The sequence below is a fragment of the Mercurialis annua genome, linkage group LG3 (assembly GCF_937616625.2).
Source record: "Mercurialis annua linkage group LG3, ddMerAnnu1.2, whole genome shotgun sequence".
Taxonomy (NCBI): Eukaryota; Viridiplantae; Streptophyta; class Magnoliopsida; order Malpighiales; family Euphorbiaceae; genus Mercurialis; species Mercurialis annua.
The window spans coordinates 10,399,493-10,460,440 of NC_065572.1; the positions used below are offsets into that span (position 1 = coordinate 10,399,493).

At 31.0% G+C, this 60,948-nt stretch overlaps 4 protein-coding genes and 1 long non-coding RNA gene across 7 annotated transcripts in view; 2 read left to right on the forward strand and 3 right to left on the reverse strand.

Annotated features, from left to right (window-relative positions):
* LOC126672095 (uncharacterized) overlaps window positions 1–3,044 on the forward strand; it is a 4,452-nt gene extending 1,408 nt beyond the window's left edge. Inside the window, exons 5-10 of one of the 2 annotated variants that reach the window (XM_050366005.2) lie at window positions 70–174; window positions 305–447; window positions 1,755–1,866; window positions 1,956–2,012; window positions 2,508–2,759; window positions 2,866–3,044. In XM_050366005.2, the coding sequence (XP_050221962.1) occupies window positions 70–174; window positions 305–447; window positions 1,755–1,866; window positions 1,956–2,012; window positions 2,508–2,594 (504 nt within the window). In that variant the 3' untranslated portion in view covers window positions 2,595–2,759; window positions 2,866–3,044. Of the gene's footprint in view, window positions 1–69; window positions 175–304; window positions 448–1,754; window positions 1,867–1,940; window positions 2,013–2,507; window positions 2,760–2,865 lie in introns of those variants that run through there. The other variant, XM_050366006.2, reaches the window with a different exon arrangement.
* An 11,894-nt stretch (window positions 3,045–14,938) lies between these two features.
* On the reverse strand, window positions 14,939–17,028 carry LOC126674393 (inactive LRR receptor-like serine/threonine-protein kinase BIR2). Its single transcript, XM_050368839.2, has one exon. It carries the CDS (start codon window positions 16,844–16,846, stop codon window positions 15,038–15,040), a length of 1,809 nt encoding a protein of 602 aa, XP_050224796.1. The 5' UTR covers window positions 16,847–17,028; the 3' UTR covers window positions 14,939–15,037.
* A 5,973-nt stretch (window positions 17,029–23,001) lies between these two features.
* On the reverse strand, window positions 23,002–30,629 carry LOC126673586 (uncharacterized). The gene is made up of 14 exons (XM_050367787.2): window positions 30,290–30,629; window positions 30,061–30,195; window positions 29,518–29,668; window positions 28,739–28,812; window positions 28,456–28,515; window positions 28,155–28,367; window positions 27,741–27,872; window positions 26,846–27,520; window positions 26,321–26,513; window positions 26,027–26,220; window positions 25,505–25,609; window positions 24,746–24,885; window positions 23,656–23,934; window positions 23,002–23,559 (listed from the first exon to the last, which is right to left on the reverse strand). The coding sequence occupies exons 1-14, from the start codon at window positions 30,503–30,505 to the stop codon at window positions 23,295–23,297; spliced, it is 2,832 nt and encodes a 943-aa protein (XP_050223744.1). The 5' UTR covers window positions 30,506–30,629; the 3' UTR covers window positions 23,002–23,294.
* Window positions 30,630–40,919: 10,290 nt separating this feature from the next.
* On the forward strand, window positions 40,920–41,587 carry LOC126671968 (uncharacterized). Its single transcript, XM_050365816.2, has one exon. It carries the CDS (start codon window positions 41,000–41,002, stop codon window positions 41,525–41,527), a length of 528 nt encoding a protein of 175 aa, XP_050221773.1. The 5' UTR covers window positions 40,920–40,999; the 3' UTR covers window positions 41,528–41,587.
* Window positions 41,588–44,936: 3,349 nt separating this feature from the next.
* Window positions 44,937–46,378, reverse strand: LOC126671969 (uncharacterized). Of its 2 annotated transcripts, XR_007639201.2 has the most exons (3): window positions 46,113–46,378; window positions 45,670–45,730; window positions 44,937–45,438 (listed from the first exon to the last, which is right to left on the reverse strand). It is a non-coding gene; the product is annotated as an uncharacterized LOC126671969 (long non-coding RNA). The 2 variants fall into 2 exon arrangements; XR_008790458.1 differs by lacking the exon at window positions 46,113–46,378 and having other exon boundaries at window positions 45,670–46,105.
* Window positions 46,379–60,948: the final 14,570 nt, after the last annotated feature.

The following is a 60,948-nucleotide window of genomic DNA, read 5'->3' on the forward strand; positions in this document are numbered from 1 at the left end:
TCTTCTTTCTTTTTTATTCTTCGTTTTAGATGGTCTGTTGCTAACAGTGAGTTATTTGACTTTACATAGGCAGCTGGTGGCTGTCCTGCATCTTTAAGGCCAGGTTGCTGGTTGGATTTGTATAGTGGTACAGGATCTGTTGGCATTGAAGCTATCAGCCGAGGTTGTTCAGAGGTATTCTTATTGGTTTGTTAGATTTTTCTTGATATATCATATAATATAAGTGAGCGCCGAAGCTTTTGAATTTATTTTGCTACCTTGCGTTTTGTTCTTTCATTTAGCTTTCTTCTACGTCTATTATCAGGTGCATTTTGTCGAGATGGATCCTTGGGTAATTTCAAACGTTCTGCAACCAAACTTGGAATCAACTGGGTTTCTGGATGTTTCAGTTATTCATACAGTTTCTGTCGAAAACTTTCTAGAACGAGCAGAGCAATTTGCAGGCATGTGCCTTTTCTTTCTCTCTCTCTCCCTGGTGGTTGAGTAGGAGTGGAGTTTGATTCTTATCCTCGCCTTATCTAATAAACACTTAACGAGTCTTCGTTGTAAGTGAAGATTAGAAAGGTTATTGAGTCGCAAAAGTGGTCTATGTCATTTCATCTGGTACAAAAGTCTAGGTTGAGTGTCAATTCAAATAACGATTCTTGATAAGATGTGGTCAGCAAATATGAGTTGAACTGTAAATTTAAAATCTGCTTTAATTTATAGAAGCCCTGTCATCTATTAGAATTCTGAAATCAATCTAAACATTAAAAACAAAAAGAATCAGTGTCCGCAGTTTCATGATAAATAAGGGACTCATTTAGAACGAAAGGCAGATCACGTCCTAGTTGGAGATATTCAACTTGTCTGCAAGTTTGTGATAAACTTTTCAAGGAAGAAATGAGTTTTCTTTTTTCAGTTATATCATAGCTTAGTTACATAAGACTGTCATGGCAGTAAAGTTAGTGTGGTTTCCACAAGCTTATTACTTGCATTGGACTAAACATAGTGCTGGTTTCTTTCACAAACATGTTGTATCTCTAAGTTAACTTTTGTAGGTGGGTTTAGATGCTTGTGAGAAGATGAACTGGTGGCATGCTCTCCATATTAAGTTCTTATTTCACTAGTCATTATTCATTGAAGATTAGATATTAATCATGAACTGAAATTTTATTTATCAAAAGCCTAAATAAACAAAACTACATAAGTATGTATACGAAAATGATAATGCATTATCCTATTAGGGTTAGTATATACTCAAATTTAGCAGGGTAAGGTCAACACTCAATATGAAGAAACCACAGGCAAATCCATGAATAAGAAAATTATGTGCCTTATAGTGAACCGTCTAAAATGGGAAATAATTTTAGGGAAAACCTTAGATGAGTTTTTGGGCTATTGAGAACTTTGCTTTTAATCAAAATCCTTCCGGCAGAGAGTTAAGGGTTTCAAATCTAGGTTCTAAATTGGATTTTCCCTATCTGACCAAACAATTGATTTATCATCCTGTCATAGTCAAGTCTAATTATAGTGATCTGTTGTTATTAATTTCAGATTGCATTATGTAACAGTAAATTTTAATGACGAAAAAAAAGTGTTTTCTAAATGGTCCTACACTTGCACTGTTATAATTGTCCAGGAAGCAATTAACAACAGCTTTGCCAAAACCTTTGTGCTGTTTAAATCTTTTTAATGTCAGCTGGAATATAAAAATTAGTGATCTCTCTCTATATACCGTGGTCATAAATCAAACATTTGCTATTTGTAGGTAGGGATAAGACATTTGATTTCATTAGTGTCACACCTCCATATATGGAAGTCAATTACGGGACACTGATGGATCAGATTTCAAAATCAGCCCTAGTCGGAGAAAATACATTCATTGTAAGTGGCCATCTCTTTAATGTTTGCTTTTTTAACTCGATGTTATATCTTCGCCAAAGTTTATAATCTTCCAGACTTTGATTATTTAGGTGGTGGAATATCCTATAAGAACTGACATGTTGGATGCATGTGGATGCCTTGTGAAGGTATGTCTGACAACCATATATCTTCATGCATTGAAATTCACTAGCATATTTTCTAATGTAAACCTTACACCCTGCCTACTCTCTAATCTCCTTTTTATTCCATCATGTCATTGTTAAGGATGAAGCATACTGTCGTGTCCCACCCAAATGCTTCTAGTCCAAGCTTTGTTTGGCATACTATAGTGAAATAGGTGGGATGAATAGTAAATATTATGTTCAGACTAGGAGGCTCGTTTGTAACATGGTTAGGGTATGGGTTATTTTTCTATGCTAGATTGGCTCTATTTTTGAGTCAAATTTGTAGTTTTTTTTATCGCCGGTAGCTAGCGTGTTGGATAAATAAAAAATATCTGAAATCATTAATTATTAGTCAATCTAGTTAGACACATGGTGTTTTAGTGTGGTCAAAAATTTAATTTTTACACTTGCATGGCATCATTCAGTTATTGTTTTTTCTTATGGTTTTGTTGATTTGTTGTTATGATGAAAGAGCAGATAGCTGATCGAAGATTTGGACGGACACATTTAGCAATTTATGGACCCTTGTGGGCGCAGAAGAAAAGAGCCAGAAAACAACTTTAATACATAAGCAGACACAAGAGCAAGTATTTACAGGCTGAAAATGAATAGTGCATCCGTTGCTTAAAATGCTATTGCGTTTTACATCTGTATCTGCTATCTATAGATTCTGCATTATTCATCCTTGTCAAATACAGAGAACACAAAACAGATCTAGTGGATCATTAGGTAATTTCCTATTTACGGTATCATTTTGCTTTTTGCTTTTTTCTCTTTTCCGTTTTTGTTTGTACCCAGTTTACTTTCTAAAATTACATTTTTCTCTATTTCCCAGGTTCATAGTATTTACTGGGCTGCCTAATTTTTTTTATAATATAGAGAAAGCCTCGGTGTACCAAGCTGCTTTTTCATAATTGTAAGGACCTGAATTAATTTTGTATTTCATACAGAGATGATATTTACAATCTTAACACTGCCAGTTGCTGAAGTCAAATATTAATATTGGTATGCATAGTCTATATCTCTTGCTAATTCTAGCTGTTAAGGAGGCTAACTTGTTTTTTTTTTTTTATTATGCATTAGGATACTGTTTGTGATGCATATCTCAGTTAATTCCCCTATACTTTCATGTTACCCACTTGTTTTCTTGTTAACCACTTCCAAATTTCTTGTCTATCATCTAACCATAAGTTTCTAGAAATGTTTAGTAGCAAATTAGCAATATGTTCATTTTTGTCAAACTAGACCAGGCAAGTTGGTTCAAGCAGACTAGTAGAGAGAACTTGAATAGAACATCATCATAGACCGGTTAAGTTTAGGCGACTTGATTGTAAATCCGCAAACCCAGTCAAACAAGTCACAAGCAGGCCTTAGCATTAGTATATGTCTTACTGATGCTCATTCATGCTAATCAAAAAATACGTTGTGTTGTCAAGTTCTTAGAATTTTGTTTATTGCTTTACATTATGAAAAAATTAGTTGAAACAAAATTCATATATTATTTGATTTTCTGATTTCTTCAAATTAGTCAACAAGGTGCTCATGAACCATGCAGGGCTTGACTCAAAAAAGCTCGTTTATTAAGCTAAATGAGCAAACTCAAGCTCAATGATACTTGTCTCAATTAAAAAAAAAATAGTTGAAACAAAATTCATATATTATTTGATTTTCTGATTTCTTCAAATTAGTCAACAAGGTGCTCATGAACCATGCAGGGCTTGACTCAAAAAAGCTCGTTTATTAAGCTAAATGAGCAAACTCAAGCTCAATGATACTTGTCTCAATTAAGCTTCTGAGCTAGCTTGTTTTTTTTAGAGAGGATTAAAAGATTTCACTCCTATCCCCATGGTGACCCGAACCTAAGATCTATTGCCATGGGGCGCTCTTACCACTTGAGCGAACCTATCTCGTCCTGAGCTTGCTTGTTGAGATGGTCATAAGCTTTCTTATTGCTTGTTTAAAGGAGAGGAAAAGAATGATAAGTGTAATTTACTCTTATTAGAAAATGAATACTTTTTTCCTATATTCAATTGTCATGAGCTCTTTCAAGCGTGTTACTATCATGAGGTTTTGTGGGTCGTACATTTTATTACAAAATATGGTTTTACTTTGTTTTTGATAATGACTTCATTTGGCTTAAAGGTCTCAGCTTAAGTTTAGCTCACTTTTTATGGTAAAGGATCTATATATGACCCTAGATCAGTTATTATAGTACCTGAGCTAATACAAGAATTTTCCTTCCATGTCTAGACTCTAGATGATTGGCTTGATTTGAAAAGACTGCTAATTCTTAAAGTCCATGTTGGAAAGTGTTTTCTTTTTTCCCCCAGGGAAAATCTTTCTACTTGTATAGGTTCCCTCATTGACCAAGGACATTCTCATGGGAAACGCAGAAAATGGAACTGACATTGTCTGCTTGGCAGGAATAAATCTCAGGTTATGATTTTTTTTTTAATATAACTGCCTTGTACTTATGTATAAGGAGATGCTTGATGGGGCATTTTCCAGAGAAACCACTTAAAAGGAATCCTAATTAACGTACCTTGCTGTACTCTCTGATCATTGAACCTTGAACCACCAATCTGTTTGTTCATATAGCATAGAAAAGTAAACATCAGTACGTGGACAAAATTGTATATGTTTCTTATCATCATTTTGCCTGTTCTTTAATTGGAAAAGCAGCATTCCTAAGGTGAATGCCCATAAACACAGATTCCATCAACCGTGATGGTTCTCATTTGCCTCCATAAGATAGGTCATAGGCACACCCATGGCTCTCTTGAGCCTTTGAGGAATTCGGTTACCCTTTAACAGGGATGATAGTCATTACACACATACATTCCCTAATTACCAAACTGATTAAAAAATTAAATAGTTGGAGTTCCAACTTATTTCATGCTGTCAATACATATTACTCGCATCATGGTTGTCATTTATCACATTGTTATTATTGCTGTAAGTAGTAGTAGTAGTTGATAAAACAAAGAAATGGTCCATTTCTTATATTGTTCTATGAGTAGCAAAGGAAAAGAGTAGATGTAGATTAAAATAATTATTCTGAAAAGCAAAAGAAAAATTCTGTTGGAGTAAGAAGAGTATTTATAAAAAAGCCCATGGTTATTTCTATGAACTTGTATTTTATCTGCTTTGATAGTTTGATTGTCATTTTTTTTTTCAATATTTCTTAGTATTTTAGCATACTGTACATAGTCTCACATCTTTCCACATCACTAAGAATCACCATACTCTTTCAAACAATTTTTTCTGATACCAATATTTTAGTACTCTACTTGTTAAAGTGATTGACTTTATGTATGTATACACACACATAGCATGTCTCATGTTCTTATTTCGTAAGAAGTGTTGTGTCCTTGCCTTGTTGCATCACGTGTCTGTGTTTTGGTACATGTTGGTTTATAGAAGAATAGCATGTTGCACTCTTATTCTTTTAGGATGAGAAACAAGGGTTGCTATTAAACCAGAAGACCTATGAAGGACATCATCAAGAATACAATTGAAACATTAAAGTTCTTATTATTTATTCGACAGATTTATATATATTATATGTGCGAGCGCACCCGCATGTCGTTTATTGGAAGAGAGGAATAAATGACGGATGGAGCACTTGGTCTGAGATTAAAACTGCCAACTGTGAGTAAATCTTTTTACTCGTGGTTGTTTCTCTTTATCTTCGGGAACTTTTGAGTCTGCTGTGATGTTAGCAGGTCTTTGGCTTTAATGTGTGTGTATATTCTTTTGTTTCTTTTCTTCTTCTATAGTGTCCCTTTCTCGTTTTAGCATTCTTGTTAGTGGGTCCTCTTGTGCTGCATGCATTTTGAGTATATTACTTTCCTTGTTTAGATGCTATTTATTTCTTATCAACTAAGTAATACTAAAGGAAACATGTTATTGCATGTTTCATTGAGAATATACACTTGTTGAGGCCCCAAGTACTTTCTCAAAATTAAGTCAGTTTCATGTGGTTGGCGGCAGTATAAAACTCTTATATTAGCAGCAGGAAAACTCTTTTGGAAAGTAATGACGTTTAACTCCAAAATTTTGGTTAGGTCGGGTATAATTCTGACCGAGTATCCTTAATTACCATTTTTCAAATGCCGGTTTGATGTTAATCTATATTTCCTTCTATGTATTTTTAAATGTTTTGTTGCAGTTGGGTTGCCTCACATTATTCGATGCGCTTCAGATTTTATCAGTATTCTTCATGGCTGCATGTCCTCTTTTGTGAATGCATGAGTAACTTATTAATGGAAAAAGGAGAAATTCATTATTGGGATATAATTGTTTGGAACACAATTGCACCCTTTAGTGGATGTTACGTTTTCCTTATGATTGAAAGAGTTGCCCCACAAGAATCATCAAACAACGGATCTTTAAATAGAATCTTGAATAAAAGATCATGTTTTTGGACATTGAAAAACATTTATACTTTGAAAGTGATAGTGTTTGATGCTGTCCCTCTGGAGACTATGACAAATAGACTTTTGAGAAATCAGATTCTCAAGATATATTTAAGGAAAGGGAGGAATATGTGCTGATGGAATTACTTATGATTTTTGTCATTTAATATGAGTTCTTTTATTTATGCATATATGACCATGTCTAGGCAATAACTTCTGTTAAAAATTATGGCAGGTAACCTGCAGTGTCTTTTGTAGATTTACCAAAACATTACTGATAATGTGGACAACTTGTTTATGTTTGTTCTGCTTTTAAATCTAATTACTTTGGTCCACCACTAGGAATTTGCAGGAGTCATCTCCTATGACTCATACTCAGGATGCTTCCTTGCATTAATTAGGTTTATATTGCTAATTGTAGAGCAAGTTGTAAAACTAGTCAGTTTAATAATTAATTTTAGAAATTTTATATGCTTTCTCCCCATGATGTCAATCCTTTGGTGCTCTGAAACTTTATCGAGTTGTCATCTAATTGCTATGAACTTATTAGCATTCATGTCCGTCTTCTCTGTTATGCTAGATGTGGGTTGTTGGTCATGATGCTTTTAAATAGCCATATTATTATTCTCATTCCAAAATTGGCCTTCAAGATTTCCAAGATTCATCGAGTTAGAATGAATTTATTCTGTGATAATGTCTTCTTTTCCAAAAGAAGTAATATACTCGCTTTTGTGCTGAATGGTCTATTCTATTCTTGTGTTGTGGGGGTGGGTAACTAGAGATAGATGATTGTACAAGCAAGATGACTTTAAAGTTGAGGAACACTATTTTGTTTTTCTTCTAGATGCATTCATCAATCAAAGCTAAATTCCATATTAGCGTTTTATAGTTGTAGAAAACAAAGATTTGGTTGAAGATACTCGATGAGAAATCGAAGCTCCGGAACAAACAATTATTTCTTTATATGGATTTTCTGTCTTTGTTACTTTTTTTAAGGGGGTCATGTGTCTCTCTATGTCTCACACATTAACATTATGATATGCATGTGTATGTATTTTTTGGCAAGATGCTTTTTTTTTCTTTCTCTATGTGGTAATTATGTGGCTCACTTTTTTATTGTTATAATAGCATTTCATCTCGAGAGATAGAGAGGTATGCTAATTGCTAGCTTTTTGTCAAGTAATTGAACTCATCATATGCATTAGAACAAGTTTAGGTACTTCTTCATTCGTCATACTTATTGTTATGGTGGGCACAATACCCTATATATATCTCTTTACAAGCTTAGGAAACATTAGAGTGAGGCCCCCTTTGGTCGCTGCATGAAAAACTGCACAAACCAAAGCAAAGGGAGAGAGAGGGAGCTTGCTAGGCCCCATTAAACATATAAAGAAATAACTGTAATAAATCTATTCTATTTTTTCTATATCACTCACTCACTCTCACAAAGATACACAGAGCAGAGTTTTGTTCCGATCTTTTAGTTTTAAATAGAACTGCTCACTTCTTACCCGCCAATTTGAAAACTGCTTAAATACTTGTGTTGCCTATGTTGCTTCCCCTTCCTTCTCAAGACCTTCATTCTTCTGTTCAAAACCAACATGGTTTTCTTGACTTCTTTAGTAGTCTTCATTTTGAATGTTAAGCAGTTCTTCTGTGTCGAGAAGTAGTCGGTGGTGCAAAGACGGGATAAAAGTATGGGGAGTGGCTGCAGGGTTTTAAGAGCTCTCGTAGGAGCATTTGTGTTTGGAGGGGTAGTTTGGTTTTTATCTATCGGTATTTTATCGAATCATGCAGCAAGAATGAGAACATCAAGTACATTTCTATCAACTGGAGCTTTTGACCATTGGAGATTGATTGGAAGAGGAAGTCCTCCGGACTTGCATCTCCATTATGTAAGTAAGCGAAGAGTGCCTAATGGACCTGATCCTATTCACAACAGGTATATATTTTCCCCTTCTCGTCTAGACATAAATTGTACTTCACCTTCTGCTTTGAATTGAAGCCAATTATGTTGAATTTTTACCTTAATGGCATACGTAAGTATACATTAAGAATAACTGAGACAGTAATAATGTTCATATACTAGGCTCAGTTTCTAATTCCTATCATGTTTATCAAAACAAGAGTTCATATCCTTTTCTCTTTACATTTCTGTTTTTTTTTTTTTTTTTTTATAGATTGTTGCGAGTCACTTGAAAGGAATATATGTTTGTTTTTATATATTATATAAATATGCTCCCCTTTAATGTAATGAGATTAATGAATTTGTTGCTCTTTAATAAAAGCTTCTTTATATATCAATCTTTCTCTTATTTTTATGAGGAAAGTAATAAAGACACTGGGAGAAGAACTTGGTCACTTTTGATTTGTGAGAGAACCTTCTAAAATATTGAATAAAATGCTCTCACTGTACCCAATAAAATTTTTAATCTGTAACATGGGGTGAAGATCAATTTGGAACACATAAATAGGTCTCTAATGCAATTAAACACTATTATAATAATTATTTTTAGATAAACTTAACATGAAGGTCTTTAGAACTGCAATTCTGCTGCAACTTGATCATAAATTTGTTTACGGACAATCTGAGGGATGCATAAACTTTAGTAATTTAGGTGCATGATTACATTTCATTGTTTCTTGCTTAAGTTATTACTTGCTCGAGATTCATTTAGGATATTTATCTTTCTTATTCTTGTGTATTTTTGGGTTTAGGAGAGCTTCCAAGGCAAGGCAACCTCCAGGCAGATTCTGAATAACACTTTAGTACTGAGATTCTATGAGTTCTTCATGGATGACCGTATAAATATTCGATATCTGTGGATTGGTGACACTAAACCATCCAGGTTCAGATTCTTGGCAGAAATACCTTCAATAAAATGTCGTGAAATGTTGTCATGTGCATGGCTAAAGGGTTGAGTGATCGAGTGCAGTTATATTCTACGATTTATATTTCTCTTTCTTGCGGTTTGCTTAGTTATGTTGACGTTTACGGAATGCTTAATTTTGTATAAATTTTAAATGTCATCTTCCAATTCTTAACTAAACATGCTCATGCCTCATGATTGCTTAGTCTTTGTGCCTTGTAAATCTGTTTTAGGAAGGGGAAAATTATTGTCTAAAAATGTAGACCTTGGACCCTTTTTTACATTATTGCCATTTCCTTTTGGGTCCATGTAGACTCGGATTAGACAAAAAAATCCTGAAAAAAGGAAGTTAAAGAGAGAATCATGGATAGGTTCTATTCTTCCAGGCAATGCTTTAAGAACCGAATAAGACCGGTCGGTTCAATTGTGAATTGGAGGTCAGTCCGGTTCAGTTTTCTCTAAAAACTGAATTTCCGATTCAATATCTGTATAGAGAAAAACCACAAAAAATTAAATCGTACAAATTGTTCTTTGTTTACTTAGTTGAAGTGTAATTTTCTTATTAATTTTTCAATTTATTTGCCAGGTATAAATGTTTTGTATGCATTTGAAATTTAAAGGCCTAATTACTTAAAAACCACCCACCTTGTAACTTTTTTTCATTTAAATACTCATATATACACAATGATGGAGCTAGGGGGCTGGGGTGGCTTTAGCCCCCAACTTATAAAAAAAATTAAAATTAGTACTGAAATTTACTGCATAGTACAATTTGCCCCCCTCAAGTGTCAAAAATTGCCTCTAATATGATAATCCTGGCTCCATTACTATTATATATAGTGTAAATATCTTTAAATTTTATTTAATTGATTGAACTACTGGTTGAACCTGTTGAATAAAGAACCGATGGTTGGATCTGTTGAATCATGGCCGTAAGAATAAAGGTTATTGTTTCCGTACGTGATGAACAGAGTTTGTGACATTAGACTGTTATTTTATCTGTCTTTTATGTTTGATGGATTGGTTTTTTGCTTTTATTAAAGTTTACTTTATGGTCTCTGTGGTTAAATTAAAGTATTTGCACATTAGCCAAAGTTGCTGTTCAAATAGATAAGTTATCAATTATGCAAAGCTTAATGCTTTCAATTCCCATTTTCCAAGATTAGGATACCAAATTAAGTGGGTCTAATCCTCATATTGTTGTTGGAAATTATCAAGACAATCAAAAATTATGCTTTCAAAAAAAAAAAGCTATTCGTATATCCATACGGTAGCACAGAAATTATTAAGTTTGGTTGGGTTAATAACTTAAATTAGTATTTAGACATCAGAAATTTGAACCTTAAGATAAACATTAGTGGCATAAAAAAGAATAATTATTGGGTACAACCGTTGCGCCATGTCATTCGTGCAACAAACCAATCATGCGCTAGCCATGTGGAAAAATTAATGATAAAAAAAATAAGTGATAATTAAAAGATTCCCTATCGCAAACTCTTATTGGCTTGTTGTAAAAATGACGTGGCGCAACGGTTGTGTGGGATAAACACTCCATAAAAAAAACCTTTACTTAGGTGTACCGGCCATGTCATCCATGTCATCAGTCCACGTAGGAAAGAGATAACAGAAAATTTGCATTATTTAATCCCGTCAAAAATATGCCATAAATAGGACAGTTTTGCAAACGTTAGGGGTGTATTTAAGCTAGAATCAAACGTAGGGGTCAATCCGGGTCTTGAGGTAAACATTAGGGGGAATGTAAACTTTTTCTATAGAATTTTTTTTATCAGAATTTTTTTGGGAGATTTGACCTATTTTTAATATCATATTAGGATATTAAAATAAAATTATTAATATTTCTTGAATGTGTGTAGAAAATATTTTGGTGAATAAAGGAACTAAAAGATATCGGCTTATATATTATCATTAAAGTACTTTATCCTAATATCTTTTTATTACAATGAAGAGAGGAGAAATCGAACTTAAAACTTCCAGATCGGATTATAATATTCCTACCACTAAACTATATACGCACGTAAGAATAATATTTTTATTTTAGTGCTGGCTTGGTTAAAATTGGTTTATTTTTTAGAAAGTTAATTACTTATAATATTATTATTTGTTTGTTTTTAGTTTCTCGTAAAAAATAAAAAAATATTTTTAATTAATTAATTAATATTAAAGACAGCAATGTTTCTAATAAATAACTAAAATAATAAAGTTTGATGATGTTGTTTCCTGTAATTATTTATTAAATAAAAATTAAAATTTTCAGTCAAATTATTTTTCAAGTAAAAGGAAGATTGAACTCTTAATTTTTTTAGAACACAAGATATATAAAATGACTTAAATAAAAAAAAGCTAATTATTTTTAGAAAATTTGTACTTTGCTAATCTCTTTAACTCCAACCAATTAATTGATTGTAATTGTCTTTTTGGTGAGTCCAAAGTGAAAGGAGGGAGCTTATATATTATTTCTGTTCAATACTTTTTTCTCTTTTTTCTTTAGCTTTAATTTTGCTCTTTTTTTCCCTTTCTTTTGTGGCATTGAGTTTGAATGGTTCGAGAAGCAAGCAAAGACTAGAATTGAGATTCAGAATTGAGTGTGGGAGACAGATTCTCACTTCTTTTTATTGATGGTTTTATTTACCCTAAAACGGCTGCATGTTTTCAGGCCACTAAATTTTCACAAGAAAATGTTATTTTTGTAATTTAACATACTTTTAAGTTAATTTTTAAAACATTCTCATATTTTAGGAGAAAATAGCAAAACAGAGGTAATTTCAGTTTTTTTAACATATTTATAAATATTATTTTTTGAACTCGGTGCCTTTTCATCCTTTCATATATGTACTCCCAATAAAAAAGTGATATGAGTCATGCGTCATTGTTCATCCGAAACGCGTCAACTTGCATCAACAAACATGCCAATGCGTCAGCCCTGCAATGTGTCAACACGTTAATTTATACATGCGTCAAAAATACATACATCTCCAATACTTTTTAAATACTCCCCCCGTCCCAATAGAGTTGTCCACTTTGCCTTTATCACACAATTTAAAAAAAAGCAATTATTGTTTATAGGATTGTAAATTTTTCCTTACTTTTCTTGTCATACCCCTATTTAATGTAGGGATCACTTGCAATTTGCTTTTACTTTATTCATTAGTATATTTTAAATAAGGGTAATATAGAAAAATTGAGTATAAAGTTGGTTACTTTTTGAAAGTGGACAAGAGTTTTGGGACAAAAAAATTTGTCAAAGTGGACAACTCTATTGGAACGGAAGGAGTACATTTTTTATATTTGATAATTTGCTTTGTAATTTAAAAAAATATATATATTTTTGACGGTGAATGATATGTATTAAAAATATATATTTGCATTTTATATTTTTTAATATTTTAAAAATAAATTATATATTTCATAAAAATAATTATATATTTTTAAATGATAATATCTTTCATGTTAATTTACATGTTTATTTTATTAAATTTATGTGTAATATGTATTATTTATATATTATGTATCAACAATGTTTCAAAGATGTGTCATTTGTATATCTTTGTATTATCTAAAAATACTCAATTTTTTCAACTTTCTTTGATTATATCTTAAACTTTCAAAATCGTCAATTTTCTCCTAATTTCCAATTTTCAGTTTCAATTGTACTTTCTTTTTTCAATCTAGACTTTTTCCATTCAAAAAAATGATTCATCTATGTACTTTATATTTGACACCTATACTAAATAAGCCCATAATGTTTTGAAAATGTATGGAAAACTATAATAATTTTAAAATCTTACAATTTAAATTTTATATTTCAAATTCACGAATTTCACATCTCTTTTTTTAATAAAAATATTTAGAATTAAAATATAATATTTAAGTAATAATTAATTGTAAAACTTATTGTTTTAAAATATAGAGTTTAGGAAAATTGAAAATTAAAAAAGGCGTAATTATTTAAAAACCATTCATCTTGTAACTTTTTTTCATTTATACCATGATCTAGGAAAATTTTCAATTGTATCTTATTTTCAATTTTTATGTTTCATCTCTACCCTAATGAATTGAATTGACCTATTTTTCTTTAAAAAATAGTTTAAATTAGTCCTTCATTTATATTTTTTCAAATAGAAAAAATATGATATAATCCTTCTATTTAATTATTTTTATTTCGTCCTTGCATTAATTAAATTATCAAAAAATTTAATCGTTGGTTATAGATGAAACTTAAAAATCAAAAATAGGATATAATTAAAAATATTCCTAAGTCATGGTATAAATAAAAAAAGTTGCAATGTGGGTGGTTTTTAAATAATTAGGCCATTAAAAAATAAACAAAAGTGAAGTAAGATTTTTGTTTTTTCAAAATTGAAGAACACATTTTTCTAGAGGTAAATTTTTTGTGGTTTTTTTTTTGTCTCCAACGTTGGACCTTAGACAAATCCAAATTTTAGAGTCAGTTCTTGTTCTTTAGTTTGGAATATTTGTCAAGATATACTCCCTCCGTCCCGTTTAAGAAGTCCCATATTCTATTTTGGGATGTCCCATTTAAAAAATTCCATTACTATTTTTAGAATATTTTTCCATTGAATACCCTATTTTACCCTTATTTTAGTTATCTTAAAAGAGCTCTACGGAAAATTTCACTATCATTAATAGGGGCAAAACATGAAAAACATGAAAAGAGAAGAATAATTAATGTTTTCTTAATCTGTGTGTAAAGTCAAATGGGACTTCTAAAGTGGGACGAAGGGAGTATAAGTTTTACATAATTGGTCGGAACCTTATTCATTTACTCAATTAGCCATCGGTTAATTACAGAGGCTCATAATCTAGTTAAAGCTACCAAAATTCTTTTAGGAATATTGGCAAAACAAATTCTAATATTTTATTTTTTTGCGATTTAAGTCCAACGTTTAAAATGTTATGAAATAAATTCTAACTTTTTCAAATTTTGCATTTTGTACCACAAACCGTTTTCCGGCCATTATTTGCATGTGGCATCCATATTATTGGCATAATAAATCTCAATATTTTAAAATTTTACAAATAATCCAACATTTCGTATTTTTGCATTCCGTAGCTTAAAAAATATGACAAAATGACTGAAATTCGGGATGAGACCACAAAATGCAAAAATTGGAAGGGTTAGAATTTGTTTCATAATATTTTAAACATTAGATTTAAATCGCTAAAAAGGTGAAACGTTAGAATTTAATTTTGCTAATACCCTTTTCTTTTATGATGTATTTAAATCAGTCAAAATTAAAAATCTTATCACATCAATATAATTTTATTTTGTCGAGATGAGTTAGTTTAAGTGAACACCCCATCTAAGACCCATATAAATTTTAGATTCAAATCATTATGATTGAGGGTAAGAGAAAAAGCTTTCAATCCTCTTTAAATATGAAAAACAATACATAATTCCATCTTTAAAAAATATATATCAAATTATCGATTAACCGGTTCATGTCCAACCCTTTATCATGTCAATAAGTCTATCTAAGAATTTTTCGTTTCCATGATTTACAATAAAATCGCAGCAATTTAACTGAATTATTAAGTGTCAACTGGAGTTAAGATCAGTGATTAGTTAGACAGAAGTAAGTACAGATAATATAATAGGCTTCAACAGCACAGTATATAAAAAACATAGATCACAGTCTCACACAATATACATTCATGAAGCTACACTTGATTGTTTTATTTATTCATTATCTTGCATGCCAAAAATCAATGGAAATTCTTCATCTTGCTCTGAGAAACCAAGATCGCTTCCGGTCATCTTTAAGGACTGGTAAACACGGAACATAGACCACCGATCTTTAGGCCGAGCACCCACGCAGTTCAAAGCAATTTTTAAGAATTGTAAGATTTCTTCATCATTTCCTTTACCGCGAAGTCTATTGTCAATTGCATCCTTGATTCTACCTGAAACTGAGAGTTGATTCACCCAATCCACCAAGTTACCCTTAAATCCTTCTTCGGAAGTTGTAATATCGAGAGGCTTTTGCCCTGTAACAAGCTCAAGAAGCACCACCCCGAATCCATACACATCTCCTTTCAATGAAGCAACCATAGTGCTCGAGTACTCTGGCGCTACGTAACCGAATTCACCCAAATCACCATTGACATAACTACTCTCGTTAGAATCCGAGGAAGTCATGAGCCTCGCCAGTCCAAAATCCATGATCCTAGCATCAAAATCTTCATCAACAAGTATCACATTACTGCATATATTCTGGTGCAAAAAAGGAGGTTTACACCCATGATGAAGCCAAGCTAAACTCCGAGCAGCCCCCACACCAATTCTAAATCTCATCGGCCAATCCAACAACATACCATTTCCATGTAACAAAGCATACAAAGTCCCATTCGACATATACTTATAAACCAAAAGCTTCTCATCCTCCACGACACAAAATCCCAAAAGAGGCGTCAAATTCGGATGTCTAACCTGCCCTAACTGATTCATCTCCGACCGAAAATGCTTATCGCTAAGTTTACAAGTACTAAGACGCTTAATCGCGAGTGCTGACCCATCAGGAAGAAGCGCCCTATAAGTAGTACCGGTCCGCGTGGAAACAATGACATTCTGGGGACTAAAATTATTAGTAGCTGCCATTAAATCAGCCAACCTAACCTTCACAAGAGGCTTCTGAAACAAAGAAACTTGAACAAGCTTATGAGACTTTAACCTAACAGCCCAACTAGCATCATCATCTCTACCAATTCCATAACCATTTTTCCTTCTCCCAGAAGACCTCAAATGAAACCACCACCAAACCCCAAATCCCAACAACAAAGAAGCAGCAGCACCAAATACCCCAGCAGCAATTATAATAGCAAGATTCTTCTTACTCAACCCTCCACACTTTGACCCTAAAGGCTCACCACAAAGTTCACCATTTCCCTCAAAATCAGCAGAGTCAAGGTGACTAAAAAACGATGGAATTGAACCAGTAAGATCATTATTTGCAACAGAAAACATCTTCAACCTACCTAAACTAGAGAATTCATAAGGTATAGGACCAGACAAACGATTATTTGACAATACCAAGTTATTCAAATAAGCACAATTAACAAGATCAGATGGTATAGGACCAGAAAGCTGATTATTTGAAAGATCTAGAGTGACTAAATAAGGCAACCAAGTACAGATTTGAGCAGGAATCATACCAGACAGTGAATTAAACGAAAGATCCAAACTTTGTAAACTCTTACAGTAAGTTAAAGACTCAGGTAATTCTCCAGACAACTCCATGTCTCTTAGCTGAAGATTAATGATTCTGTTTTCTTGATCATTCCAACAAGCAACACCAACAAAATTGCATAGAAAACCAGATGAAGTGTTGGCAAAATTCCATGATTGGAGCTTGTTTTGTGGGTCTTTTAGTGAGGTTTTTACTCCTTCAAGACACTTCACATCATCTTCTCCAAGAACAGAAGCACTTAAACAGCAACATAATAGTGAAGCTAACACTGCAAGTAAAGCTGAAATCTTTAAACTGTACATGGTTATAAAACCCAGATCAAAAAGATCAAAACTTTTTACACCAAATTGAAGAAAGAGAGTGAATTTGGATATGGGTTTTGCATAGATTTTGAAGGGTTACACGTTAAGAATGGTCTAAAAGAAAGAGTTGAATTGAGGGAACCATTGACTTTATTATCATGTTTTTTTTTTCATTTTGACGTGCAATTTAATTTGTGGAACAAATTAGGAGATTATTTCTGGATTAATTTCTTTTTAAGTCCATTAACTTTTCGTTTTCAATTTATTTCCTCTCTGAATTTTTATTTGATTTTATCTGGTCTCTAAAATTTTACTTTTTTAATTTATCTTGTCTCTGAATTTCCGCTTTATCTTATCTGTTTTCTGAATTTTGTTTTTTTTTTATTTTTTTAAATTTTCAAACGGATGAAAAGCAATAAAAATAAAAAGAATAGGTAAGTTAAAAAATAAAAAATTAAGGGATCAGATCAAAATGAAAGTTCAATGATTATATAAATTAAAAAAATAAAATTTAAAAATCTGATAAAATTAAATAAAAATTTATGAGCATCTTCATCTCATCTCATCCAGTTGCTCCAAAGATCGTCCCTCTTTTTCATTCTTTTTTCACTAATCCGGACTGAAAGAAATTTTAGGCGCGCTCCGCCCGGAGATAGCGAAATATCAAATAAATTGAAATTATAAAGTTAAAACACTTTAAAATGTGTTAATCCGGTTTTTTGTTTATGAGTGTGATAAATGATGCTGAATGTTTTTTTAATAATTTTTTTTATTTCTTTCGAATTATTATTTTTCAGATGTTTAATTTCTTTTAATTATAGTAATATATATGGATGTGATTTAAAGCTGAGATTTGGAAAGTTCAAACTAAGGTCAACAACACCTTGGCTGTCTCAAACTCCATTCGAGTTTTTGATGACTGAATTTCAACTTATTCATATTTAATGACAATTGCAAAAATGTATCACGTTTGATAGTTCTTTTGACTTTTAAAATACTGCTTTATTCAACAAATCAAATATTTTTAATCTGAATTGATTTTAAATTAAATAAAGAATAAAGAATAAAGAATAAAGTTTAAAATTAAATTAGATTAGATTAGATTAAACTTTTTTAAAATCAAATCAGACTAAAAATATTTTAAGTTTTTGATTCTTTTTAAATCAGACCAAACAAACATATTGTAGATTTATTTGATTATTTTCATATTTTTTAAAATTTATTTGAATTATTTTATTATTCTAGCTTTTTTCAAAAGTAAATTTAGAGATGTTGAACAATTAAATGTATTTCTTTAATTTTAATGTAAAAACACGGTCAGCGATCAAAATATTTAGGTTAATATATAATTATTTTAGGCTTCCGATTTTTGGTTAACATATAATTATTAAGCTTTTTAATTTCACAACAAATAACTAATTTTAGATTGTGTTTTTATAATTTTTATGATATTTTTAGATTAATAAGTTTTTTTCTTCTCTTTGGAATTTTTTGACGATTTTTGGCTTCACCAAATCTGACGTTTATTAGGCAAACTCCGACATCTTTCGCGTTTTCACATCTCCGGTAAATTTTTCGACATCTCCATATCTCCAACGTCTCCGGCTTCCCTCCGGAGTACTTCTCGGCATATCTGGTTGTGAGCAGAGCGTTTCGGGGCGCTCGCCCAAACTTATGGCTGACTTCTTAATCTAGAAATGATTTAAAAAATGGAGTCGTCATCTAGTTCAATTAGGAAATGTCAGTCGCCATCTAGTTCAACTAGAAAATGTCAGTCGCCATCTAGTTCAACTAGGAAATGTCTTTTCTACCGACTATATATATAACATTACTCACTTATGAGTAAGATTATCGTGCATCGGACTAAAAGACCGAACCAGATTCGTGGACCTTCCCGAAACTCGTGTGCTTGGTTTATTAGTTAATGACTTTATTTACCGGACACGTTCGTTTTTATTCTCATTTCAACATTCAATAATTGTCCATAGAATAGTGCTGGAAATAAACAAGTCTGAAAACAGTAAACATGTTTGACGTGCATATGACTTGATATGTACTGGACAGGCAAAGCAAGTAGCAGATACTTTTAAGCATACATCTAAATTTGACGGTTTCTAATAAATAGCGGATTTTTGATTGGTCTGGATTAATTACATGCACAAAGTCTAAACTGGAAATTTAAGTTTGATTGATTTTATTAGGTGATATTGAATGCCCTATACGACTGTTACTACCTTTTTTGTGATAGTCCTAAAATGTGTAAATGACTTGCTGGAATTGATTTAATTTGCTAAATTAACGTATTTAGTCTTTTGTATGCTTTCATATCTCAGTTTAAGATTAGAAAAACTACAATTTAACAAATTATCGAACATGTAACTCACTCTCGTGTTATTAAGCACGCAATTAATTAGTTAAACTATAATTATTAAGCAAATTCTAAAATTACTCAATTAATTACTCTTTCTGGTGTTATGATTTCTTAAGTTTTTAATTACCGGTCTATCGAATTTTAGCTCTTTCAAGTCAAAAATTCAGCACAAAACATTAATTTAGGTAATCAATCTAAATTAAGAATTAAACATAATTATTAAAATACAGTAAATTGCTATTGAACTAAAACTCAGTCAATTAATAATTCATACTCAAATATCAATCCTTGAAAAACGAATTTAACTACTCATTAAATTAAAGGCAATAACAAGAAAAGAAGATGAAAAAGAATTCATAATTTAGAATTAAACATATCGAACTTGATGAATTTGAAATCGTCATTCTTTCGTTACAAAATTAATCTTCAAATTCTTGTCCAATTCTAAGATGAACTAATAAAAATCTAAAAATTCAAAGTGCTGAAAATTATAATGAAATTAGAAAATTGCTAAAAGCTGCTAACACTAATTATTACTTACAAAGTAGTATTTGTAGTGTTTTTGTCAAATAAGAATAATATTTTTCTAATACAAGTCTAATTAGAGTACCAAAATACGATAACAATATTAAAATACATACAAAAAGAAGAGTAATTCTACTTCTATCATTGTGTCAAGTCATATTTACAATAAAAAAATGAGCATTTATGATAGTTATTTTTTTTATCATTATATACTTTTTTATTATGAAATATTTCACATGTCGAACGCACCATTAGTTTGTTATACGAATAATATGATGCAATGTTCGTGTTGTATAATTTTTCATAAAAAGGGGAGGAAAATGTTGATTTGGGTGTTGGATATGGTAGGTGCGGTCAAACAAATTTAAGCATTAAAATGATTAAAAAGGTGCATTAAGCTTTTAACCTGCTTTTTACTAAACATTTAATTAAATAAATAAAAAGTGACAGCATTAACTACAGAAAAAGCTAGCTGTGTTTACTACAATAGAACACCTGATAAGAAATGAATAACCTAAGACCTTTGCACTTAGGATTATGCACCAAACGATTAAAACAAACTGAACCGTAACCAATTTAGTTAATTATTATTTATTTATTTTTTGGATAAATTTAGTTAATTATTATTAAAATCGTTTTAAATAATTGGTGGAGATATATTTTTATTTTTAAAAGTTAAAAAACAAAAAAATAAATCTATCTATATATTAGTATAATTTGCTTAAATGGTTGAAAATGTATGATATACTATATTATATTCTGATCAAAAATAAATTTTTAATTCTAATTTCTTAAGATAAGAAAAAAATAAAGAAAAATATTTATTTTATATTTTAGCAAAATCAAATATCAATTTAAACTATAATCCTTTTTTTTTACCAGAGATATAACTATTCTAAGAGAATTCCCAATGGTAAAATAAAGAGCATCTTTTGTAAAATAAAGAGCATCTTAAAGATAAAGAGTGATATTTAAAATTTTATTACAATTGACTCTTTAATATCAGTTTTTTTATTATATATAATTTTAATAATTAATAATAAAATAAAATATTAAATAATAATATTATTAAATTAATTGTCTCTCTAATATTAAATTTTATTTTACTTTGTTTTTATAAAAATGTTAAATATTAATAAAATAATTTTTTTTTATTTAATTTTTTATTCATTTATTTATTCAGTTTTTTTACTAAAAGTAAAAATATAATATTTAAAAGTAAAAATAACCACATTATTTTTTAAAATTTAAAATTTTATTATTTGAAAAATGAAGTATAGAGTGAAAATGGCGCTCTACATGTGGAGAGCCATTTTCACTCTCTACTCTAAATATAAAAAATAAAGAGTCCATTGTACTCCTAATTTATTGTCAAACTCTTTAATTTAAAGAGTTTGACAATTTTAGAGAGTTCATTGGAGATGCTCTAAGTTAGTTGTTAGCAGGAGTTAGCGGGTTAATTAGTATCCGTTTTATAATTTATTTTCTAAATCAACTAAATAACGGGTTATGGAGAGTCGGGGTAGAACTCCGACCTCACGCACATAAGGCTTTTAGCCATCACAGCTAAGTGCCCAAGTGCAATTGTACTCCAATTAGTTTGCCTTTTTTGAGTGGTTATTACTAGGGCAAATTACGCTAAATTTTTTGAAGTATACTATAATTAACAGTTTAGTACCTCTTATTTTAAAAGTTTATTTAATGGTCTTGCAGTTTCAATTCCATTAACTATTAGGTTCCTCCGTTAATTTCAATACTTATTTTTAAATGATTTGGTACTCCATCTTTAATTTTGTGAACGATTTGGTCCCACATTTTTAATTTTGTCAAACGATTTGGTCTCTCACTTTTAAACGATTTAGTACCCGAGTTTCAATCCGTCAAACGATTTGGTCCCTCAAATTAACAGAAGGATCTCTTAGTTAACGGAATTAAAACTGAAGGACCATTAAGTAAACTTTTAAAATAAGAGGTAACAAATTGTTAATTATGATATATCTCATGAGTCTTTAAATAATTTGCTCTTATTACTATTAAAGATGAGAATCTTTGAAGCCTGACCTAACATTAAGCTCGGTCAAGTGCATGATCAATCGTCACTATAATATTTTTGAATTTTGTTTAGTTCTTATAGTGCATACACATACACAGCCTATTGTCATTTGTGACTATCAATTCTACTACTTCTATTTGCATATATAATGGAAACTTATTTAGAGTACCAGATAAATTTCTTCAAAATAAAAAATTAACTTTGTAGAAGACTCTTGATATATATTTTGTGCCCAATAATGTTTATCAAGTTGAATCATTATCATAAGAGTCTAAAATTCAATTTTTCAGTTCCTATTTTGACATTCAATGATGCTGTCAGTGTCACTTGTGAAATCCGTGATAATTTAGGTCTTAATTGGTGGGCTTGCATTTTTAAACTACAAAGATGGTGCTTAATTTATAAATTCAAGTGGAACATTGAGTATCATTGAGGTAGGGCTGTGCAATCTGTTAGTTCGGTCAGCAAACCGAACAAGCCGCACACCAAAATTTGGTAAAGATTCAAAATTGAACCGGACCAAACTTGAAACATGAATTACACCGGTTTGGTTCGGTAAAAAGATTAAATTTTTTTACTTTTTTCTATTTTTTTAATTTTTTATCTTAAAATTAATTTAAATAATAAATTAATAAATATCTAATATATTTCTATATTTATTAGCATATTTATATGTTGTATGAAATTTATTAGCTTATAAATCAACTATAATATAAGAATAAAAACCAAATAATACATATTTATATATATTCATATTTTTTTTATTTGATTGTTCAGTTTTCAGATTTTTAGTTTTTAAAATGCTCAAACCGAACACCAAACTTTTATCTAATTACAAATCGAACAAAACTGTACTCACCAAATAACTAAACCGTAGTTGCAATTTCATTTCAATCCGATTTTTACGGTTCAATTTTTGCACAGCCCGATACACTGTTTTGCTTAAAAAAATGACATGTTTAAACAAAATTTACAGTTTAACAGGACAAAAAGAGTAAATTTCCAAAAAAAATCATTCTTCAAATTTCTCATTTGAATTCTCATCTTCTGAAATCCATTATTTATAAAAATGATGGATTGTTTCAAAATTTTATAATTTTAAAAAATATCTAAATTCATAGATTTTATATTCGATCCAAACATTGAATTTTGAGGAAAAGGACGCGCAATGAGAGAGAAGACTTTCAAGGAACTGTCAATGGAAAGTACGTAAATAATGAAGAATTTAAATGATAACCAAAAAATATTGCACATGGATAATTTTACATGGCTCTAAGTTATTACTACCTTGCACCAAAATGATAAAATACATAGCAAAGTAGCAAGCCTCAATTCTACAACTCTCATAAATAAACCAATGTATTTATCTATAAATCAGTGCATGACCTCTTTTGGAAGAACAAAAAGAGGATCTGGAAAGCATGTTTACCTTCCGGATTATGCGAAAAGACATCGGAGACATCCAAGTAGCTCGGACAAGGAAATCGGAATAACTAGTTTCATCTTCTTCTCTTGCTATTTTTTCCAAGCTGTCCAGATTTGAAAGCACTTTCCTGTTCCTGGAGGAAAGCTCTCGCCTTCCCGTATTTTTCTGATCTTTCTGCATACGCTTGTGCTTTTTCTTTCTCCTTCACTTCCATTAAGAAATAATTGTCCTTCCGCAGTTCACGAGCTGCTCCTTTCGCTTCTCTTTTCAAAAGTTTCTTTAACTTTCTTGTCTCCGCCAGTTGACGATCAGGATCATAGTCTCTACCCTTAACAAAGCTACATACAGTATAAACCAATGGATCCAGTCAACTTCTAGAAATAAAATGCAACAAAAACAAGATAAAAGGAAACATGAAGGAAAGGGTAATTTACTTGTCCTCGAATTTTGGATTAAGTAGTCTGATAGGCACTGGTTTCTTCTTCCGCATTTGAAGTGGACGCCGCAGCATATGATGTTCATTAGCTTTCTTCGTAATAAGTTGAGACACATCATTAAATTTTTCTTGCAATGATGCTGGCAAGTTTTCATGTTTTGCCACTTCTAGCAACAATGTTGAAATTGGCAAGAAAATTTCAGGAAAGGAACTCAATCCTTCATAAGTCTCTACATATCCTCGCAGCGTTTCTATCACAGTAATCAGCACACTAGCCCTGTTTATGTTAAATACATTTTCACAGATTATTAAATACTACAATTTCTATAAATTAGCAAACAGCAATGGCACATATTTGCAGTGCAGGATCTTGCAAATGTAAAAGAGCAATGTACACTTGATAATCTTATTCCTATTTCACCAAATTACAGCCTTAAAAACCATGTTCTATACATAAATTTTAAACCTTTCAAAATATCAAATGAATTTGGATACCTGCACAATTAATGTCCCAAGCCGAGTATTCGGAAATGGAAATGGAATTGATACATGTGGTAAGGCACAAAACGACATAGAGAGATGAGATTTCTTAAAAGTATTAGAAAACTAAAAGTAGTAATCGTTATAATAATAGTAATAATAAATAATACCAATATCTTTTAACAAAATTATACCATACTAATAAAATTAAAATTTAAAAATTATTAGCCATTTTTAACTAGGAAATATTAAAAATAATATGAACTAAATGAAGAATTCTTATTTAAGTAGAAAAACAAAAAAGAGTATAAGAAAATAGGAAAACAAAAAAAATGTATTTCTTATTCTTTTTAATGTCGATGTTTCTAAAACATTTCCATAAAGTTTATTCACAGTTTCTAAATATTAAAAATATAGAAAACCATTTTAAAATTTTGACACGTCCCAGAGTTTCTGAAAAATTCCGGTTTTTGAAAAGTTTTTGGATATAGAACATTGACTATTTTGAGGTTTCCATGTTTCTTAGGTCTCGTGTTACAAGACAAAATACCAAAATCTGGACTTCTGCCGTATTAAATAATATCCGAGACACAAAATTCATTGCTGACCTGAAATTATCAGAGCTGAAATAGGAAGAGTCTTCTGGCATGTCCATTATCATGAAGAAATTCAGAGGGCTAATCTCATTTACACAATGGCGCATACACAGCAAGGGCCCCATTGATTTTTGTTCCACAAAACGATGAAACTGCAAAATAATATAAAATGATGGTCATTTCTTAAGCTACAACGAGTCCCAATTCCTTGATGACGTATAAATGTAAAGAAATTCCACAGCTGAAAGATACTACAGAAATATTTAGGTAAGTTGGGAACATAATTCAGAATGTGCATAGACAGCTACCGAAAACAGGCCTAATAAGAAAAAAGTTTCAAATTTTACCATTTTATCCAATTAATTTAAACTTATCAACTATCACCTATATATGGTGTATTTTCCTAATCCATTCAGTTGCTTGGCTTTATAACTACAGTTTTTCCCTTTTACTAAATTGAGTGAAACTGTTACAGGGTTTGAGTTCAATCAAAAATTAGTGATATTAAAGAAATCCAATAATAAAGATATGATAGCAAACAAAATCCTATTCCAGAATTACCCTTCTATTATCATTTCCAGATGGAAATAAGCATCTATGTTTCTATTGTGCAATTCACTTATTTTTGGTGGGGAACGGAATCTAATAACTGGTTAGATGAAATCTTTTTACTGAAAGAATTGGTTGGAGAACATTTTTTTGAACTCTGAATACTACACACTGGAATGAAGCCATACCACATAACATGACCATCATGCTATTCTTATATACCTGAGAATCCTGATAAGCGGCTGACTTTTTTTCAGTAGCAGCCATCAGAAGAGTCTGGAAAAATATAATGGCTTCAGGACAGAACTTCTTAGATTGTTTTGTCACCTGAGATACAAAAGGAGCACATTAATAGCTTGCAACTGTAAAGATGATGGGAAAAAGATGAGCAGTTACTAATCCAAATTTTAAAGATGCCACGGTCGACTTAGCCGCTATAAGTATTATTATACATCTAAATTCAAGTGATGTACAGCACTATTATATTGTGATGTGCAAAAGGGTAGGTTCTTTCTGAATGAGAGAACAATAATATAATGGCAGCACATGAACAAGACAAGTCATGATTAAATTGATAGTGTAAATTAAGAGTAACTTCTGCACAATCTGACTACCAGCTTCAAGATAAAAACACATAAAATAATAAACAGGATTTCATGTAAAGTGCAAAAGAAGTTGAGCACTTTTTATCCTGTTTACTTTATGAAATATGGCCAAAAAATTGATAGATCAGAATTTACATACTGAGAGAAGCATAGAACATAGAAAAGATCCAACTGCAATGTCTCGCCCAGACAAGATGGGGCAACGCATGAGATATTCAGATATCAACAACAGTGCCGGTGTCATGACAACATGTCGAAAGTCGGAGCACGGAAAAATCATAGACCAAAACCTCAAGAGAGACAATGTTTTCATGGAAGGCCAGCAACTATTCTCTGCAAGAAATTTATTAGTGAATACAAAGCTGCAGAAGTACAATAAATTCCCAAGAGAAAAAAAACAGCGGAAACGGCATTTTGGCTCATTACATCCGACCTGGGCTCTTAATAGATTCACAAAATTGTGTTCGGGTTCGCAAGATTCGCTGACGAGCACATATTGCTGAAAAGTATGGAATCTCCATGCTCATTTCTATCAATGGCTTCACCAGCAAATTCAACAACTCAAAGTTCAAGGGCTTCGTATTTGCTAATACAGCAAAATACTGTAATAAAACACCATAAAACACCTGCAAGACAGAATAGTATAATTTAACAATAATGAGAATATTAAATGATTAACAAATTTAAAACTTGAGATCAAAGAATCAGGGGGGGTGGGGAAGCAACTAACGTTGAAGAAATATCTGAAAGCAAATTGACTAACATTTATTAAACGGCACAGTTCATTTATTTTTTAAAATTTAAAGAAGCAAAGAAAAAATTAAAACTATTTACATTCATAACTTGTAAAAAGCCAGAAAACCAATATCTCAGAAACAGCCAACTAACCCACTACTACATCTTCACCCAGGAAAAAACAGGACTCGTAGCACAAAGAAAAAGGGGAAGAAATTCTTACTTGCATTTTCTTCCGATTTTCTGCTGCCAGTTTTATCGCATTGCTTGCCCGAATGCGATTGATTATGATGATAACATTTGCATTAGAACAATTATTCAATAGTGCACATAATTCTTCAAAGCTCTTTGGGGCTTCAATTAAAAATGGAATATCTGGTTCTTTTGAGTGCTGCTTTATTTTCTTTGCAGTTAAAGATACTCCATTTTCTTCCCTAATTTCAAATTCATTATTCTTCTTTGACCTTTTGTGGTCTCTGGAATCTATTCTTTCACTTTCATCAAACTTGTCATCCTCTTCTTCATCCTCTTCCAAATCTAAGTCAAGATTATCATCATCACTTTGTTCCCAGTCCTTCAAAGATAGAGTCTTAGCATGTTCAACATTATCTTCACCACTATCACCATCATCAGATCCTTCACTATTGTCACCATCTTCAACACTTTCCGAATCTTCTGAAGGATTATCATCTTCGTTCTCAGAGTCGTCATCATCCCTACTTTCAAGAATCTTATCAACCCAACCCTTTTTGGCCTTATGCTCTTCCTGAAGAGAAAAGGAATCACCCAGATCATCTCCAGATAATGATCTTATCTTCTGGGTTGATTGCTTGTCAGCATCATCATTGTCTTCATCACTAGAGTCATTATTCACAAGCATTCGTTTCTGACGCTCTTCCTAAAATTGGTGAAGTAACATTGAAGTTAGTAAACGATTTGAATTATTACAGCAGTTGATAAGATAGATCAATACTGATAAACATTGGAAAAAATTATGTTTCTTGTACAGAAAAATAAGTTATACTGAAATCGGTATGCAGTATAACTGAGTAAGCATTGTTTAAATCTACTCCATGCTACATACTTAACCATCAGTATTCAGTACAGCTTAAGCATACCTCTAAATGCTCCAGCCGCTCTCTCTCCTCCTGGGCAATCTCCTCTGGTGTCTTCGTCCTGTCTGAAGGGTGAGCTCGCATATCCAGTATCATTGCTTTTACTAATTTATCATAAGAATCAGGTTTGTTATCCTGCCAGAAACAGAAATCATGTTTATGCTATGAATTAGGTAAGTCAGGTATGAATTACTATCTTTTAGTGTAGAGCTTTATATCATTTATAATAACAGTGACAAAGGAAAAAACCTAGCAGCTGGGCCTGCTCTTCTCAAGTTACTACTGCTCTAAATTGGAAAGAATGTGGCATGACAAACATAAAGAAGAATAATGAAGAAAGAAAATAAACCCAGAACTTCTATAACATCAAGATGAACCTCTGACAAAGTAGCAAACTAGGAGAGCATCAAACAGTACCTGCTCAAGAGCTTCTGGAGTTTGAGAACTTAACACATCAACCTTCTTAATGTGATCATCTGGAATGTCCTTATTTACAAGAGCCTTCAGGGCTTTCATCTTGCCTGGTTCAGTTAAAGATAACAGGACTCGAGATTGCACTAAAGATGTGAAATTTTTATCTAAGTCTTCCATCAACTGTTCATTTTCTTCTTTATCTTTCGCTTTTTGAGCCTGGTATAAGTGAAATAAATTTTTCAAAATCAGAAGAAAAGAAATATTCCTATTCGTGAAAGAGTTCCAATCAGACAGGTTTCCGCACCTTGTAAAACTTGCTCTTCAAAATGACCTCCTCCATCACTTCTTTCTTGGTTTTGTGCCTCTGCAACAAGGAAGTCATGATTCAATCATAAACCGATTCTTTTTTCCATCTCAATTGCAAATTTTTAGACAAAAAAAAACAGCTAAATTAAATTATTTTTAGCAATCTTGCATATGGATTTCGTTCAGTTTTCAGCCTTAAAATTTTAGGAAATGAATTAATAGGTGATCCAAAATTTTGACAGGACAAATAAACACCAAAACTGAGGTAATAAAAATCTTACCTTTTCCTCTCCTTCAACTGTCGTACCCTCTTCGGCCACATGAGCATCAAGATGCTTTAAGGTGGCAGAATTCCCTGCAAAGGAAACAAGAGATAATCATTGAGGTCATCAACCAAAAAATCAAAAAAAAAAAAGAACTTTCCAAACAAGCCTCAAAGTCATACTACCAACACAACAATTACTAATAGACATCTGGACTACATACTTAATGACCTAAAAACATATATAAAGTGCCAACCGAAATGGTTAGCAAAATATAAGTACATAAACAACATGAAGAGAACGAAACACGATCACATCTGTACTGACCAAAAATTACAGATGTGGTGTCTGAAACTATGCTTCAGGTGTCCCTCTAAAATATGTATAGAATGAGGCAGAAATATTAAAAAGAAAAACACTTCAATTTGTATAAGGTTGTACTAGATGACTTGGATGTATGAAGACATGGTCAGGAGCCTAACAGTTGAAAATAAAGCATCAGGCATGAGTTCTCATTAAGAACTCATTATAGTCATTATATATCACCCTATTATAAAGACAGAGTGCACTTAGGTGAGAGGCATTCTAAGAATCATACTAAAAAATGGTAGCTTGAAGCCATGAAGCAATAGAACTATATATCAAAACTGTATGCAGTAGGCTATTTCCGCAAATATTGGTTAGCACTAGCAGTAGTCAGCAGCAACAAGTTTCCACTCAGAAAAAGTAAAACGGCATCAACTGACACATATCACTACATAAGCAAATCCCAAATGATTGTCTAAGTTCATACATACTCTGTGTTTCATCTGCAGCATCTTTATCATCATCAGACAGCATTTCATCCCCAAAATCATCATGCTCTGAAAGAGGGCCAAGATTTGGAATTTCGAAATCATCTTCTTCTCCATCTGATAAGTTATACTTGCTCTTCTTGCTTAATTTTATCTAGAAACAAATTGAACCATAAACAAATATTATCAAAAAAAGGACCCAAAAAATTCAGAGAAAATAGTGCCTCTCGAGTTAATATCTATAACAAACAATTGCCTTCTAATTTTACTTTCATTATCCGAAAACTTTGCTTCCGAAAGCTATAAATCATCACAAACGGAATCATGTAGACCCCACAAGAGTTCGGATAACTTGAATCCTTCATTTTATTTTTCAAAAACATGCGAAATTCGACATTAAAGTATTAAAATTGTAGCAATTACCAGCCTTTCAAACATTTCCAACTGAGTAACAAGAAATCAATTAGAATCCAAAATTGAAATGCATTTCATTAGAACAAACTAAACAAAGGTCAATTAAACTAAAAAAGCAGAAGACGCTGTTACCTGACGCTCACGCTGGGACCGCATAATACCTTTGTCAAATTCACCTAACTCATCGTTCTTCTCTCCAATTCGCTTATCCACAAAAACCGACGACTTTCCGCTTTGCTCATACTCCTTTAACAGCGTCTTATTTCTCTGCCGTCACCAAAGCTTACACATTAAAATCAACATTTCACATTTCATTAATTAACGAAATTATAATCACACACAAACAAAAATAAAATTTTACCTTATCAAGAGCGAGAGAACGTGTAAGGCCTATTCGACGCTCTTCGCCTTTGCTTTTTTTCTTGCCGAGAACATCGAATTTGCGACGAGACCATAAAGACTCGAACGGATTATTATTATTCTGTTTTGTTGCTGCCGCTGTGAGCTTCATTGAAACTGACCGTTGGCTCTTCTTTTTGTTGTTTTTCTTCTTGGATTTTGATTCAGATTTCGCCATTGTGATAGAAGAGAGATGGTTAGCGAGCACCAGTGTGAGTTTTTGCAGTTAGGGTTTAGCTAGGGTTTTCTTTCTTTCTTTATCGAGTTGTTGACGATGGACTTACTGGTTAAATATTGGTATGACCCCTGACGTTTGATATATTTACTGATTTTCCTCGCAGTTTAGATATAGCTTTTACACACCCTAATATTTATGTTATGTTATTGGTACATCGGGTAATTTTCACCGAATGTCCGTGAATTTGCGTCTCTCTCCCCTAACCGTCCTTAAACTTTAATTCATACCCCAACCATCCCTGAATTTTAATTTCATATCTCAAAAGTCCCTAACATCATTTTATAGTAATTTCGTCCAATTTGTTGATTTGAATACATAACTAGGCGCTTAGGTGGTGCAAATTAAAAATGATGAGATGACATTTATGCAGAGAAATAAAAAAATAAATTGGACGGAGTTACTATAAAAATGGCGTTAGGGACTTTTGGGATATGAAATTAAAGTTCAGGGACGGTCGGAGTATGAACTAAAGTTCAGCGATGGTTGGAAAAGAGACGAAAATTCAGGGACTGTTGGTGAAAATTACCCTGGTACATCCTATCCTAGTTAGACATTTAGTCGTGCAGTTTTAAATAAGGCCTCATCACTCAAAAATCTAGACCTTACACCTCTTTTCAGTCCTATCATGATATTATAATTTTGTCAATTTTATCCACCTTTGAATTTTTAAGAGTAAATTACTATAATACCCCTCACATTTGACATAATTCACAGTTTAGTCCCTCTTGTTTGAAAATTGAACTATATAGCCCCTCACTTTTGTTTTTGTCAACGATTTAATCTTCCCGTCCATTTTGGATGTTAGTCAATGAAGTCAACGAAACTATATGATCCTCCACTTTTATTTTACTCAACGATTTCACCCTTCACATTTGTTTTTGTCAACGATTTCGTCCCTCAGTTTTGATAATTAATTTACCCATAAGTGCTCTGACTTCGTTGACTAACATTAAAAATAAATGGAGGGACTAAAATGTTGACGGAAGCAAAAGTGAGGGGCCACATATAGTTTAGTTTTCAAATAGGAGAGACTAAAGTGTGAATTATGTCAAATGTGAAGGGCTTTATAATAATTTATTCCTTTTTCAATTGCACCTTAAAGCATCAAATTGATCTCTTTTCACTTGGATAACATTTTAAAAAAATTATATTTAAGATATATTCTAGATAGACATAAATGTTATAAATAGTACAACAAGACCCTCTTCCACACACAATTCTCTATATATTCTTAATTAATTTAATTAAATATAAATAAATTTTGATATTCAAATAATTAATTTTTAAATAAAAAAAATCGCCAAACATCCCGACATTAAAATGTCTCCGATATGAAACTGATTCGCGTCTTTTCCATGGAAGACGAATCAGACTTAACCTTGCTCGTCCTCCATGAAAGGAGGACGAGCAAGGTCTACTCGTCCTCCTTCCATGGAGGACGGGCGGTTTTCCTACGTTGGATTACCTGCTCGTCCTCAATGGATGGAGGACGAGCGGGTTTACGATGGTGGATTAGAAGGTGGATTTGAATTCGAGGGTGGTCAGTGACGGGTCAGAATTAACTTACGTCGGTTTTAATTTATTTATAAAACTAATTAAGAATTTAAATTGGTTTTAATTTGATTATGGTTTTTTGTTAGTTTTTAAAATTGAAGGATTTGTTTGTACTTTTTTGAATGGAAAATAATATAATTTTATCTTTAAACTTAGTTATTTGGATGATTTCATCCTTAAAATAAAAAGCTTATCAAAAATTAAAAAATTAGGGTTGAAAAGGAAAAATTCAAAAGTGGATAAAATTGACAAGATTATAACATTAGGATATAATTGAAAAGAAGGTTTAATGGTTAGGAATTTCTGAATGATTACGCCTTTAAATAAATATAATTTGATCTTTTAAATCAAAATTTATTAGTCATATCTATATCTATATCTATACTATATATAAAAGCACGGATGAGGAGGGGGGACAGATAAATTTACTTAATAATCCTTCTCAATTTATTACTAAATAAAGGTTTTATAGTCATTAACTAATTAGTTATTTAATTAATCACTATTGTAATTAAAGTCTTAATTAGAATAGGTAGCTAAATTATCTCTAATTTAATTTTAGTATGTAAAAAATAACAAAATTGTCAAATTAGTAGGAATACCTATCTTTTAGTTTGATTGAATTACAAAATTAAAATACTGTCAATATAATATTATTTAAATTTCTATCTTATTATTTTTAAAGATATTAGTTAATTAGTTAATTATGATTATTATAAAACCAAAAGAATAATAAATTCAGTATGAAAAAAATTAATAACCGAATATATTAAATTTATTTTTACAAAAATTCTTATCTAATTTAATATTAATTATAAATAAAAAATTGATATAATTATAATAAATTTACTAATATATTCATTGACGAGTTACGTTACGAGCCACGTGCATAGCACGTAATGCGAAACTAGTATATTAAAAAGTAGAGAAAATAACAAAATTATCAAAAATTGAGCTCCAATTACACTAATTGCCATTTAAGTAATCTATTTTACATTCATACCACGAAATACTAAAACTTTACATTTATGTCATCCCAATAAAATGAGGACACGCGTGCGCATGATATAAGCAATAACAAAAAATCTTCTCCACGTGATCTGCGCTTCCTTCGCTCACAATTATAAGGTAGAACCAATAAGCTTACAACTCATGGCAATCTTCGCAGTTTCATCCCTATCAACACAAGATTCTTCACTACTAGAAAACAGTCGATTTGCGACGGATTTTAGCGACGGATTTCAAATCCGTCGCTAAAATCAAAATTTGCGACGGATTTAGCGACGGATTCAAAATCCGTCGCTAAATCCTAAAGAAAATTGGCGGGATGAATCCCGCCACTTTTAGCGACGGAAATTCCGTCGCTAAAAGTGGCGGGATGAATCCCGCCAATTTGTTTTTCACTTTTAGCGACGGATTTTGTAATCCGTCGCTAAAAGTAATACATTTAGCGACGGAATACCACGTCCGTCGCTAAATGCTTACTTTTAGCGACGGATTACTAAATCCGTCGCTAAAAGTATTATTTTTATTAAAAAATTATAATTAAAAAATATATTTATTAAAACAAATATTTATTAATAAAAACAATATTAATTATTTATTATAATTATTTATTAATAAAATAATTATTTATAACAAAATTATTATATTAGAATGTGGGAGTAAAGTGTAATAGTAATAATTTGTTGTTTTTATTTAAAATAATTATTAAAAAATAATTTATTTTATTTAAAAATAATTAGTATGAAAAAATAATTATTTTATATAATATGGGAGTAAATTGCGGGAGTACCTTTTTGTTATATTTAAATATAATATACATAGATATAAAACAAGAATCTGAGCTGGATAAGTTGGAGTCACGCGCGGGGGAACTACAAAGTTAAAGAGGAGTGTATGGGAGTAATGTGAAGGATGGGTGACCTACTGGGAAGTTGGAAAATTTGCGATATTTGCGGGTCAGTGCGGGTGTGTGTTGTATAGCCAGTGGGTGTGTGACGGGGGTTGACCGTTTAAATAATATTTCATTTTACGATTTTAATTAAAAAATAATTTTTTTTTTATTTTTAAAAATTTGCGACGGATTTAAATCCGTCGCAAAATCCGTCGCAAATTTTTTTAAATCCGTCGCAAAAAAAAAAGTATTCGGTCGCTGCAAAATTGGCGACCAGATATTTAGCGACGGACGTTGTCCGTCGCTAATCCGTCGCTAAACGAGTTTAGCGACGGAATTTAGCCATTTAGCGACGGAAAAATCCGTCGCTAAATGGCTGTTTTTTTAGTAGTGCTTGCCTTTTTAACAAAACTCAAGTAAAAAAAAAATCTGGATAATTATAAATTGGTCAGTCCTTATTCTACAACAAAATGAGGTGGTCAAGGCCCATCAAATTAGAGAAAGCAATCAACATCCATTATATTAATGAACTGGACAATTATAAAATGGAATCATTTGTTTTTTTTGATAAGACAAACAATATTTATATATTTAAATTATTTAAATTATGTTAAAAAATTATTAGTTCTATATACATTTTAAAAAGAGTTAATGTCATAAAAATTCACCAACTTTACACGTTTTTTCATTTTAATAACGCAGTTTGAATTTTCTCATTTTCATGCACGAACTACCATTATTTTCTCAAATTCATGCACGATGTTGAGGTGTCACGGCTCCATTTTCGCAATTCGCTGAGGTGGAGGTCATTTTACACCAATGATAGAGTGCCACCTCAGCACCGTGTATGAATTTAGGAAAAAGTGATAGTTCATGTATGAGAATGAGAAAATTTAAACCGCGTGATTAAAATGGAAAAACGTGTAAAGTTCGTGATTTTTTTGACATTAATCCTTTTAAAAATTATATTATTTTTAATTTTAAAAAACTAAATATAAATAAATATATTAAATTTTAAAAATATAAATATACATGATATATAAATGATAATTCTAAAAAATTATTATATGTCTAATGTATAAATATATATTACTCGTTTAACCTAAATAAATAGTTCATGTCATTTATTATAATAAATGTATCAAAAATGTATATGAGAAAAAGGATAACCCGCAAGCCAAGCGAATAATGGTTCTTCTTCAAGTTGTTGTTGTTCTTCTTTGCCCCGTCTTGCTCGATGCCATAGCTCCTCAAATAACAAAATATTTCTATATCGGAGATGTATCTATTAAGTTTATTTAAAAGGTGTGGCTATCATGTATAAATTATATAACATAAAAAATTATATAGTATAAAAAATCATGTATAAATCATATTACAACTTTAAAAATATATTTATCATGTATAAATTATATATCACACATTTATCAAATTTATATCACATATGTACCAAAAAATATATCAGAGATGTAAAAAATATGTATCAAATATATATCAGAAAAATATCAAATATGCAACAAATATGTATCGGAAATGTATCGCCGATGTATTGAATATGTATCGGAGATTTATCCATTTTTTGATTACGAGATCTGAATTATATTTAAAAAAATAAAATAACATATTCCAGATTTTCAAATATATATTAAATAAATCAAACTCAACAATAAATCAAACCTTTTTTTTTTGCCAAAGATAATAATATATAAATATATAATAAGAAAGCCATCTCATGAAGATGATGAAACCCTCTTGAAATAAAAGAATTAAAAGTGGACTTCACGGCTACTATTTGAGCCATCCAATTACACATTCATTTAACAAATTAAATACCAATATGTGGATAATTTGTTAAACGAACGGTAGCGATATGAATAATAAACATAAAATAATAAAAAATAAAGAAATTACTTACAGTTGGTAGCGGCTAATGTGCTATAAATATTATCTTGATTTTGTAGGAAAGCAGAAATTGAAATGCCGAGATCATCCAGAGCAACAATCACCATAATAGAATACCTGATTATTTAAATTAAGAACAATAATAAAATTAATTCGATCTTACCTGACAGTAGCGGTGTCCAATGAGGTAGCCGAGGAAGGATTTGAGCTAGAGTGGCCATTTGAGAAGCCCCTCTTTCATAAGTAAATGTGATAAAGAAAACTCGTCATATGTGATATAAGCACCCATAAAGGGGAAATAAACACCCAATTGGGGATGAAATTTTCTTAAAAATGACTAAAAAATTCATAAAGTATACAAAAAATATATTATTTTAAAATTAAATAAAACTCATGAAACACGAGAAAAAAAGCACTTAAACATCAGTTATTTTCTTCTTCGTAATTACGTTAAAGACTTGATCTCCAATTCTCATTTCCATGGATGAGATCCAAATAGAACGAAAGATTGCTAAGATTATAATTGTGATTAAGCATTAACAAATATTTTTTTTTCCAGAAAATTTAATGAAAAGAAATTATTTAAATTAATAAAATATACTTATTCACGACTTCACGTCAATTTTATAAGAATGTTACAAAATATTTTTTTTTTTAAAAATAAAATAAAAAATAACATCTCAATTTATAGCATAATTCGCTTGCTGTTGAACTCGGTCGTAACTTGAAACTAAAACTAATTATAATAATTAGATTAAAACATATATGCTAGAGTAAAGAACAGTTAATAAATTCAAAAAACACTTCAATTACAATGTAAAACTACCAATAATATTTTGTGATTATTAATGTTTTAAAACAATCAAATTAAAAATTACGGTATAAAAGCTATTTATTAGCATATATGTTTCTCATTAATTATTGTTAAGTTATGAAAATATCACACTGGTGTTTACCAATAACATGCAAAATCCGATGAATACGCAAGAATTGCACACATAACACAAAGGCTTCTAAAATTATTAAGATAAATCTAAATTTCAAAATATACATTTAATTAAAATAGATTGCAATTCAGAAAGTATAAAATCAAACCCTATAAATTGTATTTGTTAAAAAAAAGTCCAAATCTCCATCACTGTCGAAAAAATGGAGATTGCAGTTTTTTTATTGGTTAAAAATTAATAACTGAGTTACTTTTAATAATTTAAAATATGATTAAAATTAGACTAATTATTATGATAACTACAAATTAATAACAATTGGAGAAATTAGTAACCGCTTGAGTTTGAACAATGATTCGGTCGGAGTAACCACCGCAGAGGAGGCAGCTAACAATGGTGAGGGCGGTTGTCTTTTTCTTCACTGTTGAAGAAGATCTTCTATATGCCACAAGAATTTGATCTTTCTTTCTTTCTTTTTATTTAAGATTATGGTTTTATGATAAATTTGTTTCAACTATAGTTGATAAATTTTAAAGTTTTTTTAAAAAAGACATAATTTTATGGTTAGTTGAAGATACATAATTTAGTATTTAATTATGCCTTGGTTGGAAAAATAATTTAAAAATGGTTAGTGAAGAAGAAATGGTTGAATAGCACAAAAACATCAAAAGGAAATATTATAGAGAAACGTGAAGATATGGAAATCACTGCAGTTAATTCAATTCTTCATATCATGGCAATACTATCTTCGTGTTAAAATCTATAATGTTCAATCCAGTTTTTCTACCAAAATTCACTCTTTATGTATGATTTGAAAATTTTATTTCTCATATAAATAATTACAAATATACCTTACTGCGGGCAAGATTTGGACGGAGTCAGAATAGTGATGACGATATGGATAAACTGGTGTTGATGGTGGATTGGATAGAAGATGCAAAGAGAACAAGACTGATTTTCAACTATATATTACACTATACACTCTTGTTTTTGCAGTTTTTATTTCATGGGAGTCTTTGGAAGATTCTAGAAAAAATTAAGGTAACAATAAATCAAACCTTACCATCACTATTGTTGACACTTTTAAAAAGACTAGTTTCGCATTACGTGATATGCACGTGGCTCGTAATGTAATTCGTCAATGTAATTATTAGTAAATTTATTGTAATTATATTAATTTTTTTATTTATAATTAATATTAAATTAGTTAAGAATTTTTGTAAAAATAAATATTATATATTCGGTTATTAATTTTTTTCCATACTGACTTTATTCTTCTTTTGGTTTTATAATAATCATAATTAAATAATTAATTTAATTTTATTAATAATATCTTTAAAAATAATAAGATAGATATTTAAATAATAATATATTGACCAAATATAATATTTTAATTTTGTAGTTAAATCAAATTAAAAGATAGGTATTCCTACTAATTTGGAGACAATTTAGTTATTTTTTATATACTATAAACTAAATTGGAAATAATTTAGCTACCTATTCTAATTAGGATTTTAAACAATAGTGATTAATTAAATAACTAATTAGTTAATGACTATAAAACCTTTATTTAGTAATAAACTGAAAATGATTATTCAGTAAATTTGTCTGTCCCCCCCCATCCGTGCTTTTATATATAGTATAGATGTATAAAAAAACATAAAAAAGGGATTAAAAAATCGAATGTGTATCAAAATAATTATCGGAGATGTAGCAAATTTATATCGGAGATGTATCTTATATGTATAAGAAAAGTATCAAATATGTGTCGAAAATTATAAATCAGGAATTATCTAATATACCTGACATGTAAGCCAATATGTATCATAGATGTATACAGAATGTATCGGAGATGTATCTGAAATGTATTAGAGATGTATTTGAAATATAAGAGAGATGCATCCGCTCGATAACATCTACACTTAATTAATTTTTTAATATATTTTTCTTACTACTCAATCAATTTAATAACACTAAAATAAAAAAATTAATTTATATATTTATTAATTTATATTAGGCTAGCCATATTTTTAATAATAGAAAATGTATCTTTATGTAGGTTAATGGGTTAAAAATGCTATCTTTTACATAAAATATATTTTTGAGTAGATAAAGTAAGAGTTTAACCACCTTGGGATCAAATAGATCTTTTATTCATGTGATGGGTCTTCTTCAACCTCCGCCACACATATCTTCATGTTTCAAATCTCAATAAAAAGTAATATTTTTAAAACCGGACCGGAAAGCAAACCGGTTTCATCGGGGATTTACGGTTTGACCGGTTCAACCGGATTGGATCAGATTTTTTAATTTTAATAAATAAAAATGATTTAATTTAAAAATATCTAATTTTATATTATAAAAAATGATAAAAAATTCATAAAAAATTATTTTTAAAATTTTACTATGCAAAATATAATTGTAAGTGAACAATATTTAAAAATATATAGAATAATTACTTTTTATAAGAAAAAAATAATTTTTATTGTCAATTAAATTAAAATTATACAATTAAAAGTTATAAATAAAAAATACAATGATATATTTAATTAAAATTAATTATTAAATTTGTGAAGTGTAATTATAATTGATCAATTAAGTGTATATGAAATAATTTTATTGTATAAGAAGTTAATTTTTTTTTAAAAATAGAGTGATTATTAATTATAGCAGTCAAATTTAATAAATAAAAATGTGATTATTTATTTAAATAAAAATATATATTAAATTTAATTGTGTGAAATTTATTAAGAATAATAAATATTTTAAAAAATATATAGACACCAAATTTGTACTTATTCCAATATTAAATAAAGGCTAATTACTTAAAAATCACTCATTTTATAATTTTTTTTCATTTATACCATAATTTAGTAAAATTTTCAATTGTACTCTATTTTAAATTTTTATGTTTCATCTATACTCTAATGAATTGAATTGACCTATTTTTCTTTAAAAAAGAGTTCAAATTAGTCATTTATTTGTATTTTTCCAAAATAAAAAAAATATGATATAATCCTTCTATTTAATAATTTTTTAATATTTTCATCCTTACATTAATTAAATTATTAAAAAAATTAATTTTGGAGTACAGATGAAACATAAAAAACGAAAATAGAATTAAAAATCTTCCTAAATCATGGTATAAATGAAAAACAGTTACAAGATGGGTGGTTTTTAAATAATTAGACCTTAAATAAACTCCAACAATGAGAATATATCTTATGTTATTATATTAGGTGCTGGAACTTTAGAAATAAATTGAAAAAAAGAATCATTTGATAGATAAAAGTTATTGAAAAAGTTGAGACAAATATTCTTTATGTTCTTGCAGGCTTTTCTGTAAGGCAGTGATTCCAAACACTGAACTGGACCAATGTTTGGAATCACTGCCTTAAGAAAAAGTGATATATATAGCACGCCAAGCACCCAAAACAAACATTTACATCTCTAAAAATCCTGAGTTGGAGCAATCATAGGCATTGGTTTATAAACCGAATTGATGTGCCCGGTGATTCAAGTTTCCGCCAATTTAATCACCGATTAAACCGCTTAAATTAAATATTTATTTATAAACTATAAATGCGAGCTTTTAAAAATTTCTCAAAAAATGAACTACTAATAATTTTTTTTAAAAACGGCAGATTCTAAAATTCAACATGTTCATACAGTTTTTTTTGGTTCAAAGCAGTTAAACCAGTATTTTAGAAAGCGTTTCAACCCGCTGAACAAATTATATGTATGTAAATAGTCTATAGTTTAGCCGATTGAACCACATGTTAAACCAGTTCAATGCTGGTTCAAACTAGTCAATCATCGGTTTTGTCTTGATTATCCGGTTCAATCCAGTCCAACCCGGTTCTGAAAACACAAATATTAAGGTAACTTGCAATATCATTGTTTGCAGCTAAAGCATGTTTGTTTGTCTCCCTTATCAACTGCACTCTCATTATTCTTTTAGTCACGTCCTAACCTACACCTCTTATCATCACAAACATGCCATAAGCAAAACCCCAAACATATAAAATAAAATTTACAAATAAATCCAATTTCAATCAGATTCTGTCTCCCATTCCACATTTATAAATACTACCGTTGTGGTCTCAATATTCAAATTATTATAATTTATACACAAAAATGGATTACAAGAAAGTTGTAGTAGAGAGTGAGAGAGAGCATGATGAAGATGAATACATGCACAAAATATTAATAGCAGCAGCTACAACTCTAGCAATGGCATGCCTTAAACGTATCTTAGTTTTGTGTTTCATAGAGCAATGGCGCTCTAGGGTTTTTCTCGTTCTTAATCTTCTTCTTTTCGCGATCGTTTTCACCTCCGGAAATATTCGTTCAACCCGAAATGTTCAAGAAAATAGTGATAAATCACAAGTCAAGATTCAAGAAATCAAGAAACCAAGAAAAGAATGTCAAAAGTTAAGCAAAATTAGGGCAAAAGAGGCACATGGTGACGTGGAACAACCAAAAAACATTGAAGTTGATTGTGAAGAACAAAATAAGTTGTTGTCTAAGGAGGAGTTAAATGAGAGAGTTGAAGCTTTCATTGTAATGTTTAGGCAGCATTTGGTTTCTGATGCAAGAAATAGTAGAATTCAAAGTGAAAAAATATTTAATGTACAAAATAAGGGGTCTAATTTGACAAGTTAAAGAGTAAACCCAAGAGTGGGCTTATAGTGTTTTGCTTTTAATGGAATTTTGGGTGTGAAAGTGTAATTTTCATAATTTCCAGGTTTTTTCCGACTTTCCTTAAAAACCAAATAAGAACTTTTTAGTTTATATTAGAAAAACAAAAATCTTTTTATTGTTTTTGCAATTTTCATCTTATTTTTATTATCAATTTTTAGTTTTAAAAAATTTGTCTCGGCTTCAACATTTTGTTGCAATTATGTATAATTCGTTAAATCTATTTAAAGGCAATAACTCGTTAAATAACCAATTCATCTGAAAAATTACTGGGTGAGACTTTAACAATAGTATTAGGCAAAAGGTATAAAAAAACTCTCATAGTTTTTACAAAAGTACAAATCAGCCCTTTTACTTTTTGAGTTTTTTAGACAAATACCCTCAAAACACCTAAATATTCTCAAGAGCACCTATTGACTAAAATTAATTGAAGTTTACGTTTGACTAAAGTTTTGTTGCAAAAATAAACTTTTATAGTTTGAGAAATACGATTGGTACAAAAGGCAACAGATCTCTTCCAAAATCACAAAACTAATATCAGAGAATCAATCAACGGATTTTAATTCACCCCCTTCAATTACAAGATCCTGAAAATTACATAAATTGGTTTGTATAGAGAGGGTTATTTGAAGGGATTTGAAATGGGAAATGGGATTCGATGATGCGGCGAGGTAATTATCATCGTCTAGATTATTTCTTCTTTTTGGTTCTTCAAATGGCGGGATTGATTGAAATTGGTTTGTATAAAGTGGGTTCTCTGAATCATTATTTTTTAATTCAGTTATGCACTCTTAGATTCTCTGAATTTAAAGGGAAATTGATTCATTATCATGTATTGCAAACAGATTTTGATTTTGATGTCTAATCTGCAAAATACTTTGATCAATAAGTTTGTTGTTTGAGGGAACTTGATTATGCTCGCAATGTGTTTGATAAAAGTCCTGTGTTAGATTTGGTTTTTTTAGAACTCTATCTTTGCTGGGTATATTTGAATGGGTGACATGGAGGAGGCTAAGTATGTATTCTTTGATTTTTCTTAAACATGTTGTGCCTTGCAAGATTAGTTGAAAAATATATAATTCCGATGATGGGATGGTGTTTGATATTTTCATGAAGAGATTTTGGATTAGTGTGAGTAGATTTAGAAGATTATAATGCTTAATGAGGTTTCTAATAGTTTCCCTGATATGTATCAAAATATTTGGATTGTTGTTCATGGCCTTAGATGAATATAAACTGAATTGACTAAAGTAGGAGTGTAATCCCAATTTGTTTGTTGGCTTTTAGTTTAATTAAAATTTGTAATTTAAATTTATTAACAATTTACTATCAATTAATTTTATTATAAATCAAATCATCTATGTGTTTTAACAGAAAAATCCAAATCATCTTTGTGTTTTAACTCAACTTCATCTTCTGCTCATCTGTCATTTCACTTTGTATATATCAATTATCAAATTAATGTCCAAATTTATAATTTCATTTTATTGTACATTTTATTATGTTTTCTTTTCAAACTAATTATGCATTGCACGTTCCAATTTCATGTCAGATGTGGCTCATCATAGGTACGTCAAGTTATCAAAATTAGTTCGAAAATTTTATAATTTAAATTTATTAACGGGTTACTATCAATTTACTAAAGATTAATTTTATTATAAATTTATCAATGTCTTACTATTGATTTACTTAAAACACCAACTTACTATTATTTATATTTTAAATTATAAAATGTTAAAATATTAATTAGTGGATTAACGGCCTACTAAATAATCAGTTAATGTACTGACGGTTTACTATTAATTTACTAACAAAATAAGTTAGTTTATTACATAAAAAATTAAGAGTATCATCAAAAAATAATTATGGATTTACCAAAGGTTAACTCAAGATTTACTAACAGTATTACTAAAATTAAATTTATTGGTATACTATTAGTAAACCATTGATAACCAACAACAAAATCATTACAATCATAAATTAAAAACAAAATCACAAAACATAGCAGGTTTGATTTTTCTCTTTCAGACTCTATTTTTCTTCCAATTCGGATCTCTCTGTTGTAGCACAACTGGAAGGAAGAGCTTCATTGAGCTTCATAGTATATAAATATCAAGAATTAATGCCCACGAAACCTCATTTTGCATCTTAGAAAAAACAATACAAATTAGTATCTGAGACTCGGTGACTAAAAGATAAGTTAGTTTGCTAACGGTTTACTAACAACTATGTTACCTTTAGGAGCAATTATTTTACCTTGCCATACAATGTTGAAAAAAAATACTAGTATACTATTATATTACCAATTTTCAATCATCTTCATTTTCCCATATTGATACAAAAGAAATGCAATACACTCCCGCAGTTGATCAGCAAAGATATATAAAATTAGTAACCCTTTAGTGAACTGTTAGAAACTATTTAGTACAAAATAATAGATATAATTAAAATAAAAAGATGCTTTTCCATGACTGCAATTAATTGAAATGATTCAAAAAATCAAGTTACACCTATAAGTAAGATTTTGAAAAAAAATAAGCACAAAGTACAATTAAAATGACAGACATATGAGGAAAAAAAATATAAAATTTGGAAAACATAAAAACACCTTTAGAAAACATATAGCTTAAAAAATAATTTATTGCTAAATATAAATTTACCAATGATTTACTATCAGTTTACTTAAAAAAACAATTTACTATTGCTAATTTTTTTAAAATTATAAAATATTAAACTTATGGTTTATATCGGTTTACTAAATATAAATTTACCAAGAGTTTACTATCCGTTTATTTAAAAACAATTTACTATTGTTTATTTTTTAAAATTATAAAATATTAAACTTATGGTTTCTATCGGTTTACTAAATATAAATTTACCAACGGTTTACTATCGGTTTACTAAACAAAGATAAACGGTTTACTCACGGTTCACTAACGGTATTCTAAAGACAAAATTATAAAAACTATAAAAAGGCTAATAGAATTTTTTACACAAAATACTACAACTTATAACCATATATTCAAAATAAAAATTATTACACATTTATCAACAGTTAACCCAACGTTTACTAACAGTGTACTAAAAATAAGGTTATTTGTGTACTATTGGTACACCATTGGTTAACTAACAACAAAAAATTAAGTTCAATAACAGTTTACTAACGATTTTATTAATTATATATTCAAAATAAAATTTATTATAAGTTAACCAACAGTTTACCCAATGTTAACCATTGGTTACCCAACACCCATTCATTTTCAATTACTAAAAAAATTGCTAATTGTTTACTAAAAGATAAGTTAATTTACTAATTGTTTACTAACAATTGACTATCGTTTTACTAAGAAGACAAGAGTTTTAGAATTATAGAAACAAGCATAAATCATAGGATTTAAAATTTACAAAAAAAAAATACAAAAAGCAATAATGCTCGAGAAGAATACAAAAAGCAACAAGTGCTCTCTATGCTACCCCTCGGAACAATTTTCGTTAATGGTTCTCTTTTATTTGGAGGTTTGGGTGGTGGTACCCCAAAAACTAGTATTGTAATTGAAAACGTTTTTGAAGATGCATTAAAGGGAGCTATCCATGAAGAAGATGGTCCGAGTACAACAAGTTTCATATAGCTAGTTGCTCAGGCAGTTTATAGTTCTAAAGTACTGGATAGGCTTCTTGAATTCCAAAAGCTTGATGGTTTTGATATTGAAGGAGCAATTCACGCTTATTATAACATCATTTCTCAGCCTTGCATGGTGTGTAGAGAATTGGCTGAAGCAGGACTGTCACATAAGTATGCCTCCTTGCATTCTATTTCCGTGAACGAAAGCTTGAAGATTGTAAAGGACTATTTGATAGCAGCAACTGCAAAAAGACTATAGTTTAATGATTAGTTTCAGACCAAGAGAGGACAATGATTTTGGTTCTCCATATAACAATTTATTACTGCAATCAACAAACCAAAACTTTAATTACAAGGTATCTTCTTAACTCATTTTATTTGTGGTTAAATATTAGTTAGTTCATTCTTTTACCTTTTACTTAAAAACAAACTATGATGCCCACATTGAACCAAATTGCTATTAATCAAAAAAGTAGAAACATACCAATAGCAATACAAATGGGACCTTCATATCTACATGGAGTGGTGCAAAGAGAATGCCGCAACTGCCAAATTGAAAAATCCCACCAAAAAAAGATGATAAACAATGGAGTTTTTTTACTGTTCTTGAAGCCTAATAGAAACCTAAGCTGAAACAAATTCACTTCAAACACCCGGTTAGCAATTTTCAATTTGTACAACTTTACTCTCTATAAAATATGCTGCAGCCATAACATTAGCAAACCCACCAATTATTACACTACAGGATCAAAAATCTCTTTGTGGCATTTTATCAAACAATAGATATGCATAAGTTAAATAACTGATATTAGTTTGAAAATAACAGAACAGCTTCAAAATTGGACTCAACACATTCGTCCTTAATTTATATTGAAATTACATATCAAATTAACAATATACAGTTCAATTAAAAAGATAGACATATACCTAATTTAGCGATGACATTGATTGACGATGGCGGCGAAGGACAAAGTGGCGATGAGGACGGTGAAGATGGCGGCAAAGGCAACAGTGGCAACGACGACGACGACTGTTGTACAGGATAAACATCTGAAACCAATTTAATTGTGTAGAATAAACCCATATAATGTGTTTATTACTGTCGTATTTTTCAAAAGAAAAAGAAGATTGATGTATTTTTGTAGCCAGAAACGCGTGTCAGTGATAGTGAGAATATTTTGGTGTTTGAGAGTGTTCTGTGTAATTTCCTCTTACTTTTTTGGGGTATAATTAAGCCCTCTTTATTTTCAAATAGAACAAATAACCTCTTTCATCCAACATCATTAGACACACTCGTTAATGGTTGACATGTCTCTCATAATCATATAGGAAAAAAGTTCAAAAATAATTTTAATATTTAAAATATTTACCAAAAATTTGAGGGGTAAGTGTCCCAAAAGTAAACTAAAAGGGTTTATTTGTTTGATTTAAAAATAATAAGGATTTAATTGTTCAATTTTAAAAATACGGGGGCTTAATTGTGGCCAGGTAAAGTAAAAGGGCTGATCTGTACTTTTGAGAAAAATTTGAGGGCTTTTTTGTACCTTCTGCCATAATATTATTATGAGGCTTCTATATTTTATCTCTTTTGTTTAGGAAGCTCCTACCATAAAAATGTTATCTTTCAACTTAAGTTTTAATTTTCTTGACCTTTTTTATTTCTTTCCGGTCTTTATACTTTCAAATTTTTCTTCTTTGGCTCAACAAAACGACATAAAAAAATAAAATTGTAAATAAGTAGAAAGATTGGCAAGAAAATTTACGCTTACAGGGAACTTTCTAAAACAAAAATAATAAAATATAGGGGCTTAAGAATGAGTTTTGCCTTATTTTAACACCCTTATTCTAAAGGCAACGATATTCAAAAATACCCCACATATAATTTGTTCAAATGGAATGAGCTTTTATAGTGTTTCGTCTAGTTAGAAGTAAAAGTAAACCTATTACAAGTCTAATTAGAAGTAGTTGGAATTGGGCCAATGTAAAGCCCACAAAACAATTAAGCTAAAAAAAAATTCCTTTCTACTTAAGTACATGTTTCGATAAAGACAAGAGATGTCTCGATCGAGACCCCTTCCAATTCCTCATGTCTCGAACGAATTCTTCATGTCTCAAACCAGATAAATAGATCAAATTCTTGGTAGTAATAAATCATCCAAAGGTCTCGAACGAGAGATAACATGATTTCATACTTTTTTCTGCTCATGTAACTTTGTAATTGTCATTACCGTTCCTAAAACACTCACACATATAATAAGGCCCAAAACACTTATAAAGACATGATAAAATATGATAATGTGACATAATTAGAATCGTAAAATAGGAGTAATTCTACTCCTATCACACATCATCCAGACTACAAAAGTGACTACCGGAGTCCAACAATACGAATAAAATGTCCATAACATCATATCCGACGCATACTAACACGAAAGAAGTCCTAACTAAGATTAGAGTCCTAATCATGAACAAGGAGCTTCATATCTCCACCATCGCTCTCCAAGAGCATGTCCTCATCACAACCGAGATCCCCAGCGTCACCTCGCTCAGCGCGCGCGCAACAAGACACAGAACCAACACCTCCATGACCAGCTGGAGCGCCGAATCCTCGCCCACCCACCGAAAGATCACCAGCTCCGCCACCATATGGCGGGAGACCAGTCTGCTGCAACTGGCCCTCCAGATCTTCAATACGAAGCTGTAAAAGTTGAAAAAGTAGTCAGAACTATAAATGACATACATGCATACACACATACATATTAGAATAGAGCATAAGCATATTGCATATTTATCTTCATCTGTGTAGATACATCGCACAACTGATCCCGCCAGAAGTAGGCCGTCTCAGCCAGCTAAGTAGCCTCAGATATCGATATCTGCAAACCAGAAATAAGCAAATCAGGAAAGGGGGCAAACAGTTGCCAAAAGAGAAGAAAGCACAAGCGTACAAAGTAGTATGGAAACTCGACATATCCAGCATGGATATAGAACTTTGTCCATGCCCACGAGCGTCCCAGTAATAAGCATGATTATCCGACATCTGACATGCTGAACCCGGAACAAGCCTAGAGGAACTAACAACAACTAGCTCATCAATTGGAGCATGCCCAAGAGATCCGGGAACCGCCATCCAAACACGGTCAGTACGGAACCCATGCCTAGGCCATCCATAAGTAGGCACCTTACAAGAAGGAAAAGTTAGAAGGAAACAAAGAAGACCACAAAGACAAAGGATGGAAAAAGAGTCCATACCCGAGGCTCAACAACAGCTCGCTCAACTAGAACATCCGGAAAGACAAGTGTCGAATGCGCTGACCCGTCCACCAGGGGCAATCTCCTTATAAGCTTTGATCTCACCAAGTCATCCATATAGCTCCTCTGAGACTTAATGATGGTAGCGGAGTAGCCTCAATGATCATGATAAACACCCAACAGTTGAATGTCCCGGCCATGCAACATGGAAAAGAGCGGCGCTCTAGGAATCTAACGCTCACGAGGCCCGACCTACCAGTGGAGCAGTCGCTCACCTAATAATAAAGCCCGACAGTTAGGTCAATGCATTAAGTAACGCATGCCATATCGTTCGCAAGCTCTCCAAAACTAGCTAAGTCCATGCCACCCTGACGTGAAGGGTATTCCATGACTATCGCACCTGCAAGATTACTCCGAGTAAGTATGAATCTTAAATACGATTTATGAACTTACGTGAGTTTTTCATGTTTTGTTTACATCAATCCAGGCCATGTCGTTCAGCTGACCCCTACAAGAAGATCCCAAACCTCAGGACAATGTGCGGGAGAAATCCTAGTTTCTTGACAAAGGAATGGCCGGTAAAGGACTGCGACTGAATCCAGACAGGATGTTAGTCTGAGTAGCCCAAATTGAAAAGGGGAATACATAATCGAATTAGAAAACCAGTTATCATAGAATGCACATGAAATAAGGGTCGGAAAAAAAACTCACATGAACAACAATGCCACATCCCATAGAGGCAGGACCCTCCTCGGACGACCTAAACCATACTGGTATATAAATAGGCGAGGGAAGAAGATCCCCAGTCATTAGTCAAGACCTGATCCAAATGCTCCAACGGTGGCAGAACACTGAGAGGCAGAATGACCCCGAATTGCAGAATAGGTGGTCCCCACAAATAGAACAAAAAATCTCGGGCAATCTGATCAATGTCATAACCATCCTCGGGATATGACCATAGTAGTGAGAGTACACATCGACATACCGTTGGTTACGACCCTTGGCATCCAGCACCAATCCTATCATATCAAAGATATAGTCATCCGGACCAAGGTAATCTAGAACACTGCTATGAATGGGCACCGACTGCCAGCTAAACTCCAGCCACGTTATAAACGAGAAATCTAGAGGAATGAATGTCATCTCCCCTACCGGTAAGTGAAACGCATGGGTGGTATCCATCCATCGCTCTATTAAAGCATGTAGCGAGGGATATTCGCACTTCCTCGACGCAGTAAACATGGCACAGACGAGGCGGTCGAAACCAACATCGTCTATCCTCTCCTGAATCGGAAGAGGTAAGGACTCAAACCTCAGTCAAGCCTAGTGAAAGTTACCCAACATACAAAACACGTCTCTACCCTAAAATTGTAAGAACGACAAGTTTGTCAATACCGGTAAGAGAATAGCCCAAAAGTATCCCGAAAAGTCACGCCTTTCAAGAGGTCGAGCGCCGCGACCACGTAGCCACTCTAAATGGTGGCGATACCAGTCTATTATGACGGTGGTGCCATATCAATCTAACGTCGACGCTAGTCCAGCCTATCCTTTATGGACATCCATTTTTTTATTTCCCAACCCTATTTTCGAGCAGTATTTCGAACATTCAAGTAATTGAAATATTTAGCCAAGAGAAAAATTTGAAAAAACTTACCTCAAACCGAAATCAGGTGCAAATATACCGCTCTAAGCGAAGTAGAAGCGGGACATCAGGGCCCATGTCGAGACAAATTATCTTGCACAACGTGCCTATCAAGAGCTAAGCACGGGTCTTTGAATGCCCATCATCGCAGTAATATGAAAATTAGTGGAAATAGAGAATGCCTGTAAAATTAAGAGAAAAAACAAATAAGAAAGAGAAAGTGAAAGTAGAAAGTGAATAAGGAATTTTCTTTCAAATGTATTTATGGCACCAAGCCTTCAAAAGAAAAACCCGCCCAGAGCCATAATTTTGCGCCTAAAAGAGGATATGACACCCGATCATAAGATTTCAGACTCCAGACCAGATTCTCAAATCTCTAGACATCATCCACAACAAACTATACAATTATCCTTAGAGGATAGAATCGACCTCAAGCATTCAATGGTATAGAGACACCAAGATATCCAAGATTTGCAGAATGTGACGCTGAAAACATCATAATAGTGGTCTAACCTTACATGCAAGACTCCGAACAAAGGATAATTTTATCATTAAGAAGATGTTACAGATCTTGTCGGCAATAGTTCAAACAAACTTTAGACAGTTCTGATAATTGTGAAATAATTATGGAACCGAGACATCCATGCAATAGGATGGCTCATTGGACGGTCAAGGGCGGCGTTGTCCCCTGTATAAACCTAGGAGGCACCGACCATGATAATTACCAGACATCCATGCAATAGGATGGACATTGGGGCATCCGAGGGGATGTTGTCTCCTCTACAAACCTAAAAGGTACTAGGCATGACAGTTACCAATGGCTCACGCTATTGAATCGCCCTCAAGACAGCTGAGGAGTATATCCCCATTCTATTGGGAAAACTACAGGCTGTTCAGATCTAGCGAACGACCTTTAGGCCAGCTAAGAAGTACTACTCGGGTAGACAAAAGCAGAGTAACCTGAAGCAGGGGCATGCAATTAGAACCACACACCTCAATCTGTAATTCTCAGGCTAGGGCATTACCAAACCACTAGCGAGCAAGTACTTCTAGTGGTAGACAATATCCTTATTTCTTATCGAACGACGAGCCTCGCTCTTTGACAATAATTGACCTACTTTGTCAATTCTTATCAATGAGGAGGCAAACTCTAGACAACTATTTTTCAGATAGGTAGAAAAGTGACAAGGGTCTGGAGTATCCATGATGATCTCCAAAGACATCCGTCCGGGTGACGAGCTAGTGATCCACTTGTTAGAATTCGAGTGGACTAGATTTTTATACAGCGGAAAACTTGAGGGACTCAAGTGTAATTATCAAAAATAACCTATAAAAATCCACAGGGATTGTGATATAAGTCTAAGAAATTGGACTAATTACAGTGCTTTAGAAGTTTATGGGCGGTTTTGCAAGTTTGACTGGCGAAGTTGCCCAAAACCAAACCCTAGTGGCCCTAAAAGCCTTTCAGATACTTTTAACGACCAAAATAGCCTTTTGCCACATTTTTCATGGCATACACTAATTAATACGAAATTTATAGAAAATTAACTAAAAATAGAATTTTAACCTAATTGCACTAAAAACCCTTAAAACACTACCATAGTCCAAACGACACAAACACACACATACATTTCAGTCAATCACTCTAATCAAATTTAGCTTCTACGCTTAAGATCTTCAAAGATCTTTTGCTGCAATACACTATAAGCTAGATTCTACATCCGAATCTCTAGAAAATGACCTTAAGACCCAGAACGATATGTATGAGGACCCTATTCCAGTTACTATCACATAATTGTTGTCTGATATGCATGTTGTTTATGATTCTAAATCAATATGATGCATGATTAGTATTTAAGTTATGTTCTTAATATAAATTGCCATAACTGCCATAACTACCATGATTTTCCATACTTTTCACTCTATATCCATGTTTAGGGTACTTTAATTACTGTTAAACATGTTATTTGCGTATATATGAATTTTCAGACATTTATTGATGCGTTTTCATGTGTTTTGGCATGTTTTTTTGATTGATATTAAACCGCTCTAGATCTTGGCGTTGTGGCGTGGCCACTAGAATAGACCGATGCCACTGCCATAACAGAGTGGTGCCGATGCCACATCTTATGGCGCATCCACCACTCTCAATGATGTCGTGGTTCCTCTGCCTCCAGCTTCTCTAGATCTTCGTACGAGCTTCCTGATATTCTTTTCGCGTTTTCAGGCTCATTCGGGCTCGCAATCACTCCCTATTTGAACTCATGGGATTGTAAGGTATTTTATGTAATTATGCAGTCCAATCCCAGTCAGCATCCTTCTGTCACGTCAGCGATAGAATGCATTGCCATGTCATCATTAGCTTCAAAGCCCAACTGCCAGCCCGACAACTTATAGAGGCATTTCCTGCTTCATTCGAACTGGGAATCGATTCCGGTTTATACCAATGGACACGTGTTGACCATAGGAGCGACTTTTGTGTTTTGACTAGATCCTGAATCTGGCTGTATGACAGACAAGTGACAAACAACCGCCAGACACTCCCAAAACAGGTTTAAAAATATCTCTGACCTTGTATGTATATCAACTGAAATTTGGGTATGTAAATATTGTTTATTGTTTTGAATGTATGTCCAAATATATCATTAACATGCCTAATTAGATAATCATGTTAATTTAATTATAAACTAATCAATGCACATAAAAATCCTAAGGCTGCCATGCAAACAATAATTAGTGGTTGTATAGGCATTCAAGACGGTAATTCATAAAGTTAATCTCATATTTACATCTGTTTTAGGCTTTATGCATGTAATTGGAATAAAATCCACATTTGTCAATGATGTGGTAGGAACCTTAAGATTATATGCTTGTTTAGGAGTACTTACTTCTTGTTCACCGTGTCAATCCATATCGAGTCATATGTGAGTCTAAATGTAATGCAAGTTTACATTTCTACACTTACTTGTAAGTCCTTTATTTTCTAGTTATTTACTTTTTCAGTCATTTACCTTCCAATATGCTATCTTTTAGACTTCTTACTTTGATGAGATACTATTTCTATTAGAGATATGTCTGTTAAATCGATAAAATCAATAACCCAAGTTAAGAGTTAGGTTGTGACAACAAACCCATATCTTTTGGTTTGATGCGCGTGAGATGATCTAGTCGGTAGAAAAGGTATTTCCTAGCTAAACTAGATGACGACTCTATTTTTCAAACTAAACCAGACTAAAGTTTCCATAAGCTTGAACGAGTCTGATCCTCACTCCTCTCACAGATATTATATTTTAGAATTTTGATGAATATAGAGGGCTTCATGTTGTATGTGACATTTATCAATTCCATCAAATACAACTAACAACTTTTTTCATGGTTTTTTATTCGACTTTTCCCAAACTTTTTCAATTAAAAGCAACTTCTTCATATTGGCTATCCTGGTCAAGTTTTGCTATGTTCTCATTCACAATCACCTATATACTGATATCATCACCAATCCTGAAGCATGAAGTCTTATTTTATTATGTAATTTGTCGGTGGCATGACATTCATTGCGAATTCACCATTGATCGAAAAATATGTTCTGTTGCACGTAAATCAGACGATGGAGTTTAGACAATAAATGTGTTTTTCTTTTTATTAGACATGGAAAAGCCGGTTTGAAAGTTTAACAGGTTCTTTACAATTATTTTAGTTCAAATAGGTTGATCGGAAATCCAAATTTTAGTTTTCGGTCGAACATTCGGTCATTATCTAGATTTTAAAACCATGATTGCAAAAAATTAAACTCTAGATCTTTCATTATACAGGGTTTGATATCATATCAAATAATTAAGAACAAATTGCTCGCTGGTTCTCCACATACATCATAATTCACAATTTTATCTCTCTTATTTAAAAATCAAACGACATAGCACTCCACTTTTGTTTTAGTTAACATATTAATTATTCCGTCCAATTTTGATGTTAGTCAACTAAGTTAAAAAACTTAATTAGAAAAAATATCAAAGTTCAGTTTGATCCTTAAACTTATATTTTTCATATGTATAAACAAAAAATGTATTATTATGAAATAGATAATTTCTTGAATTCAATTTAATTTTTTAACTGTCCTTTTTTATTTTTTTTAGTTTCAAAAAGTAAATAAAGTAAGAAAGTTAAAAAAAAGTTAGAAATGTAAACAAATCTAATAGGATTTATTTAATTAAGCCATTGAATCTCATAAAAATATGTTTTATTTATTTATACTTCCGTGAAAAATAAATGTCAGAACCAAATTGAATTTTTTAAGTTTAATCCTTTGATTTAATTGACCAACACCAAAATTTTTAAAGGACTAGACGTTAGCGGAAATAAAATTGAAAAAACATACCGGTTGATTTTCAAATAAAGGGAATGAAAATGTAAGTTGTGACATATGTTAGAGTTTGAAAGTATTTTTATTAATAATTTATTTGCCAAAAATTTAAATTATTGAGTGACATTTGAACAATAGTATTATTTTAAAGGGTTAATTACATATAAAATCATGACTTTGCATCAATTTTCAAAAATAACATTACTTTTAAAACGTGTCAATTATAGACACAACCTTTCATTTTTTTTCAATTTCATCACGGGCACATTTTTTAGTAAAATTTTGCTGACTTGGACAGCCGATGGGTCTGCCACGTGTCATGCCACGTCAGCAAAAATGCCACTAAAAATCGCCGATATTATTTTTGAAAATAAATGAAATGTGGTGTTTATAATTGACACGTTTCAAAGGTTATGTTATTTTTGAAATTTGATGTAAAGGTCATGATTTTATATATAATTAACCCTATTTTAAAAATATATTTTAACTAATCAAATGACTTTACCAAAGATAAAACTGTTACACCCCTTGATCTTTAAAGTTGTGGTATCAACTTTTGATGATAGATGATCTGATACCATATTAAATAACTAATTTATTCAAAAATTTAAGTTGTTGGATAAAAATTGTAGTATAATTTAAACACATTCAATTGTCGTAATTGATGCAAAAGTGATGTACAATTGTAATTTGTTTTTTCTAATATTGCAATACTCGTGGTAATCAAATGATCAACCACTTGCGTATTTAAATTGATTTGAGCAATTATTCATAATTACAATGAAAGATCAAAATTATAAATACCTGTCAAAATTTGGATTTTTATTTTAAACCATTTGGCTTAAGTTTTTGGAGGTTTAAGTTTAGGCTTAAATCAATTGTAAAATTGTTAGGTCAATGCACATAGCAACACCGAGACCTTTGTGTCGTGATGATCCCATGGACTAGATTTGCTCCAAAATCAATTTGACAATTGGTGATAAAAGAATTTGTGGTTAGCAAATCAATTTTGGTTAATATTTTTTTTTTGTTCTCTAACCCAATTTTAGTGTAGTTATGTAAAATAGAGTTGATGTTAGAGTGGGCACCATGCTAGAATTATCTCCATGTGGAATTTGATGCATTTCTTCTTCAGGATAACTTGGGTTTGCTTGCAATTTTAATATACTTGATTTTCAGAATCTCTTAGAAAGTGAATTTAACAATGTTTTGAGGCAAAAATTAGGGGTTCAGTAGATTATGAAGAGTAAATTGTAAAAAAAAAAAACTCTTTAAAACTTTTTGCTCTTTCTTCTCTCTATAAAACATTCTTTGTTTTCATCTTTTTAAAAAATAGGAGAAGATGATTTTTTCGGCGTTAGCCGAAATATTATCATCTTCTCTCTGTCCATAATACTACATACTATAGATATTTAAAATTTCCTATTCAATAAAGTCTTTGTTAAGAGGTTTATGTTAGATTTGTGTTTTTTTATCACATTTGAATAATTTATATGGCCATTTATCCTCTTATGTTTGATTTTGTTAGATCTTTCAAGAAATTTAGCGTTCGTTCGGATTTTAGGTTTAAATTTTTATAAATCTAACAAAACTAAGAGGTTTGTAGATCTATTTTTCTAAAATGTTATTGAAGATGAAAATCAAAAATACTAGACTCCATCAGATAGAGAGGATTGCTTGTCAATTCGGAAGAAGAATTATCCAATTACCCCGTCCAATGAAAACGTAGTTCATCGTTGAGTTAATTTTTCGGGATCCATGTTAAAGATTTTCTTACTTTCGATTAATTTTTTTGCTCATCTTGAATTGATATTTAGTATTTAGTATTTTAATTTTGAAATCATATTTTGCCCTTTATAATATAGCTTTCATTATTTGTACCTTCATCTTATTAAATGAATTCTACCTTTGGAAAAAAGAAGAAGAATAAATTGTAATTTTATTCATCCATTTGTTTTTATCTCTAAATCACTAATGTATTACGGGAAAGACTAAATAGTTGACTAACACCAAAAATAGACGTAAGGATTAAATAGTTGTCAAAATCAAAGGTGAAGAGTTAAATCGTTTGATTTTCAAGTAAGAGATACGAAAGTGTGAATTATAACAAATATGAGAAATTTTAAAATATGTTGCTCTAATTTTTTTATTTTTTTTCTACTACGAACTGTGAAGTTAAAATTGGAAGGCATATGGCCTAGAGGAGGTAGGGTAAAGGACCATGTAGTATTGGCAAGTTGTTAGAGAAAGGTACAAATAGTCATTGAATTTGAGGTTGATAGATATCCGTAAAAGTTACAATCTCATTAAAATTATTGTTAGAATGTCCCAAACTTATGAAAGCTACTCTCAAGTTATTGTTATAATTTATGTCCATAACTCTCTACCTATATATTAATTCTGAATGTTTGCACTTTATGCAAAAAAAGCAAAGAATTGTTTTATGTTATATATTAAGGGCACTTGATATTTTATAGGGTATCTAATTCTCTTGGCATCCAAATTATTACATTATTGCATTTTGATGATCAAATATTATTTTATTTTATTTTGATTATTAAATTTTAATTTAATTTCAACAAACGTTTTCCAATCAAAATACATATTAGTCGAATTTTGCTTATTTTTGCCATGTGGCAATCAAATTTAACTTGCTTTTCTTATGAAAGATTGTCACGTATACATAATTTCATTTCATCAAAGAATTTTTAGAGTAAATTACTTGCTCAGTTTTCAAGCAAAAAAAGTAAAATTCAATTGTCAAATATAGATTTTGGCCAAATTATCTTCCGTTGAAACAAAACTAAGGTTTGGCAATCAAATTTAAATTAATCAAAGTTTTGCCATCAAATTGAAAAACGGTGATAATTTGGGTACCTCCACAATCAATTATCCATCTTTTATAGCATGTAAAAACAATGAACCATGAGTTTGAGTCACTTTGCGCACAAACCATATCAGTAATCTCTTTTTGATTAAATTGTACCATAATTTTAAGACCTAATGGTAAAAAAGACCCAAACCTTTACGACTTATTGCAATTATATCCAAACCTTTTAATTTTTGCAATAATATCCAAATTACATTTTTTTTTGCAATAATATCCAAATTGCATTTTTTTGTAGCAATAATAGTCAAATTAATGGCTAAACTTGTTGTTTTCAATTAAGATATTAGGCTATTATTATGTTTTGATGTATAATAATATAGTAAAAATTCCAAAAAATGGCAAAAAACTCAAAAAAATTCACATAAAAAGTGCAATTTGGATATTATTGCAACAAAATAATGCAATTTGGATATTATTGTAAAAATTAAAAGGTTTGGATATAATTGCAACAAGTCGTAAAGGTTTGATTTTTTTTGCCATTAAGCCTAATTTTAATTCATTTGCGCATAAACAAGGCTAATTCTTTAGAACGTGAAAATAGAGTTCTCAAATAAAGTTTAAAATAAAAAAATAAGTAAAACCAATTGAACCAACCACACAATAAAAAATAATAATGTAATAATTATATTTATGTAAACCAAATATACCATACAAATAAAATAAAATAATATGCAACAATAATAATATGTAAGTAGGTTGGGACTGGATGAAATGTATCGAATTAGAGGCTAGGGCTAGTATTGGTCTAAGAGGATAAGAAAATTAATGGAAGTGGTAGTCTCATGTCTCCTTCATTACTTAAATTCGAATCAAGCAATTAAACATCTTCATTTTTGGCTCTTGGAATTTTTATTAAATTAATATTAAATTAAGACTATGGACATTCTTAATTAATGTCACTACTACATGATGCCAGTCATCCCAAGATGGACCAGTTTTCTTTTCAAAATAAAATAAATCATCAATCAATAAATAAATACATAAGATATTCTCTGAAGATTTCATATCCGAATCTTTTTTATATAATAAACACAAGAAAAATAGTAGATGAAATGAATTTTTATTTAATGTTGCACAATTTATTTATTTTTATTTTTATCTTTAAACTGAGAAATGCACATTTATCACATTAATATAAGGACAGATTATTTTTAAAATTTAAAACTCAGCATTTTTTATTAATTGAACGGAAACGGACACCGGAGAACGGCTTTGCCCCAAAGACAGAAAACAAAAACATAGAAAAACATGTAAATAATAAAAATATAGGAAGACATTTATAAATATTAAAATTATAAAATTCTTTTTATATTAAAATTTACTTATAAATAATATATATTATACCAAAAAATTACTATTACATTATATAAAATAAATCATTTATATATAAGTGTAATTAGATTTTTTTAAAAGAAGAAAAGTTTTTGTTTTTTGTTTGTTTTAATAATTGGAAAAGAGAGAACGCTTGTGGGAGGAATTGAATCCACAATTTAGCAGTTTGCTGCCCGACAGTTATAATTTGAGTTATAGCTTATTAATATTAAATTATTTTGATTAATGTGAATAATAAAGTTTATTGGATGTATATTACTTTTTAAGTAACTAGTTAAAAGAATTAATACAATTTTTCAAGATTTTTCTAGAAAACGTGTATCTAATATTTATTATTTATAGAAACGGCCCAAATTGAAAGCTTTTTTTTTTATGATTATGACCAAAATTTTAAATTTTATTTTCTAATTTTTTTATCAATTAAGACTAAATATTCATATTGATTATTTTTAGAAGTTGGATAAAAAAATTAAAATTTGGAGAAAATGACATAACTATACCTAAAACGCCAAAAGTTTTTAAAAATGCTAAAATTCCTAAAACATTACATCAGCACATAAAAAGAATGACATATTACAACATGTACGTAGCTGAGCATGCCACGTCGCAAGGAAAGAGAGAGAGACCACAACTTAAAAACACACGGAGAGAATCACGTGATACCTTATGTGTCCAACCAATAGATGCCACATATACAAAACTCTAACAACGAAAAAGATTTGATTCTCTCAAATCAAAAAAAATTCTCACAAATCTGAATCAAAAAACACGCGATTTTTTTACCTTCTTCACATTTACAATCTTCTACAAATATGAACCACCATTGATTATAAACAAAGAAATCTCAGACCTCAAAAACTGGTAAGTTCTTACAACTATTTTAATTTGTATATAGATGGAATCTAATTTGTATCTTATAACACTAACAGATCTGTATCTCGTTTGTATTTAGATGGAATCTCTACTTGTTATGGTCCAACACAGTGAACAATGGATTGAAGAAAATACATATGCAGATTTTCAAGTTATTGGAATCATGATACCAAAAGATTCATCATATTTGGATATGTTGGATCAAATATCAAATGAGCTGAAATTGAATCTATAAGAACAGAGAATTGAGGTCAAGTATCAAGTTAAGAATCAGTATCCACCGTTAAAGATTACTGATGATTCGAGCTTCAAATTTTACATGGAAATCAAAAAAAATGTAAACAGACTTTACCATGTACCCTCTTTGCATAGATGTTCATAGTGATACACTACTGATACAAGCAACCCAACAGAGTTCAAGAAGTATATATACAAGTATTTCATATTCAGATTATACTAACAATCATCAATTTACAAAGATGGAATCAGATACACCTACGATACATCTACCATACAGTGGTGATACCTTTTCAGAAATAAGAAAATATGCTACTCTACTTGCAAAGGACAGTGTTGTAACAAGCAGTATGAAGGAAAAAGAAATGGTAACTGATAGGAGTAAAATACTCCTATATCTAGAGTCGTTTTCATTACGTTTTGATACATTTTAGCACGTATTTTGAGGTGTTTTGGTGCCTTATCGTATGTGTATGCATTTCAGGAGCATTGGAACGTAATGGAGACTATTTGGCCCAAAAAGAGGAAAGAACCGGCAAAGAATCAATTCGGCAAAGTCTTGGAGCAAGAAAACGGCGAAGCAGCATTTTTAAAGGAGGTCACGATCTGGACCTTGAGTGTCACGATCTGGACCAGGCATGAAAATGGTACCGAGAGAAATGCTCTAAGGAAGGTCACGATCTGGACCAGTGCAAAATTAATTCTCAGCTTTCAAATTTCAAAGGCTCAAGACTTAGGCCCACTTCCTTATTTGGCCAAACACTCTTGTAATATGTTGTCTTTTATTACCTTTCTAGGAGTACTATAAAAACAACTTTATCTCTTCTTTTAGGGTATGTCTCATCAGTGTAGGAGACATCAATTCTTAGTGTAGTTGTAATTCCTTTTTTCTCTCTTCTTTTAGAATAAGATCTTCATTGTTCTTGGTGTTCTTCATTTAATTTCCAGATTTTGTAATTTGGGTTTTATCTCCATTAATGCAACCTTTTGGTTTTCCATCTTCATTATCTTGTTTATGATATGTCTTCCCTTCTTGCTTAAGGTAATTACTTCTATCTCTTTAATGCTTTATTGTTCTAGTTGTTTGATTGATGTTGATTTAGCCATGGTTGGCTAAAACCCCTTATTTGGGGGTTGATATGAATCCTAGTTAATGCATGATTGGGTTAGGGTTTGGGTT

Bases quoted from the DNA above. Each gene is read 5' to 3' on its own strand.
- LOC126674393 (XM_050368839.2), bottom strand. From the start codon at position 16,846: ATGTACAGTTTAAAGATTTCAGCTTTACTTGCAGTGTTAGCTTCACTA.
- LOC126673586 (XM_050367787.2), bottom strand. From the start codon at position 30,505: ATGGCGAAATCTGAATCAAAATCCAAGAAGAAAAACAACAAAAAGAAG. The intron at 28,516-28,738 runs GTAAGATTTTTA...TCCTTGTTGCAG, and splicing joins CAGTTGAAGGAGAGGAAAAG to AGGCACAAAACCAAGAAAGA. The intron at 23,560-23,655 runs GTAAATTACCCT...TACTGTATGTAG, and splicing joins AATCCAAAATTCGAGGACAA to CTTTGTTAAGGGTAGAGACT.
- LOC126671968 (XM_050365816.2), top strand. From the start codon at position 41,000: ATGGATTACAAGAAAGTTGTAGTAGAGAGTGAGAGAGAGCATGATGAA.